The 72,089-nt window shown below is 46.1% G+C and overlaps 1 protein-coding gene across 1 annotated transcript; it reads right to left on the bottom strand.

Annotated features, from left to right (window-relative positions):
• Positions 1-25,066: 25,066 nt before the first annotated feature.
• Positions 25,067-54,671, bottom strand: LOC125531046 (uncharacterized). The gene is made up of 5 exons (XM_087533587.1): positions 54,504-54,671; positions 26,078-26,374; positions 25,972-26,030; positions 25,608-25,777; positions 25,067-25,533 (listed from the first exon to the last, which is right to left on the bottom strand). The coding sequence occupies exons 1-5, from the start codon at positions 54,669-54,671 to the stop codon at positions 25,067-25,069; spliced, it is 1,161 nt and encodes a 386-aa protein (XP_087389713.1).
• Between the last annotated feature and the right edge of the window lie 17,418 nt (positions 54,672-72,089).

Raw genomic sequence — 72,089 nt, 5'->3', positions numbered from 1 at the left:
TAGTCCCAAAAATAATATAAAAGTGTTTAATAAAGCCCATAAACATCCAAAACAGATAATATAATAGCATGGAACAATCAAAAATTATAGATACGTTGGAGACGTATCAGCATCCCCAAGCTTAATTCCTGCTCGTCCTCGAGTAGGTAAATGATAAAAACAGAATTTTTGATGTGGAATGCTACCTAACACATTTATCAATGATATCTTCTTTATTGTGGCAAGAATATTCAGATGCATAAGATTCAAAACAAAAGTTTAATATTGACATGAGAACAATAATACTTCAAGCATACTAACAAAGTAATCATGTCTTCTCAAAATAACATGGCCAAAGAAAGCTATCCCTACAAAATCATATAGTCTGGCTATGCTCCATCTTCACCACACAAAGTATTTAAATCATGCACAACCCCGATGACAAGCCAAGCAATTGTTTCATACTTTTGATGTTCTCAAACTTTTTCAGTCTTCACGCAATATATGAGCGTGAGCCATGGACATAGCACTATAGGTGGAATAGAATGGTGGTTGTGGAGAAGACAAAAAGGAGAAGATAGTGTCACATCAACTAGGCGTATCAACGGGTTATGGAGATGCCCATCAATAGATATCAATGTGAGTGAGTAGGGATTGCCATGCAACGAATGCACTAGAGCTATAAGTGTATGAAAGCTCAACAAAAGAAACTAAGTGGGTGTGCATCCAACTCGCTTGCTCACGAAGACCTAGCGCATTTTGAGGAAGCCCATCATTGGAATATACAAGCGAAGTTCTATAATGTAAAATTCCCACTAGTATATGAAAGTGACAACATAGGAGACTCTCTATCATGAAGATCATGGTGCTACTTTGAAGCACAAGTGTGGTAAAAGGATAGTAGCATTGTCCTTTCTCTCTTTTTCTCTCATTTTTTTATTTTTTTTATTTGGGCCTTTCTCTTTTTTATGGCCTCTTTTTTTTTCTTTTTTTTTCTTTTTCGTCCGGAGTCTCATCCCGACTTGTGGGGGAATCGTAGTCTCCATCATCCTTTCCTCACTGGGACAATGCTCTAATAATGATGATCATCACACTTTTATTTACTTACAACTCAATACTTAGAACAAGATATGACTCTATATGAATGCCTCCAGAGGTGTACCGGGATGTGCAATGACTCATGAGTGACATGCATGAAAGAATTATGAACGGTGGCTTTGCCGCAAATACGTTGTCAACTACATGATCATGCAAAGCAATATGACAATGTGGAGCATGTCATAATAAACGGAACGGTGGAAAGTTGCATAGCAATATATCTCGGAATGGCTATGGAAATGCCATGATAGGTAGGTATGGTGGCTGTTTTGAGGAAGGTATATGGTGGGTGTATGATACCGGTGAAAGGTGTGCGGTATTAGAGAGGCTAGCAATGGTGGAAGGGTGAGAGTGCATATCATCCATGGACTCAACATTAGTCATAAGAACTCACATACTTATTTCAAAAATCTTTTAGTTATCGAAATGAAGTACTACGCGCATGCTCCTAGGGGGATAGATTGGTAGGAAAAGACCATCACTTGTCCCCGACCGCCACTCATAAGGAAGACAATAAATAAATAAATCATGCTCCGACTTCATCACATAACGGTTCACCATACGTGCATGCTACGGGAATCACAAACTTTAACACAAGTATCTCTCAAATTCACAACTACTCACTAGCATGACTCTAATATCACCATCTTCATATCTCAAAACAATCATAAGGAATCAAACTTCTCATAGTATTCAATGCACTTTATATGAAAGTTTTTATTATATCCCTCTTGGATGCCCATCATATTAGGACTAAATTCATAACCAAAGTAAATTACCATGCTGTTCTAAAGACTCTCAAAATAATATAAGTGAAACATGAGAGTTCATATATTTCTTCAAAATAAAGCCACCGCCGTGCTCTAAAAAGATATAAGTGAAGCACTAGAGCAAATGACAAACTACTCCGAAAGATATAAGTGAAGATCAATGAGTAGTTGAATAATTATTTAGATATGTGAAAAATCTCCCATTTAATAATTTCAGATTTTGGTACTTTATTAAAACAGCAAGCAAAACTAAAGAAAATAAAATGACGCTCCAAGCAAAACACATATCATGTGGTGAATAAAAATATAGCTCCAAGTAAAGTTACCGATGAACGAAGACGAAAGAGGGGATGCCATCTGGAGCATCCCCAAGCTTAGGCTTTTGGTTGTCCTTGAATATTACCTTGGGGTGCCTTGGGCATCCCCAAGATTAGGCTCTTGCCACTCCTTATTCCATAGTCCATCCAATCTTTACCCAAAACTTGAAAACTTCACAACACAAAACTTAACAGAAAATCTCGTGATCTCCGTTAGCGAAAGAAAACAAAACACCCCTTCAAGGTACTGTATTGAACTCATTCTTTATTTATATTGGTGTAAAACCTACTGTATTACAACTTCTCTATGGTTTATAAACTATTTACTAGCCATAGAGTCATCAAAATAAGCAAACAACACACGAAAAACAGAATCTGTCAAAAACAGAACAGTCTGTAGTAATCTGTAACTAACGCAAACTTCTGGAACTCAGAAAAGTCTACCAAAATAGGAAGCCCTAGATAATTTGATTATTTATCTGCTTCAATTGGAATCAGTATTTGATCATGTTCTGGCGATTTTAAACAATTGTTTTCGTGAACAGAAAGTTTCTGGAATTTTCAGCAAGATCGAATAATTATCATCCAAGAAGATCCTATAGGTCTTTCTTGGCACAAACACTAATTAAAACATAAAACACATCTAAACAGAAGCTAGATGGATTATTTATTCCTAAATAGAACCAAAAAGCAAGAAACTAAAATAAAATTGGGTTGCCTCCCAACAAGCGCTATTGTTTAACGCCCCTACCTAGGCATGATGATTTCAATGATGCTCACCTAAAAGATAAGAATTGAAACATAAAGAGAGCATCATGAAGAATATGACTAGCACATTTAAATCTAACCCACTTCCTATGCATAGGGATTTTGTGAGCAAATAACTTATGGGAACAAAAATCAACTAGCATAGGAAGGCAAAACAAGCATAACTTCGAAACTTTAAGCACATAGAGAGGAAACTTGATATTATTGCAATTCCTACAAGCGTATATTCCCCCCTCATAATAATTTTCAGTAGCATCATGAATGAATTCAACAATATAACCAGCACCTAAAGCATTATTTTCATGATCTACAAGCATAGAAAATTTACTACTCTCCACACAAGCAAAATTCTTCTCATTCGGAATAGTGAGAGTATCATAAGAAACTCAAATACTATAAATTGTTTCCACATTAAAGAATAATGTTCAGAAAAGGGGTAATCATAATCATGATAAGTTTTATAAATATGATCATCACTACTCCTTATAGCATAAGTGTCATCATAATAATCATCATAAATAGGAGGCATGCTATCATCATAATAAATTTGCTCATCAAAACTTGGGAGGCTAAAAATATCATCTTCATTAAACATAGCATCCCCAAGCTTGGGACAAACATTAATTGCAGAAAATATATTCTCAAAAACATCATCTTCTTCAAGCATAGCATTCCCAAGCTTGGGCCTTTTCATATCATAAGCATAATCACTCTCATCATTAATAGTATGGATAGCACGAATAGTGTAGCAATTATCATCATCACAATGAGTAATAGGAGCAACATCATTTGGGAGAGTTACCTATCTACCTTTGCTTCTTCGTCTTTTCTTTTTCTTCTTCACATCATGAGTGGGTTCAATCCTCTTTTTGGAGCTCCTTGTTAATGAGATTGGTTGAATAGAAGGCTCCTCCTCGTTACCTTATTCATCATAAGAAATAATAGGAGAATATTTGGAAGTCTCTTCCCTTTTGTTAGCATTCTCTTCATCTTCTATTTGTTTTCTTTTCTTTATGTAATTGGCAATATAAGGATTTTCAATGCAATTCACCGCACAATACATATAAATTTCTTCTAGATCAATATCGAGGAATTTCTCAAGGTTATATTCTCGATAAACTTAGTTTGACGTTTCAATTCTTCATAACCCAAAAGCAGACTAAGTTCATTATGATGTGCAAGGGAAATCAAGTCATCACAATTTTTGGACACGATTCGATCATGAAACAATTTGCATTTGATATTTAAATGACCATGTTCATTGCAAAGTTCACAAGTATGGCTAAGATATTTTAAATTTTCAGCACTAACATTTAGCCTCTCTTGCAACCATTTAGTTTCTAAGTACTTGTGCCTCTTACAAAATCTATCTTCCCTTTTTGGTATGTATTTGCAAACTCTATGCACTCCACAAAAATCGACATGCTTATAAGAGATATTTTTATCATGACTAGTGCAATCATCATTAGTACCGTGGATATTCAAGGAGTTCATACTAACATCATTGCAATCATGCTCATCATTCAAAGATTTAGTGCCAAACTTTTTAATGCATTCTTCTTCTAACACTTTGGCACAATTTTCCTTTCCATCATACTCACGAAAGATATTAAAAAGATGAAGCGTATGAGACAAACTCAATTCCATTTTTTTGTACTTCTCTTTTATAAACTAAACTAGTGATAAAACAAGAAACAAAAAGATTCGATTGCAAGATCTAAAGATATACCTTCAAGCACTAACCTCCCCGGCAACGGCGCCAGAAAAGAGCTTGATGTCTACTACGCAACCTTCTTCTTGTAGACGTCGTTGGGCCTCCAAGTGCAGAGGTTTGTAGGACAGTAGCAAATTTCCCTCAAATGGATGACCTAAGGTTTATCAATCCGTGGGAGGTGTAGGATGAAGATGGTCTCTCTCAACCAACCCTGCAACCAAATAACAAAGAGTCTCTTGTGTCCCTAACACACCCAATACAATGGTTAATTGTATAGGTGCACTAGTTCGGCGAAGAGATAGTGATACAAGTGCAATATGGATGGTAGATATAGGTTTTTGTAATCTGAAATTATACAAAGAGCAAGGTAACTAATGATAAAAGTGAGCACAAACGGTATTGCAATGCTAGGAAACAAGGCCTAGGGTTCATACTTTCACTAGTGCAAGTTCTCTCAACAATAATAACATAATTGGATCATATAAATATCCCTCAACATGCAACAAAGAGTCACTCCAAAGTCACTAATAGCGGAGAACAAACGAAGAGATTATGGTAGGGTATGAAACCACCTCAAAGTTATTCTTTCTGATCGATCTATTCAAGAGTCCATAGTAAAATAACACGTAGCTATTCTTTCCGTTCGATCTATGATAGAGTTCGTACTAGAATAACACCTTAAGACACAAATCAACCAAAACCCTAATGTCACCTAGATACTCCAATGTCACCTCAAGTATCCACGGGTATGATTATACGATATGCATCACACAACCTCAGATTTATCTATTCAACCAACACAAAGAACTTCAAAGAGTGCCCCAGAGTTTCTACCCGAGAGTCAAGACGAAAACGTGTGCCAACCCCTATGCATAGGTTCATGGGCGGAACCCGCAAGTTGATCACCAAAACATACATCAAGTGGATCACGTGATATCCCATTGTCACCACAGATAAGCACGGCAAGACATACATCAAGTGTTCTCAAATCCTTAAAGACTCAATCCGATAAGATAACTTCAAAGGGAAAACTCAATCCATTACAAGAGAGTAGAGGGGGAGAAACATCATAAGATCCAACTATAATAGCAAAGCTCGTGATACATCATAAGATCCACCGGTGAGGGATCCCCCCTCCAGCAGGGTGCCGAAACAGGGTCCCAATTGGTTTTTCGTGGCTACAAAGGCTTGCGGCGGCAGAACTCCCGATCTATTCTGCTCCCCGGTGGTTTTAGGGTATATTGATATATATATATATATATATATATATATATAGGCGAAAGAAGTCGGTAAGGGGAGCCGCAAGGGGCCCACGAGGGTGGAGGGCGCGCCTAGGGGGTGGGCGTGCCCCCCTGCCTCGTGCCTTCCTTGTTGCTTCCCTTACATATACTTCAAGTCTTCTGGATTGCTTCCGTTCCAAAAATAACTTTCCCGCAGGTTTCATTCCGTTTGGACTCCGTTTGATATTCCTTTTCTGTGAAACACTGAAACAAGGAAAAAAGGAACTGGCACTTGGCTCTGGGTTAATAAGTTAGTCCCAAAAAAAATATAGAAGTGTTTAATAAAGCCCATAAACATCCAAAACAGATAATATAATAGCATGGAACAATCAAAAATTATAGATACGTTGGAGACGTATCAAGCTATCATGTGAGATGGGCACCTTACGAAGGCCAACCACCTTACCCTTTGAGTTATCACCAAAAGTGACATACTTTCAAGGGTCGTCGTTTTCAGCAAGCTCACGAAACATATCCTTATCTCCGATCATATGATCGATACATCCACTATCAAGGACCCATTCCTTTCCTCCATCCATGTAGCTGCGAAGATTAGCCATAAGACCAAAGTGTCTCATAGACTCATCGAGATCGAAGTCACTATCATCATCCTCTTCATAGTATCCATGTTCAACATCGTCTTGTGATGGATCAATTCCTAGAGAGGGTGATTCATTAGATTTATGACCATAACAATGTGCATCTTTATGGATTCTAATGACTTCGGAAATGATATTGCTAATGATTCCAATATCTCCTTTGGCACGCATAAGATCACGAAGCTCAAACAAACAATCACCATACTTAGGATCATTAGGGCTCATCTTGGTCAAAGCAATAGACTTATGAAGAATTTCATCTAAGTTTTTCAAGGAATAGTTTGGGAATCGTTCCTCAAGGAATCTCCATATACTGTAGGCACAATCAAGAGTAGGCAAGCAACCAATCAAGTTTCTAGGCAAACCTCTAGTGATAAGATTAACAGTTCTAAGATTGTGAATCATGTCAATAGATTCATCAAGGGTAGGATGCAAAGGATCAACATGAGGTGCACAAGGGCTAGTAATATACTTGCTCAAATGATATTCATTAAAGATCACAAGCATCTCATTTTTGCGCTCATGAAAGTACTCTCCATCAAGTATAGGCACTCTACGTCTAAGACTCCCCAACGTAGACTCATCTATCTTCCTCCAAAGGTGTTTAAACCAAAGCAATGGAGACCAAAACTCTGATACCAATTGAAAGGATCGAGAAGAGGTGTCTAGAGAGGGGGGTGAATAGACTCTTAGCAAAGAAAGGTGGTAGTTTTTGATTTCTTCAAGCTAAGGTGGAGTTTTAGCACATGTTTAAACATTCAAAATACATATCAAGTATGTATGACAAGAGTATATGAGCAGCGGAAAGTAAAGCATGCAATTTGTGAGAATGTAAATGGATGGGATTGGAGTGTGCAAACGCAATTGGAGACATGGATATTTTTGGCGTGGTTCCGATAGGTGGTGCTATCGTACATCCACGTTGATGGAGACTTCAACCCATGAAGGGTAACGGTTGGGCGAGTCCACGGATGGCTCCTCCCACAAAGGGTCCACGAAGAAGCAACCTTGTCTATCCCACCATGGCCATCGCCCACGAAGGACTTTCCTCACTAGGGTAGATCTTCACGAAGTAGGCGATCTCCTTGCCCGTACAAACTCCTTGGTTCAACTCCACAATCTTGACAGAGGTTCCCAAGTGACACCTAACCAATCTAGGAGACACCACTCTCCAAAAGGTAATAGATGGTGTGTTGATGATGAACTCCTTGCTCTTGTGATTCAAATGATAGTCTCCCCAACAGTCAACTCTCTCTCAGATTTGGATTTGGTGGAAAGATGATTTGAGTGGAAAGCAAGTTGGAGAAGGCTAGAGATCAAGATTTATGTGGTTGGAATGGAATATATTGACCTCAACACATGAGTAGATGGTTCTCTCTCAGAAAATGTATGCTGGAAGTGTAGGCATGTTCTGATGGCTCTCCTCACGAATGAAGAGTGGGTGGAGGGGTATATATAGCCTCCACACAAAATCTAACCGTTACACACAATTTACCAAACTCGGTGGGACCGAATCAGAAAACTCGGTCAGATCGATTTAGTTCATAATGTGACCGTTAGGCATTTCGGTGGGACTGATATGATCAACTCGGTGGGACCGATTTGCTAGGGTTAGGGTAAAACATCATCTCGGTTTTGACCGATTACACAAACTCGGTGGGACCGATTTTGGTAAAGAGCTAACCAGAGAGTTGGTCAAGAAAACTCGGTGAGACCCATTACAAAACTAGGTAAGACCAAATTGATTGCAATAGGAACCAAAGAGTTTGCAAGCCCATCTCGGTAAGACCGGGATCCCATCGGTGAGACCGAATTGACTAGGGTTTCTGGCGGTGGCTATATCAAGTGAACTCGGTGGCACCAGATAGATCAAATCGGTGGGGCCGAGTTTGACTTTTGGCTTGGGACATATGTGGATATGAAAAAGTGGTTGATGGCTTTGGAGCATATCACTAAGCACTTTGAGCAAGCAAGCCAGTAAGCAACACCTCATCCCCATTTAATAGTATTGGCTTTTCCTATGGACTCAATGTGATCTTGGATCACTAAAAGTAAAATGTAGATTCTTGAGATTTTGAGCTTGAGCCAATCCTGAGTCCTTATCATCTTGAAGGGGTTCCACATCCTCTTGTCCACGCTACTCCATCTATTGAACTTGTCTGAAATATTCTAGATGAAAACATTAGTCCAACAACAGACATGTTGACATTAATTACCAAAACCACCCAGGGAGCACTTGTGCTTTCAGGCCCGCTGCGTCGAGGAGCCGGCGATGGCTCGCGAGACGAGCTGGCGTCGGGGTAGAACATCCCCGTACCCTTGCCGTAGAACCCCTTGGCGAGCTAGGGTTTAGTTGTTGTCGGCGAGGGGGCAAGATTGGATACATGTAGACGGGGGATGGAAGTGGATGAGTCCCCCCCATCCGCATGCTTGCATTAAAAAAGACGGCAACACGCAGTTTCCACCCACTGCCAAGCAGGCCCGAGGTAGGTGACCGGGTTTAATACGACCACGGGCGGTGGTTGGACGGCCGACAGGTGGGTCCGTGGCGGACACCGAGCGGACACGCAACGCGTCCGTTTCATTTGCGTATGGACGCGAACCGGGTGCAAATTTGGGCCTGAAATGCGTCCTCGTGTTGGGGGCTGGCCCTTTGGTCCGTTTTGATCCAAATGGACACGCGCGGACAGTTTGGGTCACCCGATTGGAATTGCTCTAATAGTTTCTATACACCAGGTGTGTGCAAATGACAACTCCGAACGTTTTCTATGATAAGTTTAGCCACATGAGGATAATTTTAGTTGACAAGCATAATAACTTCATGTTTTAGTATATCTTTGATAGAAATTTAACGTGTATCACTGAAATTTGTCGTCCTTGCATGACTAAAATTGCCATCGAAAAATCATAGTAGAGTCCCACACACGTGATATATGACATTTATGATTTAAAAAGCAGAAGAAAAAGAAGAAGACAACTACCACATGTGTACAGAGCTGGACACTTGCGTATGACCAGGGCCGGAGCACCAAAGACAAAAAAGAAGGATAGCGCTTGCGGAGAAGTAGACTTTTCTTTTGCAAGAAAATATTCAATTTATTCATCCTCAATCATGGTAGTACAACGAACATCAGAAATAATAAAAATTACATCCAGATTCATAGACCACCTAGCAACGACTATAAGGACTGAAGCGAGCCGAAGGCGCACTTCCGTCATCGCCCCTCCATCACCGGAGTCGGGCAGAACTTGTTGTAGTAGACAGTCGGGAAGTCGTCATGCTAAGGCCCCATAGGACCAGCGCACCAGAACAGCAACCGCCGCCGATGAAGAATAACGTAGATCGAAAGGATCCAATCCAAAGACACATGAACATAGAAGAACAACGATGAGATCCGAGCAAATCCACCAAAGGTACATCCGTCGAAGACAGACGTCCACATGCCCACCAACAATGCTAAACGCACCGCCGTAATGGAGGCTTGGCGGGGAGACCTTTATTCTATCTTCAGGGAGCCGACGCTGTCTCGTCTTCCTGGGTAGGACACAAACCCTAACAAAACGAAAAAAGACAAAAATCGGAACACTCCCGCTGGCCCTTGCTAGGATCCACCGCGCCCCCGTGGCCCTAGGGCCACCGGAGACGAGGCGGACCTGCGGCAGTGCCGGCGAGAGGCAGGAACCCTAGCTTATTCTGAGGAGGTGGCTGTGGCTCATGGCTCCTAAATCACGTATCCGCCTAGGCAGCGGAGAAGTAGACTTGACTAAGGCCAACTCCAGCGCACGACCCAAACAGACATCGGTCGGCCCGGATTCTGTCCGTTTGGGGCGAGCAATCCGTCGTGTCCGGGCCATTTCTGGGATGCAGTGGCTGTGCGCCCAACGCGGGGACGCATCCTTTGGCCGAATCCTGTCCGCCTCCTTTTTCAAACACAAATTTTTGAATAAACCACGCCCGTAGTTCATGCCAACGGCCCTAGTTGACACCTACGACACAGCCCGCCTACATGTCCTCGCCGGCAACACAGCCAGCGGCCGGCAACACAGCCAGCTTACAAAATGAATAGTTTTGTTGCTGGCAACACAGCCAGCCTCGAAAATGAATAGGTTTCTCGTGGGCACACAACCAACGGCCGGCACCCATGCCAGCCTCTATAAAGAAGGGCCACGGCCAAACAGACCACCTAGTTCAGGCGGTCGGCGTCGAACATCTCCTTCTGCCTGGCCTCGAACCATCTCCTCGTCTTCTCGCTCATCTTAGTCAAGTCCACGCTCATGATCGCTAGGGCCACCTCCTTTGCTTTGGTTGCGGCATTGGTGGCCTCAATGTCGAGCTGCCTCTGCCTGGCCGTGACATTGGCGGCCTCAATGTCGAGCTGCCTTTGCTGGGACGCCTCCTCCATGTCGATCTTCCTCTTCTTGGCCGCCTCCTCCATCTCAAGCTTCTTCGTTTGAAGCTCTAGGTATTGCTTCATTTGCTCGTCCTTGCTTTGTTGCTTTTTCTCGTCCCTCACATTCTTTTGAGACATCATGTCGTGCAAAGTCTCATGCAAGGCCATGGATGACGCATAACGTATGTCGTCCATCTTGGAGTTGATCATGCCCCTCGGCCTCGTCAACGCCTCAGCATCTCCACCTCCGGCCAACGCGGACATCTTCTTGCCACTCTTCCTTTGAAGTTCACGGTATTGATCTTTGAACTTAGGGCAATTGTTGATGAGCGTCCAACAATGTGTAAGAGTGAATGGCTTGTCATTGTGATGGGCCTTGAATGCTTCCAAAGATTGAAATACCTACACGATCAACAACAATTGAACATGCAAACTTATAGAAGGCCGAAGTCTCATGGCCGTAGCAACGAAGATAAGAGAGCATACCATGTCCCCAATGACGAGACCACTCATGGGACGTGCTTCAACGCTCCCAAGTGCGGCACAATAATTGTTGCATTCTTGTTGGATGAACAACCACCTCTTTTGAATCAAGGTGATGCCACGGTCGCTCGTAAATTGGTAGGGCGCAAACAACACTTTCTTTCATGGAATGTTTTGTGAACTCTTGTCCAAAAAACAAGTCCCTTTTGTTGCGCACCGGTCCTCGGATCTTGGCCAAACTCCATCCAACTTTGGCAAATCAACTTGTCCTCCTCTTGTGAGTATGATCCCGTACGAGTGCTCTTCTTCCTCTTTTGTGCTTCCGCTCTTTGGGTGAGCTCGCCCCCAATATCAATGCCTTCCTCTTCTTCATCACCATCACCTTCGTAATAGATGTCATCATCTTCATGCCACGAGTCACCATGGTCATAGCCAGCATGATCGTGGGCCTCAATGTCTTCATCAGCAACGTACTGGTCGTAGCCATCCTGACTTTGGGTCTCCTCGGGATCGTAGGTACCGCCTTGCCCACCCTCGTAGATGACATTCTCCGTGAACTGGTTGTAGAAGGGGTCGTCGACCGTTGGCGTTGGTGTTGGCATTTCGTTGAACAGGACGCGGGGCGACGGCATGGTGCCCGTAGACGGCGGTCGTGCTTGATTTCTTTGCATCTCGACGGACGACCGACCACCGCTGCTGGACCCCCGCGTGACGTTGAGGTCGATGACGGCCAGGGGCGCGTGGTGGACGGCGCGATCGTGCCAACGTCTGGCGACCTCGAGAAACGGGTCTGGACTTCGTACCTTGGCGGAGGAAAACCGGGCGACAAAGGCGTGGTCCGCGACGTCGGCGAGGGGCAGTGCGGACGCCTAGCGCCCGACGAGCCTGTGCTCCTCGGGTCGACGGGTGCTGCTGAGAAACCCGCCGGACGGCAAATCCCAAGCAAGAGGAGGGTGTGTGCTTTGTTGACGATGTCCTCCTTCTCGTCGACGTCGGCCTTGCGCCACGCGGCCTCTAACGGAGCGTGCTCGGCGACAAACTTGGTCGCGCGGCCTCTAACGCAGCGCGCTATGCGACAAACTTGGTCGCGGCATTCTTGCCCTTGGCGGCCGCCCTACGGTTCCTCCTCTTGGCCGATTCCGTGTCCAGCGTTGCGATCTCCACCGGCGTGAGTTCCGACCGCGGCTTCTTCGGACCCTTGGCCACCTTCTTCTTCACCTTTCCGGGTGGGACGACGGCCTCGCCGCCAGAATTCGACGGGGCATCAGCCATAGACGCGAGGGTTGTGGGTGGGACGTGGGGAGGGTTTGGAGGAAATGGCGCGAAATGGGGCACCGAGGTGGTGCTTTGTGCCACCGACGGGCGGGCCAGAGGAGGACAAGCGCGCGCGTCCCGCCCGTCCACGCGCTGTCCATTTCACCTCAAAAATGGCTAAACTTGGGTCAGAGATGGGTCGAAAGCGAACATAAAACGAACAAAAATTTTTTTGCGCCCGCGCATTGGGCCGCCTGGTTTGTCCAATTTTTTTTTCAAACGGGAAGCACCCACACAGGACGGGGACTAACAGAAGACCAGTAGTACTTCATTTCCCCTTTGGATGTCCTACTAGTCCACGTCAAGCCATCGGGTCTCCTACAATTATTAAGTATCAACGACTTGACCAAGAGAAGACCAGCGCTAGTGGTAGTACTAGTTCGTTTCCCACAATTATTATGTAGTATCGACGACTTGACTAGTATAACAGACGACCAGTGCTAGTGGTAGTACTAGTTCATTTTCCCTTTGGATGTCCTACTAGTCCGCGTCAAGCCATCGGGTCTCCCGCAATTATTAAGTATCGACCACTTGACTAACAGAAGACCAGCGCTAGTGGTAAGTATAGTTCATTTTCCCTTTGGATGTCCTACTAGTCCACGTCAAGTCATTGGGCCTCCCGCAATTATTAAGGCGTGTTTGTTTTCAGGAATTTTTTTGTGTAGGAACTAAAAAAGGTCTCTTTTAGAGACTTTTTTTACTAAACGCGAGAGACTTTTTAGGGATTACATTAGGCATTTGAGATTAAATGAAAAAGACTCTTAAGGAGAGTCTTTTTGGGACTTTTTGGGACTTTTTCAACAATGCCCCTCCATGCACCTATTGACCCGCCACCCCATGGTGTTATTTAATTGTTATTTTTCTATATATTAGGGGCAACATGGTCATTTAATAACCTCTAGTAAAAGACTAGGGACTTTTTAGTCTCTTGAAACAAACAGGGACGGACTTTTTAGGGATTAGGGACTTTTTAGTTGGGACTAGAAAAAGTTCTATGACTAGAGAACCAAACACCACCTAACAGAAGACCAACGCTAGCGGTAAGTATAGTTCATTTCCCCTTTGGATGTCCTAGTCCACGTCAAGTCATCGGGCCTCCCGCAATTATGAAGTATCAACTGCGGTTTTTGATGATATTTATCATCATACTTATGAATTCCCGTATATTATTTTTGAACATACTTCAAAAGAAATTAATAGTGTTGCTTATGATTTAGCCAAACAAACTAGAAGTAAGGTTAGTGCGGGGTGGAACGAAATACAAATTCAGTGGTATAAACATGACCGCACTACATTCTGGAATTGAGGGTGTACTATTAGCACCTTTTCAATTAGACTAATCCACGAATAAGAACATAGAAGCGAACCATCGAGAAGGGTCGCACACCCACGAACGGAGTCGACGAATCCCAGGAACGCGCGCGCGAGGGCGGCGGAGGAGCGCGCGTGTACCACTCCTCTTTCCAAGATTCCAATGGGAAATGGTAGAGCCGCCCTTATAAAAGGGTCTCAACTCTCCTCAACTAACAAGGTCGGATTAAACTTCCTACCACCTGCCATCTCATACATAGACCTCAAGATTAACCAGGGATTAGTGTCTTATATGGGCCTTTTTAATGTTAAAAAATTGCTGACCTTTATTGGAATCTTTAGCTGCTACGTCCGATTGCTGCCAAAAATTATCACATCTACCACAACACGTGAGAGACCGCGCATTAACCGTTCGCGCCAAGCTACTCAGTGGATATGCGTACAACCCATCGTCTTTGTCCAGTATACATCAGCATACCAGAGCCGCGTCAGCGTCTGACCACGTCGAGCGCCAGCGTCAGCCGTGCAACGCTGCATGGTAAATGCGCGCGAGCATTGCTACACGGACTATGCTTGTCCAGCCGAAACTTGCACAACATGCTCATCGCACCATCCATGGGCGAATCTAGACAGCAGCACGCGGTGGGATTAGCTCTACCGTGCATGCGTCGTTCAGGAAAAGTCGTCCGTGAAGTACTTTCGAATACACGCAGCCCGCCATTTCTCTGGTCCGGTCTACTTCAACACGCCGGAGGCCTCCTGAGGGCATGTACAATGAGTAGCCTTACGGAGATGCGTCGCATACCATATAGGATCGGATATGACGTAAAGTAGGTTCGAATAGGAAAGCAGGATCCTTTTTAGGAGGCGGGTGCTTGAAAAAAATCCGGTGACAAAAATTAAAAAGGTTGGAGTGAAAAGGAAAGATGTATGTGTGGTAAGTCTTTATTTTTTATTTCTTAATTAGGCCCACTAGTTATAGCTTGTATTGGGGAGAAAAAAATAAATATAGATGCTTCAAATTAATTTTTATTATGGGACATATGTATCCATATGTCACCATTGTACATGCCCTGAGTCGGCTGGTCCGGGGCGTCGATCCTGTCGACTCGAAGCCAGGTGACCTCACAATATTATGGAAGCACGCCAATGAAATCATTACTGTTAATATGCATGACATTCGACGTTGGACCGCAACACAAACACTAGGCACCGTGCCAGTGAAAGGAGCTCCCGCCAGCATCCGCTTGCGCCGCGCCAAGCTACCCAGGTGCGCAGATCATCCTATATGGTCTGGTCTACGTTGGCACGCCAGGTGCCACGCTGTCGCGAGAGCTCACACTAGCATTCCAAAGAATAAAAGGAAAAAAAAACTTTCCACTTTTGCAAACTAAGGACGGGAAATAATAAGGCCTGAAATCTTGGTACCCAAAAGAAAGGTCTGCGTCAGACAACCCGATGGACACACGAGCGTTTCGTCGCCCTGCGATCCTATCTACATGAACACGCTTCAACGCGTCGGGTCACGCCACCCTGACCTCCTCAATCTACAAACCTCGCCGTAACTGGCTCCAGGATCCTACCTCATCGTTTACAATCAGGTGTTATCTAACTATTCGACCATACATATTACTTTGAGAAAAAAATGTTCACGTCTGCCATTACTATCTTATGAACATATAAATAAACAGTGTCCCTGTCACATCGTTGGTTCGCCGGTCCGGCCTTATCACGCGACCTCAACGTGCAGGCCTCGCCGCTTCGACTTGATCACCTAGCGAACTCGGCAACACCGCACGCGCTTCAACGCATGAACCTTAACTAGAAGCATACGCGCACTTTGCTGCGCCATTCTTTTCTAACAGTTCTTGCAGCACTTTTGTTTCTAACATATGAAGGTTGAATATATTTTGTTTTGGGGCCACACACTATGCTTGTATTATTTTGTATAGCAAAGAAAAAATCCAACGACTGTAGACAACATCTAAAGTATATCAATTACATAATTTTATAATGCCAGTATACTATTGAGTAATGTAGTATAACTCCTCACACAAAAAAGAGGGTTTCTTTCTCATATCTACAAAATTTCTCATTACTCTTGCTACAGCGAGATAATACGCCATGCCGTGGGAACCAACTTCTAAACTTACAAAAGTTCCAATACCATTTCAAGCTTCCCCACTTAAAAGTTCTTTTCCACGACAACAAATTTGATACATGTATGACATCATATTACAATTTATTTACTTTATAACCCTCCACTACTTGAGTGGCCAAGAGATGGCAAAGACCAAACATCTCCTCATCCATTACCATCAAATTGGCATGCAATGCAAATTAAAATCATATCCCCGGTTGATGTCGTAAACTCCAAAACTCAATTGCTAGCTTGTGGGTCTACTTGCAGCAAATAGTTTTGAGCTCTTTGTCAGAAAACATTGTGTGAATGCCATATGTATATATATATATATATATTCTTAAAAAGGGAATCTAGTTGAAACCATATTCAACAATATGAAACACAGAATGCGTAGTTATCAGTGTGTATGTAACTGGATAGCAGATTTCTCATCAGGCCATATGACCTTGGTATAAGTCCATCAGATCTTTGCTAATTTCTAAGTTCATTCGCAGACTAACAAAATAGGATGATATGTAATTACTTTATTTTACATCTATAAAAGATACAAGCTGCAGCAAATCATGCAACATTTTTATTATGACTTGGACATGCTACGGTTTAGGACTATCAAATTGATAAAACATTTTCAGTTTTATATGCAGATACAGATTAACAAAGATATGTCTAACAAAGAAACTATACAGAACTGATCATTCTGTTGAAAATCGCTAAAAAAGACTTAACGGCAAGAAACTTCTAAAATATACATGCATCTTTGAACTTCAAAATTAGAGGGGGTAACAGGGAACCACAATGGAATATAATGTCATGTGTAAAACAAAAGAAAATGTTCTCACTACATTTGTGCTCTGATGTACCGTGAATATGATAGTGTGACCTGGAAAGCATATCCAAGGCCATGTCATTTCTTTATAGTACATGGTTTGATAAAATAGACAAATAAATGTGCTAGTCTGGTTGTCCTCCCTCTGTCAAACAAATGTACGAAGTGCAAAAGGCAGAGCAAAGGTAAAAATGTATGTACTATAGTTAATGTCAAATCGAGGCCACAACCACCTATCCGAATGAAGAAATGTAGCTCTGCATAAACATGGATAATGTATTTGGATTACACTTATTCATAAGATCAGATAATCTAGGTGCAATAGAATAGGGAAAGCCAACGTGAGCATGACTGCATGAAGCAAACAAAACAGATCCTAAATTGATGTCATATGCGCTTGTCCAAGTGATATGCATGTGCAATGGTACTAATTCGGTCACATTCTAATAACTGAGAAGACATTATCTGACATGAGCACAACCCGTTTTGCTTTTAGCACTGTAGATTCTTATCAAAAAGATGTTCCACATTTTAGTTTGAGAAATGGCAAATGCTAATTCTGTCTCAACTACAGATTGGTAGTCAAGCCTACTTCGTTCATAGACTCCACTTGCGCCAGACGTGGGTAGACTGTAGCCTTTGAATCACGAATGTCGCCTTGTTGGGGAGAGCAACAAGCTTTGGTTGTGACCTAATATGTAAAAATGATTCAGATTTGAGTAACATCAAGAATGTTCATTCAGAATAACATTGGTGGTGTTATTCATAGAAGTTCAGAAACTACAGTAACTTTTTACCTTCAAGAGAACCTCAGAAAAAGAGAAAATGACTAATCTTCTCTCTGGCTGACCGGTTGAAGCTTCGAACTGGAATTGCCATATCCATCATTCTTGAATTTTACTGATTAAAAGGGCATGCAAAAAAATCAAGGTCCAGAGCTCATGTCTTAACAAACTATAAATCCTGGCATGTAGTTACCAGTTACCACTTACCAATATCTGAATCTAAATTGCACGAAACAAGAACAGAATCTGCCAACCATGATAGGAGTTGAGCACAACACTGGAAGATTGGCTCACAATCCACAACACTGAAAATTTTCAAACAAAAAATACCACGCACGAGTCTCATTTTTATTTTTATTCTGAGGAAAAAGAACACAAAATCCTCACTGGAGGAGTTAACCAGTGAACTGAAAATGTTTGTATTAATTGGATCATGCGACAGTAGCTACGTGTAAATATGGATAATAAATACCACGATACCAAAATTGCCAATATCCTTGTGCTATAACCTGAAATTGACAGGAGACACGACTCCATTCCAGTCATCACAGGACATGGAAAAAAAGGCGTTTATTCTTGTGAAGGATCCAAAAATTTCTTTGTCAGGCAAAAATATCACAAAATCTACCCAACTACAAAATCTAAACATGACATGGAAAAATGAGTAAAGTATACTGCAATATGAGAGCATCTCTAGCCGTTGGCCCCCCAGGGGGCACCTAAAACCGCCGCCTGGGGGTGAGCCGGCGCAAAAATTGGGCCTGGGGCGAGTTGGTCCCCAGCCGCCGGCCCCAGGGCCGCCCCCAGGCGTGTTTAAAAATAAAAGATGTATAGCAAATTTCGGCACAGTTCGGCGAATTTCGGCTAAACACGGTAAATTTCGGCCAACTTGGGCATATATTTCGACAAAGTTCGTGGATTTTCATTACATAGCACATATATAAACAAAACTGGCTGAAGTCGCCGCCGTCGCCGCCATCCTCACCGCCGTCGTCGTCGGCGGCCTTCTCCTTCTTGACGCGGGCGCCCCTGCTGGACCCCTCCCCGGCGTCGCCATGGCGGACTGGTGGCGGCGCGTCGTCGTCGTCGCTGTCGTAGATGACGACGACTCCGCCTTCGTCGCGGCCGCGTCGGCGCTCCGCGAAGCGGCGCAGGGCGGCGCACTGGCGCTCCTTCGCCTTATCCAGGCGCTCCTTCTCCATCGCTATGGAGTCCCTGCGCACCCATTCCAGGGCCGCGTCGTCGTCGTCGAGCTCCGTCTTCACCGGCGCGGCCGGCTCCTTCTTCACCGGCGCGACCCCCGGCTCCGTCTTCACCGGCGCGAGCCCTGGCTCCGTCTTTGGCTTGACGGAGCGCGGAGGAGGAGCCGACGAGGAGGCGCGCCGGCCGCCCTCGTAAATGTCGATGCCGGCGCTGCGAGTGCGCCGGTCGAGCGGCGTCTCCGCCGCGGGCTCGGCCTTGACACCGAGCAGGGCCGGAGTACCGGAGGAGTGCGAGGAAGATCGCGAGAAGGAAGAAGAAGAGGAGGACCCGAACCTCCTTGGCGCCCATGGCCCGGCGCGTCGGTGGTGCGCCGGGGTGGCCACCCTCGCCGGGGGGTACGCCAACGGCGGGTCGTTGCCGCCCTCGAGGTACGTCAGCACGCCCTCGAGTGTGCGGCCGGGGACGCCCACCACAGATGGCGCCCCACGCTGTTCTTCAGCCCGCCGACCACCGGCGCACCGTTGGTGGACGCCAACCGCTGCTGCTGGCGGCGCTCGAAGTACGCCGCCCAAGCCGCGTGGTTGTCGGTGGCGTACTGGGGGAGGGAGAGCTGGGCGTCGGTGAGGGAGGCGCGCACGACCTCAACCTCCTCGGCGAAGTATTTGGGCTTGGCCACGGCATCGGGCAGCGGGGGAATGGGCACCCCCCCATTGCTGAGCTTCCAGCCCGTCGGCCCGACGCGCATGTCCGGCGGCGCCAGGATGTTCGCCTGGAACAGGAGCCAGGACTCCTGTTCACGGAGCAAACGGCGGCCGAAGCCATTGGCCGCCGCCTCGTCTCTGGGGAAACGCTCTGCCTTGGCGACGGGCTCGGCAGAGGTAGAGGGAGAGGGAGAGGGAGGGGCTGGGCGGCGGCGCTCGGGAGAGGTAGAGGGAGAGGGAGGGGCTGGGCAGCGGCTAGGGGCGGGGCTGGTGTGGGCACAGGCGAGTGAGGCCACCGGCTATATAGCCGCGCCGTGCCCGTGTGTACGCGTGCGAGGGAGGGGAGGCATCGACGCGCCGTCCCGTGACGCGCCGCCCGTGAGGAATCAATGGCAAGGCTGACCGGCGGCAGCCTTGCCATTTATTCCCCGCGGGAACCGAGGCCGTTGGGGGAAGACGAGGCGCCGTGTCGCTGACGCGGCTGTCCCGCGGCTTTTTCGCGCCAAAACAGCTCGCCCCAGCGCCCCCGGGTGCCCCCCAGCGCGCCGGGTTCGGCTTGGGTCCGCCGGCGCTGTTTTCGGCCCAGGCCGGCGAAAATCGGGCTCCTAGGAGCGCGACTGGGTCGTTTTTTTGACGCCGGCGCGAAAAAATCACCTAGGGAGGCCTTTCTGGGGCGCCGCTGAAGATGCTCTTAGTAGCTACCTCACAGAAATTCATAAGCATGGACAATCAAAATTTTATCCAATAAACACCTATACGTGAGAGAAGGAGAAACAAATGGGGAAATAGAAAACAAAGGTCTATAGAAAATTCACCTCTCTCCTCTCTTCCTTTCCCCGCTCCCAGGAACGCATGTCCCTGTGTCCAAACACCCAAGAGCTCCCTGCCGCCCAAATTCTCCACATCTGGCTACTCTCCCCCGGCTCCACCGCCAACTCCCAACCACCGTTGCTCCTTGCGCATTCCTCTCTCCTGCACTTGTGCACTCCCTGCCGCAACTCCTCCTGACCTCCACCCCACAACCGCCTCCTCCAGTGACCAACACCGGCCTCCTACGTGCCTGCCCTAGTGAGCTCGCCCGCCACCACCGCTGGCCTCCCTCGTGCTTCACTAGGCAGCCTCGCCCACGAAAGCTGTACCTCCTCAACTGGCATGGCACAGTGGACGAGTGGCAACAAGGGGAGGCGAGGGCGACGACGGTTACCGAGTCGATGAGAGGGGCCGAGGGGAAGCTGTAAAAGACGGCATCCAACGGTAGGGGGAGCCGACGACGGAAGGTGGCCGACGGTGAGGGACTACGCGTCCGAGGGGGGAGGGCGGCGGCGAAGACAGAACCCTAGCCTATCACGCTCGGGACCGGCACAACGCGAGGGGAAAGGAAGAACGGGCCCGACCTGGAAGCTTCAAGGTAAAGGACACGCGGATGTAAGCCTATGCAAGTAGAAACAACGTTGACCCAACACACAACCGTGGAAAACAGCGTCGTTTACACCTCAAATCGCTTAGAGCGCAGTATTTCCTGGGAGCTTAGGGCATCTCCAGCCGTTGGCCCCCCCATGACGCATAAAAATCACCCCTGGGGGCGAGCCAGCGATACAATCGGCGCTGGGGGCGGTTTTGCGCCCAGTCGTTGCCCCCAGGCGCCGAAATTGGCCCACTTTGCAGCCCAATTTCGGCGAATAAAGGGCCCATATGGGCGAGAATAGGCCCATATTCGGCGTGGTTTCGCCGTGTCTCGGCGTTCAATTATCAACACAATTATTTCTTATCACATATTTCATCACAGAAAAATCAAATACTTCAACAAAATAGTACAACAACAAATAGTTCAATACAAATTATATAGTTCAAGAAATAAAAACTCATATTTCATCACACGGCGTCCCCCTTGAGCCTCCATAGGTGCTCAATCAGATCTTTCTGCAGTTGATGATGCACCTGTGGGTCTCGGATCTCTTGACGCATAGTGAGATAGGCAGTCCAAGTTACCGGTAGATGGTGATCAACTTCGGCTAGAGGACCCTGCCTGTAGTATGGTTCAGTGTCAAACACTGGGTCTTCTTGCTCGCTCTCGATGATCATGTTGTGCAAGATGACACAGCAAGTCATAATCTCCCACATTTGATCTTTGGACCAAGTCTGAGCAGGGTACCGAACAACAGCGAATCGAGATTGGAGCACACCAAATGCCCGCTGGACATCCTTCCTGCAAGCCTCCTGAATTTTCGCAAACCAGGCGTTCTTGCCTCCTGCCGCAGGGTTTGAGATCGTCTTCACAAATGTCGACCATCTTGGATAGATGCCATCTGCTAGGTAGTACCCCTTATTGTATTGGTGCCCATTGATCTCGAAGTTCACCGGAGGAGAATGGCCCTCAACGAGCTTGGAAAAAATAGGAGAGCACTGCAGCACGTTGATGTCATTGTGAGTTCCTGGCATACCAAAGAAGGAGTGCCAAATCCAGAGGTCCTGTGTGGCTACCGCCTCAAGCACCACACTGCAACCGCCTTTGGCGCCTTTGTACATCCCCTGCCAACCAAATGGGCAATTCTTCCATTTCCAATGCATGCAGTCGATGCTTCCAAGCATCCCAGGAAATCCTCTTGCTGCATTCTGGGCTAGGATCCGAGTAGTGTCTTCCCCATTGGGTGTTCTCAAGTATTGTGGCCCAAACACTGCCACCACTGCCCGACAGAACTTGTAGAAACACTCTATGCTGGTGGACTCGGCCATGCGCCCATAGTCATCGAGTGAATCACTGGGAGCTCCATATGCAAGCATCCTCATCGCTGTCGTGCACTTCTGGATGGAGGTGAATCCAAGAGCGCCAGTGCAATCCATCTTGCACTTGAAGTAGTTGTCGAACTCCCGGATGGAATTCACAATCCTGAGGAAGAGCTTTCGGCTCATCCGATAACGGCGCTGAAATGTTTTCTCGCCGTGAAGTGGACCATCGGCGAAGTAGTCGGAGTAGAGCATGCAGTAGCCTTCAAGACGAAGCCGGTTCTTTGCTTTCAACCGCCCCGGCGCCGAGCCACCTCGCCACGGCTTTTCATGGCTCGCCAGCAGCTGGGTGAGGGCGGTGAGCACCATGAGATGCTCTTCTTCTTGGACGTCAGCCGCGGCTTAGTCCTCCAGCAGCGCGGCGAGCTCTTCCTCGTCATCCAAGTCCATCGTCGAGACAGGCAAAACGCCGAACACCTTACACTCGGTGGGCGTGTACCTGCCGCTAAACCGCGCCTTCGCGGCCGGAAACGGCGGCCGGAAACGCCCAGCTGCTGTGGGAGGGGCTGCCGCGGCGAAGCGCTGCTATTTTCCGACGGGGAATGGCTGTCTAGCGGAGTAGGGCGGCGGCCGTCGCCGGGATATAGCTAGTGGTGGCCGAGGGCGCGGGGGATGCGAGGCGAGTCAGGGGAAGAAAACCTTGACTTTTCCCCTGTCGGTGTGGGCCAGGCGTGCTTTTCCCTAGCGCCGGAGCCTCCAACTGCTCCCCAGCGCGTCGGGTTCGGCCTGTAACCGTCGGGCGAAAAAAAGGTTCAAACCGTCGATTTTCGACGTCCTGGGGGCGTGACTGGGCCATTTTTTCGGCAACGGCGCCGAAAAAGTGGCCTGGGGGACCTGTTGGGGGCGCGGCTGGAGATGCTCTTAGTAACTTTAGGGATGCGTAAACCTCGCCACAACTAGCTCGAGGGCTTCGCCTCACCTCTTACGGACACTGGCCTCATTTATTTTTTCATTTATTTTCTCATCCATGTCAATTTTGTGAGAAAATTTTCTGCCAGTATAATCTACGTATTTATGTAGCTTACAATCAGGACGTACGTCACGTCACTGAGCTGGCTTTATCGCTCCACGGCACAGAGCTCGCCACCCTCATGCCAGCTCCACACGTCCAAACCACCCCTCGAGGACTCCGACACGCCACCTACAGCTCGGAATGCACTATATATAATTATTTTGCTCGCGTATGTTAATTCCTACTTCCTCCGTTTCGAATTACTTGTCGCAGGTATGGATGTATCTAGATGTATTTTAGTTCTAGATACATCCATTTCAGCGACGAATAATTTGAAACAGAGAAAGTATAAGAATTCTTTCTTCTGCTCGTACTACTTCATGTATGCAGATAAATCGGTGACCGCTCCATGCTGTCACCTCGACGAGATGGCCTCGCCACTACGCCAAATACGGACGTCGTCATGCTGTCTACACCGACTCGAACGGCCGCCACCGCCTCGCCGCGTCTAGTTCGAGGGCTTCACATAACCGTGGCTGGCTTGCACGCTCATACTTCAGGACGTGGATCCTTTGATTTTACAATCCCTGTCATACCTTGTCTTTGAGTCACTGACAGATGGGCCCCATGCTTTGTGGGACCCATGTGTCAGTGACTCAAAGGCAGGCTAGGCCATGCCAGGGGATCCTCATCCCATACTTCATCGCCTCAATGGCTCAAACAATGTAAAGAGAATGACAAGATCATATAAAGGTAAGTCATCTCCATACTTAAGCTCCATATTTTACTCTTTAATGAGTTTATTATTTTCTAAGTCGTCTGAGCACCGCTCAATTTCTACTCACACCCACACACACCGGGTGAGCTGCACCTCCGCGCTTTATAAAACAAAAATAAAAATAACCTTTGTCACACGGCATAACAAAGCGGGAATCCGGAGACCGAATAACTTTTGGTAGCATCGTGTCCCGTCAAAAGTACTTATCTCCATGGGGATCATCCTAGAGATGATATCGCATGATGGCCCAAGAGACACTAGAGGCTGTATCGCACCATGATCTATTTGTGGTATGTGGGATGCTAAATCTATGCATCGAAAATGACCTCTCTGGCAGGCTGATCCGAAGTGGACCTCCCTGAAGTGGGCTCGGAGGCTGCATCAAAGAGATCTCTTTGAGGCCGGACCCATGGGGCGGTGATGGAACACTAGATACCGGGTATCTGCAATATTTAGGCTGTGTATGATTGAGCTGCAGATTCTGAAAAAGTTGCTGTGGAAAAGCTGCTGTGAAGAAACTGCTGTGAAAATGCTGCTGTAGAAAAGCTGGAGGCTGTTGGGTTAAAACGACTGTGAAATTGTAGATGTGGCTGTGAATTGTCTGTAATGCCCCTGAGACCTGAGTGAGTTTGTTTATATGCTGATTGACTGTAAAGCAGTGATATATATACATTTGTAGGTAATTGAACTATCATTTTTCAAAGGAGAAAAATTACAATTCAGGCCATTCATTGCTAACATATACGCAAACGACTATACTTTGATGTTGCATAAAATAGATAGTGATCCCATAATATTATTACAAAACACATGCACCATACAAAATACATATGGTTCACATGATGATGACCTCTGTCAACATAGCTAAACTTATGTTGCCATCGCTAGACAAGCATCGGCTATCCTACTACGAATATTGTTCATGCTATCTTCGTTCTCCTCCTCTTCAACCGGATCGGCTTGTGTTGGTGCCACCTCTCGCCGTAGCACTGGAGGTACATACTCATCATCGGCATCGCATTTATTAAAAATTTTGTCACGCAACTTGCTATCACGAATGAAAATATGCAATGCCATGCAAGCAATGATGATATGCTTCTGTGTACGAGGTGAGAAACTTGAGACTCCTTTCAATATGCGCCACTTCTGCTTGAGCACCCCAAAAGTGCGTTCAACAACATTTTGAAGGGATGAATGTAGAAAGTTGAACACCTCATACTTCCCTTGAGGTGGACGATCACGACGAAGATGGAATTCCGGTAGATGGTATGTACTCCCCTTAAAAGGAGCAAGGTATCCAGTTCGATTTGGATATCCAGCCACAAGATAATATTTCCCTGAAAATGTACAACAAATTAGCGTCGCACATAAGAATAGAATTACCGATGGGATTTTTTGTTAGAAATTTTACCTTTGGGAGGTACAGGAAATGAAGATAAATGTGATAATGCATGATTCAGGATCCTTGCGTCATGTGCACAACCCGGCCAACCCGCAACCACAAAGGTAAACCTCATGTCAAAGTCACATATTGCAAGCACATTCTGAGGGTTGCTTGCGCTTCTTGCTTGCACTTGGTTTCTTCAAAGAGGACAATTTTATTTCAGCATTATCTTCTGATTTCTCCAAAAGAACTGCATTGTCATCACTTCATTCATCGGAGGAAATATCTCCAGCACAAGAAGCACTAGCCCCAGTGACATGTACATTCTGAAATATGACATGTAAATCTTCAAGGTGCTTTGGTACGTGCTTTTTGAACTTCAAATGGTTGCATTTCTTTTTTGTCCTCTCCTGGCATCTCTGAAATAATAATAAGAGTGCAGGTTAGGTACTGCAATCATATAAAGCATGTCAATTAAAAATAATGCAAACTCTTACCACAAGATGTTTGACCCACCATTCTTTTGAGCAATCAACGGTCCCCTTTGCATCATTCCATCCAAGTCCAGTAGCTTCATTTTTCAGCTCCATGAACCAAACATACTCATTTTTTATTGCATCCCATTTGTTCTTGAATTTATCCTTGGGATACTTCATTCCCGTTCTTGCTTCCCATTTCTCCAAAACATTTTTCCAGCCATTCTTGCTTAGATGACCTAATGGTCTATTTCCATTTGAAACCTCTTCTCTCAATATATCAATGAGTTTCTTCAAATGGGCATCATCCCACACAGCCTTTTCAGTCATACTTCAGTCAAGAAAAAAAATGACATAGCACGAAATCAATATATATATGGTCCAGCAAGCAATTGCATAGCAATCTGCAGCAAGCAATTGCATAGCAATCTGCAGCAAGCAATCATGCAATGTAGAGCAAAATGCAGCAGGTATTCATCACTGTACAGGAACACACTGAAGGAAATATGCCCTAGAGGCAATAATAATGTTATTATTTTATTTCCTTATATCATGATAAATGTTTATTATTCATGCTAGAATTGTATTATCCGGAAACATAATACTTGTGTGAATACATAGACAAACTAAACGTCACTAGTATGCCTCTACTTGACTAGCTCGTTAATCAAAGATGGTTATGTTTCCTAACCATAGACATGTGTTGTTATTTGATTAACGGGATCACATTATTAGGAGAATGATGTGATTGACATGACCCATTCCATTAGCTTAGCACCCGATCGTTTAGTATGTTGCTATTGCTTTCTTCATGACTTATACATGTTCCTATGACTATGAGATTATGCAACTCCCGTTTGCCAGAGGAACACTTTATGTGCTACCAAACGTCACAACGTAACTGGGTAATTATAAAGGATCTCTACAGGTGTCTCCAAAGGTAAATGTTGGGTTGGCGTATTTCGAGATTAGGATTTGTCACTCCGATTGTCGGCGAGGTATCTCTGGGCCCTCTCGGTAATGCACATCACATAAGCCTTGCAAGCATTGCAACTAATGAGTTAGTTGCGAGATGATGTAATACGAAACGAGTAAAGAGACTTTCCGGTAACGAGATTGAACTAGGTATTGAGATACCGACGATCAAATCTCGGGCAAGTAACATACCGATGACAAAGGGAACACCGTATGTTGTTATGCGGTCTGACCGATAAAGATCTTCGTAGTGGGAGCCAATATGAGCATCCAGGTTCCGCTATTGGTTATTGACCGGAGACATGTCTCGGTCATGTCTACATTGTTCTCAAACCCGTAGGGTCCGCACGCTTAAGGTTTCGATGACAGTTATATTATGAGTTTATGAGTTTTGATGTACCGAAGTTAGTTCGGAGTCCCGGATGTGATCACGGACATAACGAGGAGTCTCGAAATGGTCGAGACATAAAGATTGATATATTGGACGACTATATTCGGACACCGGAAGTGTTCCGGGTGATTTCGGAGAAAACCGGAGTACCGGAGGGTTACCGGTGTTGGGGAACGTAGTAATTTCAAAAAATTTCCTACGCACACGCAAGATCATGGTGATGCATAGCAACGAGAGGGGAGAGTGTGATCTACGTACCCTTGTAGATCGACAGCGGAAGCGTTAGCACAACGCGGTTGATGTAGTCGTACGTCTTCACGGCCCGACCGATCAAGCACCAAAACTACGGCAACTCCGAGTTCTAGCACACGTTCAGCTCGATGACGATCCCCGGACTCCGATCCAGCAAAGTGTCGGGGAAGAGTTTCGTCAGCACGACGGCGTGGTGACGATCTTGATGTTCTACCGTCGCAGGGCTTCGCCTAAGCACCGCTACAATATTATCGAGGATTATGGTGGAAGGGGGCACCGCACACGGCTAAGAATATGATCACGTGGATCAACTTGTGTGTCTAGGGGTGCCCCTGCCTCCGTATATAAAGGAACAAGGGGGAGGTGCGGCCGGCCAGGAGGAGGGCGCGCCAGGAGGAGTCCTACTCCCACCGGGAGTAGGATTCCCCCCCTTTTCCTAGTTGGAATAGGATTCGGGAAGGGGGGAAAGAGGAGAGAGAGAAGGAAGGGGGGGCGCCGCCCCCCTCTCCTTGTCCTATTCGGACTAGGGGGGAGGGGCGCGCGGCCCAGCCCTGGCCACCTCTCCTCTCTTCCTCTAAAGCCCACTAAGGCCCATATACCTCCCGAGGGGTTCCGGTAACCTCCCAGTACTCCGGTAAAATCCCAATTTCACCCGGAACACTTCCGATATCCAAATATAGGCTTCCAATATATCAATCTTTATGTATCGACCATTTCGAGATTCCTCGTCATGTCCGTGATCACATCCGGGACTCCGAACAAACTTCGATACATCAAAATGCATAAACTCATAATATAACTGTCATCGAAACCTTAAGCGTGCGAACCCAACGGGTTCGAGAACAATGTAGACATGACCGAGACACATCTCCGGTCAATAACCAATAGCAGAACCTGGATGCTCATATTGGCTCCTACATATTCTACGAAGATCTTTATCGGTCAGACCGCATAACAACATACGTTGTTCCCTTTGTCATCGGTATGTTACTTGCCCGAGATTCGATCGTCGGTATCTCAATACCTAGTTCAATATCGTTACCGGCAAGTCTCTTTACTCGTTTCGTAATACATCATCTCGCAACTAACTCATTAGTTGTAATGCTTGCAAGGCTTATGTGATGTGCATTACCGGGAGGGCCCAGAGATACCTCTCCGACAATCGGAGTAACAAATCCTAATCTCGAAATACACCAACCCAACATTTACCTTTGGAGACACCTGTAGAGCTCCTTTATAATCACCCAGTTACGTTGTGACGTTTGGTAGCACACAAAGTGTTCCTCCAGTAAACGGGAGTTGCATAATCTCATAGTCATAGGAACATGTATAAGTCATGAAGAAAGCAATAGCAACATACTAAACGATCGGGTGCTAAGCTAATGGAATGGGTCATGTCAATCACATCATTCTCTTAATGATGTGATCCCATTAATCAAATGACAAAACATGTCTATGGTTAGGAAACATAACCATCTTCGATTAACGAGCTAGTCAAGTAGAGGCATACTAGTGACGTTTGGTTTGTCTATGTATTCACACAAGTATTATGTTTCCGGATAATACAATTCTAGCATGAATAATAAACATTTATCATGATATAAGGAAATAAAGTAATAACATTATTATTGTCTCTAGGGCATATTTCCTTCAGTCTCCCACTTGCACTAGAGTCAATAATCTAGATTACACAGTAATGACTCTAACACCCATGGAGCTTTGGTGCTGATCATGTTTTGCCCGTGGAAGAGGCTTAGTCAACGGGTCTGCTATATTTAGATCCGTATGTATCTTGCAAATCTCTATGTCTCCCAGCTGGACTAGATCCCGGATGGAATTGAAGCGTCTCTTGATGTGTTTGGTTCTCTTGTGAAATCTGGATTCCTTTGACAAGGCAATTGCACCAATATTGTCACAAAAGATTTTCATTGGACCCGATGCACTAGGTATGACACCTAGATCGGATATGAACTCCTTCATCCAGGCTCCTTCGTTTGCTGCTTCCGAAGCAACTATGTACTCCGCTTCACATGTAGATCCTGCCACAACACTTTGTTTAGAACTGCACCAACTGACAGCTCCACCATTTAATGTAAACACGTATCCGGTTTGCGATTTAGAATCGTCCGGATCAGTGTCAAAGCTTGCATCAACGTAACCATTTACGATGAGCTCTTTGTCACCTCCATATATGAGAAACACATCCTTAGTCCTTTTCAGGTATTTCAGGATGTTCTTGACCGCTGTCCAGTGATCCACTCCTGGATTACTTTGGTACCTCCCTGCCAGACTTATAGCAAGACACACATCAGGTCTGGTACACAGCATTGCATACATGATAGAGCCTATGGCTGAAGCATAGGGAACATCTTTCATTTTCTCTCTATCTTCTGCATTGGTCGGGGATTGAGTCTTACTCAATTTCACACCTTGTAACAAAGGCAAGAATCCTTTCTTTGCTTGATCCATTTTGAACTTCTTCAAAACTTTGTCAAGGTATGTGCTTTGTGAAAGTCCAATTAAGCGTCTTGATCTATCTCTATAGATCTTAATGCCCAATATGTAAGCAGCTTCACCGAGGTCTTTCATTTAAAAACTCTTATTCAAGTATCCTTTTATGCTATCAAGAAATTCTATATCATTTCCGATTAGCAATATGTCATCTACATATAATATCAGAAATGCTATAGAGCTCCCACTCACTTTCTTGTAAATACAGGCTTCTCCAAAAGTCTGTACAAAACCAAATGCTTTGATCACACTATCAAAGCATTTATTCCAACTCCGAGAGGCTTGCACCAGTCCATAAATGGATCGCTGGAGCTTGCACACTTTGTTAGCTCCCTTTGGATCGACAAAAACCTTCCGGCTGCATCATATACAACTCCTTCTCCAGAAAGTTTCCGAATTTAGCAACAAAAGTCTTGCCTTCGGATCTGTGATAGGTGTATCCAATAGTTTCCTTTGGATATCCTATGAAGACACATTTCTCCGATTTGGGTTCGAGCTTATCAGGTTGAAGCTTTTTCACATAAGCATCGCAACCCCAAACTTTCAGAAACGACAACTTTGGTTTCTTGCCAAACCACAGTTCATAAGGCGTCGTCTCAACGGATTTTGATGGTGCCCTATTTAACGTGAATGCGGCCGTCTCTAGAGCATATCCCCAAAACGATAGCGGTAAATCAGTAAGAGACATCATAGATCGCACCATATCTAGTAAAGTACGATTACGATGTCCGTGTTGGGGAACGTAGTAATTTCAAAAAAATTCCTACGCACACGCAAGATCATGGTGATGCATAGCAACGAGAGGGGAGAGTATGATCTACGTACCCTTGTAGATCGCAACGGAAGCGTTGACACAACATAGAGGAAGTAGTCGCACGTCTTCCCGATCCGACCGATCCAAGCACCGTTACTCCGGCACCTCCGAGTTCTTAGCACACGTACAGCTCGATGACGCTCCCCGGGCTCCGATCCAGCAAAGCATCGGGGATGAGTTCCGTCAGCACGACGGCGCGGTGACGATGATGATGTTCTACCGACGCAGGGCTTCGCCTAAACACTACAACGATATGACCGAGGTGGAATATGGTGGCAGGGGGCACCGCACACGGCTAAGGAACGATCACGAGGATCAACTTGTGTGTCCTAGGGTGCCCCCTTGCCCCCGTATATAAAGGAGCAAGGGGGAGGCCGGCCGGCCCGATGGGGCGCGCCAAGGGGAGGGGGAGTCCCCCTCCTAGTGGGAGTAGGACTCCCCTTTCCTAATCCAATTAGGAAACTTAAGGGGGAAGGAAAGAGAGGGAGAGGGAGAGGGAAAGAGGGGCCACGCCCCCGCTCCCTAGTCCAATTTGGACTCCCCATGGGGGGGGCGCCACCTCCTGGGCTGCTGCCCTCTCTCTCCCCTCAGGCCCAATAAGGCCCATTACTTCCCCGGGGGGTTCCGGTAACCCCTCCGGCACTCCGGTTTTCTCCGAAATCACCCGGAACACTTCTGGTGTATGAATATAGCCGTCCAATATATCAATCTTTATGTCTCGACCATTTCGAGACTTCTCGTCATGTCCATGATCACATCCGGGACTCTACACTAACTTCGGTACATCAAAATGCATAAACTCATAATAACTGTCATCGTAACGTTAAGCGTGCGGACCCTACGGTTCGAGAACAATGTAGACATGACCGAGACACGTCTCCGATCAATAACCAATAGCGGGACCTGGATGCCCATATTGGCTCCTACATATTCTATGAAGATCTTTACCGGTCAGACCGCATAAAAACACACGTTGTTCCCTTTGTCATCAGTATGTTACTTGCCCGAGATTTGATCGTCGGTATCCAATACCTAGTTCAATCTCGTTACCGGCAAGTCTCTTTACTCTTTCCGTAATACATCATCTCACAACTAACATATTAGTTGTAATGCTTGCAAGGCTTATGTGATGTGCATTACCGAGAGGGCCCAGAGATACCTCTCCGACAATCGGAGTGACAAATCCTAATCTCGAAATATGCCAACCCAACATCTACCTTTGGAGACACCTGTAATGCTCCTTTGTAATCACCCAGTTACGTTGTGACGTTTGGAGCACCCAAAGTGTTCCTCTGGCAAACGGGAGTTGCATAATCATATAGTCATAGGAACATGTATAAGTCATGAAGAAAAGCAATAGCAACATACTAAATGATCGGGTGCTAAGCTAATGGAATGGGTCATGTCAATCAGATCATTCAACTAATGATGTGATCCCGTTAATCAAATAACAACTCCTTTGTCTATGGTTAGGAAACATAACCATCTTTGATTAACGAGGTAGTCAAGTAGAGTCATACTAGTGACGCTCTGTTTGTCTATGTATTCACACATGTATTATGTTTCCGGTTAATACAATTCTAGCATGAATAATAAACATTTATCATGATATAAGGAAATAAATAATAACTTTATTATTGCCTCTAGGGCATATTTCCTTCAGTCTCCCACTTGCACTAGAGTCAATAATCTAGATTACATAGTAATGATTCTAACACCCATGGAGTCTTGGTGCTGATCATGTTTTGCTCGTGGAAGAGGCTTAGTCAACGGGTCTGCAACATTCAGATCTGTATGTATCTTGCAAATCTCTATGTCTCCCACCTGGACTAGATCCCGGATGGAATTGAAGCGTCTCTTGATGTGCTTGGTTCTCTTGTGAAATCTGGATTCCTTTGCCAAGGCAATTGCACCAGTGTTGTCACAAAAGATTTTCATTGGACCCGATGTACTAGGTATGACACCTAGATCGGATATGAACTCCTTCATCCAGACTTCTTCATTTGCTGCTTCCGAAGCAGCTATGTACTCCGCTTCACATGTAGATCCCGCTACGGCGCTTTATTTCGAACTGCACCAACTGACAGCTCCACCGTTTAATGTAAACACGTATCCGGTTTGCGATTTAGAATCGTCCGGATCAGTGTCAAAGCTTGCATCAACGTAACCTTTTACAATGAGCTCTTTGTCACCTCCATATATGAGAAAACATATCCTTAGTCCTTTTCAGGTATTTCAGGATGTTCTTGACCGCTGTCCAGTGATCCACTCCTGGATTACTTTGGTACCTCCCTGCTAGACTTATAGCAAGGAACACATCAGGTCTGGTACATAGCATTGCATACATGATAGAGCCTATGGATGAAGCATAGGGAACATCTTTCATTTTCTCTCTATCTTCTGCAGTGGTCGGGCTTTGAGTCCTACTCAATTTCACACCTTGTAACAAAGGCAAGAACCCTTTCTTTGCTTGATCCATTTTGAACCTTTTCTAAATTTTGTCAATGTATGTGCTTTGTGAAAGTCCAATTAAGCGTCTTGATCTATCTCTATAGATCTTAATGCCTAATATGTAAGCAGCTTCACCAAGGTCTTTCATTGAAAAACTCTTAGTCAAGTATCCCTTTATGCTATCCAGAAATTATATATCATTTCCAATCAGTAATATGTCATCCACATATAATATCAGAAATGCTACAGAGCTCCCACTCACTTTCTTGTAAATACAGGCTTCTCCAAAAGTCTGTATAAAACCAAATGCTTTGATCACACTATCAAAGCGTTTATTCCAACTCCGAGAGGCTTGCACCAGTCCATAAATAGATCGCTGGAGCTTGCACACTTTGTTAGCTCCCTTTGGATCGACAAAACCTTCTGGTTGCATCATATACAACTCTTCTTCCAGAAATCCATTCAGGAATGCAGTTTTGACATCCATCTGCCAAATTTCATAATCATAAAATGCGGCAATTGCTAACATGATTCGGACAGACTTAAGCATCGCTACGGGTGAGAAGGTCTCATCGTAGTCAATCCCTTGAACTTGCCGAAAACCTTTTGCGACAAGTCGAGCTTTGTAGACAGTAATATTACCGTCAGCATCGGTCTTCTTCTTGAAGATCCATTTATTCTCAATTGCTTGCCGATCAGCGGGCAAGTCAACCAAAGTCCATACTTTGTTCTCATACATGGATCCCATCTCAGATTTCATGGCTTCAAGCCATTTTGCGGAATTTGGGCTCACCATTGCTTCTTCATAGTTCGTAGGTTCATCATGATCTAGTAGCATGACTTCCAGAACAGGATTACCGTACCACTCTGATGCGGATCTCACTCTGGTTGATCTACGAGGTTCAGTAGTATCTTGATCTAAAGTTTCATGATCATCATCATTAGCTTCCTCACTAATTGGTGTAGGTGTCACTGAAACAGTTTTCTGTGATGTACTACTTTCCAATAAGGGAGCAGGTACATTTACCTCGTCAAGTTCTACTTTTCTCCCACTCACTTCTTTTGAGAGAAACTCCTTCTCCAGAATGTTTCCAAATTTAGTAACAAAAGTCTTGCCTTCGGATCTGTGATAGAAGGTGTATCCAATAGTTTCCTTTGGATATCCTATGAAGACACATTTCTCCGATTTGGGTTCGAGCTTATCAGGTTGAAGTGTTTTCACATAAGCATCGCAGCCCCAAACTTTCAGAAACGACAACTTTGGTTTCTTGCCAAACCACAGTTCATAAGGCGTCGTCTCAACGGATTTTGATGGTGCCCTATTTAATGTGAATGCGGCCGTCTCTAGAGCGTATCCCCAAAACGATAGCGGTAAATCAGTAAGAGACATCATAGATCGCACCATATCTAGTAAAGTACGATTACGACGTTCGGACACACCATTACGCTGTGGTGTTCCGGGTGGCGTGATTTGCGAAACTATTCCACAATTTTTCAAATGTACACCAAACTCGTAACTCAAATATTCTCCTCCACGATCAGATTGTAGAAACTTTATTTTCTTGTTACGATGATTTTCCACTTCACTCAGAAATTCTTTGAACTTTTCAAATGTTTCAGACTTATGTTTCATTAAGTAGATATACCCGTATCTTCTTAAATCATCTATGAAGGTGAGAAAATAACGATATCTGCCACGAGCCTCAATATTCATCGGACCACATACATCTGTATGTATGATTTCCAACAAATCTGTTGCTCTCTCCATAGTACCGGAGAACGGTGTTTTAGTCATCTTGCCCATGAGGCACGGTTCACAAGTACCAAGTGATTCATAATCAAGTGGTTCCAATAGCCCATCAGTATGGAGTTTCTTCATGCACTTTACACCGATATGACCTAAACGGCAGTGCCACAAATAAGTTGCACTATCATTATCAACTCTGCATCTTTTGGCTTCAACACTATGAATATGTGTATTACTACTATCGAGATTCAATAAGAATAGACCACTCTGCAAGGGTGCATGACCATAAAAGATATTACTCATATAAATAGAACAACCATTATTCTCTGATTTAAATGAATAACCGTCTCGCATTAAACAAGATCCAGATATAATGTTCATGCTCAACGCTGGCACCAAATAACAATTAATTAGGTCTAATACTAATCCCGAAGGTAGATGTAGAGGTAGCGTGTCGATCGTGATCACAGACTTTGGAACCGTTTCCCACGTGCATCGTCACCTCGTCCTTAGCCATTCTTCGCTTAATCCGTAGTCCCTGTTTCGAGTTGCAAATATTAGCAACAGAACCAGTATCAAATACCCAGGTGCTACTGCGAGCATTAGTAAGGTACACATCAATAACATGTATATCGCATATACCTTCGTTCACCTTGCCATCCTTCTTATCCGCCAAATACTTGGGGCAGTTCCGCTTCCAGTGACCAGTCTGCTTGCAGCAGAAGCACTCAGTTTCAGGCTTAGGTCCAGACTTGGGTTTCTTCTCTTGAGCAGCAACTTGCTTGCCGTTCTTCTTGAAGTTCCCCTTCTTCTTCCCTTTGCCCTTTTTCTTGAAACTAGTGGTCTTTTTGACCATCAACACTTGATGCTCCTTTTTGATTTCTGCCTCCGCAGCTTTCAGCATCGCGAAGAGCTCGGGAATAGTCTTATTCATCCCTTGCATATTATAGTTCATCACGAAGCTCTTGTAGCTTGGTGGCAGTGATTGGAGAATTCTGTCAATGACGCAATCATCTGGAGGATTAACTCCCAATTGAATCAAGTGATTATCATACCTAGACATTTTGAGTATATGCTCACTGACAGAACTGTTCTCCTCCATGTTGCAGCTATAGAACTTATTGGAGACTTCATATCTCTCAATCCGGGCATTTGCTTGAAATATTAACTTCAACTGCTGAAACATCTCATATGCTCCATGACGTTCAAAACGTCGTTGAAGTCCCGATTCTAAGCCGTAAAGCATGGCACACTGAAGTATCGAGTAGTCATCAGCTTTGCTCTGCCAGACGTTCATAACATCCGATGTTGCTCCAGCAGCAGGCCTGGCACCCAGCGGTGCTTCCAGGACGTAATTCTTCTGTGCAGCAATGAGGATAATCCTCAAGTTACGGACCCAGTCCGTGTAATTGCTACCATCATCTTTCAACTTTGCTTTCTCAAGGAACGCATTAAAATTCAACGGAACAACAGCATGAGCCATCTATCTACAATCAACATAAGCAAGCAAGATACTATCAGGGACTAAGTTCATGATAAATTTAAGTTCAATTAATCATATTACTTAAGAACTCCCACTTAGATAGACATCCCTCTAATCTTCTAAGTGATCACGTGATCCAAATCAACTAAACCATGTCCGATCATCACGTGGGATGGAGTAGTTTCATCGGTGAACATTACTATGTTGATCATATCTACTATATGATTCACGCTCGACCTTTCGGTCTCCGTGTTCCGAGGCCATATCTGTATATGCTTGCCTCGTCAAGTATAACCTGAGTATTCCGCGTGTGCAACTGTTTTGCACCCGTTGTATTTGAACGTAGAGCCTATCACACCCGATCATCATGTGGTGTCTCAGCACGAAGAACTTTCGCAATGGTGCATACTCAGGGAGAACACTTCTTGATAATTAGTGAGAGATCATCTTATAATGCTACCATCAATCAAAGCAAGATAAGATGCATAAAAGATAAACATCACATGCAATCAATATAAGTGATATGATATGGCCATCATCATCTTGTGCTTGTGATCTCCATCTTCGAAGCACCGTCGTGATCACCATCGTCACCGGCGCGACACCTTGATCTCCATCGTAGCATCGTTGTCGTCTCGCCAATCTTATGCTTCTACGACTATCGCTACCGCTTAGTGATAAAGTAAAGCATTACATCGCGATTGCATTGCATACAATAAAGCGACAACCATATGGCTCCTGCCAGTTGCCGATAACTCGGTTACAAAACATGATCATCTCATACAATAAAATTTAGCATCATGTCTTGACCATATCACATCACAACATGCCCTGCAAAAACAAGTTAGACATCCTCTACTTTGTTGTTGCAAGTTTTACGTGGCTGCTACGGGCTTAAGCAAGAACCAATCTTACCTACGCATCAAAACCACAACGATAGTTTGTCAAGTTGGTGCTGTTTTAACCTTCGCAAGGACCGGGCGTAGCCACACTCGGTTCAACTAAAGTTGGAGAGACTGTCGCCCGCAAGCCACCTATGTGCAAAGCACGTCGGGAGAACTGGTCTCGCATAAGCGTACGCGTAATGTCGGTCCGGGTCGTCTCGTCCAACAATACTGCCGAACCAAAGTATGACATGCTGGTAAGCAGTATGACTTATATCGCCCACAACTCACTTGTGTTCTACTCGTGCATATAACATCAACATATAAAACCTAGGCTCGGATACCACTGTTGGGAAACGTAGTAATTTCAAAAAAAATTCCTACGCACACGCAAGATCATGGTGATGCATAGCAACGAGAGGGGAGAGTATGATCTACGTACCCTTGTAGATCGCAATGGAAGCGTTGACACAACGTATAGGAAGTAGTCGTACGTCTTCCCGATCCGACCGATCCAAGCACCGTTACTCCGGCACCTCCGAGTTCTTAGCACACGTACAGCTCGATGACACTCCCCGGGCTCCGATCCAGCAAAGCTTCGGGGATGAGTTCCATCAGCACGACGGCGTGGTGACGATGATGATGTTCTACCGACGCAGGGCTTCGCCTAAGCACTACAACGATATGACCGAGGTGGAATATGGTGGCAGGGGGCACCGCACACGGCTAAGGAACGATCACGAGGATCAACTTGTGTGTCCTAGGGTGCCCCCTTGCCCCCGTATATAAAGGAGCAAGGGGGAGGCCGGCCGGCCCTATGGGGCGCGCCAAGGGGAGGGGGAGTCCTCCTCCTAGTGGGAGTAGGACTCCCCTTTCCAAATCCAATTAGGAAACTTAAGGGGGAAGGAAAGAGAGGGAGAGGGAGAGGGAAAGAGGGCCCCCCCCTCCCTAGTCCAATTCGGACTCCCCATGGGGGGGGGCGCCACCTCCTGGGCTGCTTCCCTCTCTCTCCCCTCAGGCCCAATAAGGCCCATTACTTCCCCGGGGGGTTCCGGTAACCCCTCCGGCACTCCGGTTTTCTCCGGAATCACCCGGAACACTTCCGGTGTGTCCGAATATAGCCGTCCAATATATCAATCTTTATGTCTCGACCATTTCGAGACTCCTCGTGATGTCCATGATCACATCCGGGACTCAGAACTGACTTCGGTACATCAAAATGCATAAACTCATAATAACTGTCATCGTAACGTTAAGCGTGCGGACCCTACGGTACGAGAACAATGTAGACATGACCGAGACACGTCTCCGGTCAATAACCAATAGAGGGACCTGGATGCCCATATTGGCTCCTACATATTCTACGAAGATCTTTATCAGTCAGACCGCATAACAACATACGTTGTTCCCTTTGTCATCGGTATGTTACTTGCCCGAGATTCGATCGTCGGTATCCAATACCTAGTTCAATCTCGTTACCGGCAAGTCTCTTTACTCGTTCCGTAATACATCATCTCACAACTAACATATTAGTTGTAATGCTTGCAAGGCTTATGTGATGTGCATTACCGAGCGGGCCCAGAGATACCTCTCCGACAATCGGAGTGACAAATCCTAATCTCGAAATACGCCAACCCAACATCTACCTTTGGAGACACCTGTAATGCTCCTTTATAATCACCCAGTTACGTTGTGACGATTGGTAGCACCCAAAGTGTTCCTCCGGCAAACGGGAGTTGCATAATCTCATAGTCATAGGAACATGTATAAGTCATGAAGAAAAGCAATAGCAACATACTAAATGATCGGGTGCTAAGCTAATGGAATGGGTCATGTCAATCAGATCATTCAACTAATGATGTGATCCCGTTAATCAAATGACAACACATGTCTATGGTTAGGAAACATAACCATCTTTGATTAACGAGCTAGTCATTTAGAGGCATACTAGTGACGCTCTGTTTGTCTATGTATTCACACATGTATTATGTTTCCGGTTAATACAATTCTAGCATGAATAATAAACATTTATCATGATATAAGGAAATAAATAATAACTTTATTATTGCCTCTAGGGCATATTTCCTTCAGTTCGGACACACCATTATGCTGTGCTGTTCCGGGTGGCGTGAGTTGCGAAACTATTCCATATTGTTTCAAATGTACACAAAACTCGTAATTCAAATACTCTCCTCCACGATCAGATCATAGGAATTTTATTTTCTTGTTACGATGATTTTCAACTTCACTCTGAAATTCTTTGAACTTTTCAAACGTTTCAGACTTATGTTTCATTAAGTAGATATACCCATATCTGCTTAAGTCATCTGTGAAGGTGAGAAAATAATGATATCCGCCACGAGCCTCAACATTCATCGGACCACATACATCTGTATGTATGATTTCCAATAAATATGTTGCTCTCTCCATAGTACCGGAGAACGGTGTTTTTGTCATCTTACCCATAAGGCACGGTTCGCAAGTACCAAGTGATTCATAATCAAGTGGTTCCAAAAGCCCATCAGTATGGAGTTTCTTCATGCGCTTTATACCGATATGACCCAAACGGCAGTGCCACAAATAAGTTGCACTATCATTATCAACTCTGCATCTTTTGGCTTCAACACTATGAATATGTGTGTCACTACTATCGAGATTTAATAAGAATAGACCACTCTTTAAGGGTGCATGACCATAAAAGATATTACTCATGTAAATAGAACAACCATTATTCTCTGATTTGAATGAATAACCATCTCGCATCAAACAAGTTCCAGATATAATGTTCATGCTTAATGCTGGCACCAAATAACAATTATTTACGTCTAATACTAATCCCGAAGGTAGATGTAGAGGTAGCGTGCCGACTGCGATCCCATCGACTTTGGAACCATTTCCCACGCGCATCGTCACCTCGTCCTTAGCCAATCTTCGCTTAATCCGTAGTCCCTGTTTCGAGTTGCAAATATTAGCAACAGAACCAGTATCAAATACCCAGGTGCTACTGCGAGCATTAGTAAGGTACACATCAATAACATGTATATCACATATACCTTTGTTCACCTTGCCATCCTTCTTATCCGCCAAATACTTGGGGCAGTTCCGCTTCCAGTGACCAGTCTGCTTGCAGGAGAAGCACTAAGTTTCAGGCTTAGGTCCAGTTTGGGTTTCTTCTCTTGAGTAGCAACTTGCTTGCTGTTCTTTTTGAAGTTCCTCTTCTTCTTCCCTTTGCCCTTTTTCTTGAAACTAGTGGTCTTGTTGACCATCAACACTTGATGCTCCTTCTTGATTCCTACCTCCGCAGCTTTCAGCATTGCGAAGAGCTCGGGAATAGTCTTATTCATCCCTTGCATATTATAGTTCATCACCAAGCTCTTGTAGCTTGGTGGCAGTGATTGGAGAATTCTATCAATGACGCAATCATCTGGAAGATTAACTCCCAATTGAATCAAGTGATTATTATACCCAGACATTTTGAGTATATGCTCACTGACAGAACTTTTCGCCTCCATCTTGCAGCTATAGAACTTATTGGAGACTTCATATCTCTCAATCTGAGCATTTGCTTGAAATATTAACTTCAACTCTTCGAACATCTCATATGCTCCATGATGTTCAAAACGTCGTTGAAGTCCCGATTCTAAGCCGTAAAGCATGTAACACTGAACTATCGAGTAGTCATCAGCTTTGCTCTGCCAGACGTTCATAACATCTGGTGTTGCTCCAGCAGCAGGCCTGGCACCCAGCGGTGCTTCCAGGACGTAATTCTTCTGTGCAGCAAGGAGGATAATCCTCAAGTTACGGACCCAGTCCGTGTAATTGCTACCATCATCTTTCAACTTTGCTTTCTCAAGGAACGCATTAAAATTCAACGGAACAACAACACGGTCCATCTATCTACAATCAAACATAAACAAGCAAGATACTATCAGGTACTAAGTTCATGATAAATTTAGGTTCAATTAATCATATTACTTAAGAACTCCCACTTAGATAGACATCCCTCTAATCTTCTAAGTGATTACGTGATCCAAATCAACTAAACCATGTCCGATCATCACGTGAGATGGAGTAGTTTCATTGGTGAACATCGCTATGTTGATCATATCTACTATATGATTCACGCTCGACCTTTCGGTCTCTGTGTTCCGAGGCCATATCTGTATATGCTTGGCTAGTCAAGTATAACCTGAGTATTCCGTGTGTGCAACTGTTTTGCACCCGTTGTATTTGAACGTAGAGCCTATCACACCCAATCATCACGTGGTGTCTCAGCACGAAGAACTTTCGCAATGGTGCATACTCAGGGAGAACACTTCTTGATAATTAGTGAGAGATCATCTTATAATGCTACCGTCAATCAAAGCAAGATAAGATGCATAAAAGATAAACATCACATGCAATCAATATAAGTGATATGATATGGCCATCATCATCTTGTGCTTGTGATCTCCATCTTTGAAGCACCGTCGTGATCACCATCGTCACCGTCGCGACACCTTGATCTCCATCGCAGCATCGTTATCGTCTCGCCAATCTTATGCTTCCAGGACTATCGCTACCGCTTAGTGATAAAGTAAAGCATTACAGCACGATTGCATTGCATACAATAAAGTGACAACCATATGGCTCCTGCCAGTTGCCTATAACTCAGTTACAAAACATGATCATCTCATACAATAAAATTTAGCATCATGTCTTGACCATATCACATCACAACATGCCCTGCAAAAACAAGTTAGACGTCCTCTACTTTGTTGTTGCAAGTTTTACGTGGCTGCTACGGGCTTAAGCAAGAACCAATCTTACCTATGCATCGAAACCACAACGATAGTTTGTCAAGTTGGTGCTGTTTTAGCCTTCGCAAGGACTGGGCGTAGCCACACTCGGTTCAACTAAAGTTGGAGAAACTGTCACCCGCTAGCCACCTTTGTGCAAAGCACGTCGGGAGAACCGGTCTCGCGTAAGCGTACGCGTAATGTCGGTCCGGGCCGCTTCGTCCAACAACACCGCCGAACCAAAATATGACATACTGGTAAGCAGTATGACTTATATCGCCCACAACTCACTTGTGTTCTACTCGTGCGTATAACATCAACACATAAAACCTAGGCTCTGATACCACTGTTGGGGAACGTAGTAATTTCAAAAAAATTCCTACGCACACGCAAGATCATGGTGATGCATAGCAACGAGAGGGGAGAGTGTGATCTACGTACCCTTGTAGATCGACAGCGGAAGCGTTAGCACAATGCGGTTGATGTAGTCGTACGTCTTCACGGCCCGACCGATCAAGCACCGAAACTACGGCACCTCCAAGTTCTAGCACACGTTCAGCTCGATGACGATCCCCGGACTCCAATCCAGCAAAGTGTCGGGGAGGAGTTCCGTCAGCACGACGGCGTGGTGACGATCTTGATGTTCTACCATCGCAGGGCTTCGCCTAAGCACCGCTACAATATTATCTAGGATTATGGTGGAAGGGGGCACCGCACACGGCTAAGAATATGATCACGTGGATCAACTTGTGTGTCTAGGGGTGCCCCTGCCTCCGTCCCCTCTCCTTGTCCTATTCGGACTAGGGGGGAGGGGCGCGCGGCCCAGCCCTGGCCACCTCTCCTCTCTTCCTCTAAAGCACACTAAGGCCCATATACCTCCCGGGGGGTTCCGGTAACCTCCCGGTACTCCGGTAAAATCCCGATTTCACCCGGAACACTTCCGATATCCAAATATAGGCTTCCAATATATCAATCTTTATGTCTCGACCATTTCAAGATTCCTCGTCATGTCCGTGATCACATCCGGGACTCCGAACAAACTTCGGTACATCAAAATGCATAAACTCATAATATAACTGTCATCGAAACCTTAACCGTGCAGACCCTACGGGTTCGAGAACAATGTAGACATGACCGAGACACGTCTCCGGTCAATAACCAATAGCGGAACCTGGATGCTCAAATTGGCTCCTACATATTCTATGAAGATCTTTATCGGTCAGACCGCATAACAACATACGTTGTTCCCTTTGTCATCGGTATTTTACTTGCCCGAGATTCGATCGTCGGTATCTCAATACCTAGTTCAATCTCGTTACCGGCAAGTCTCTTTACTTGTTTCGTAATACATCATCTCGCAACTAACTCATTAGTTGTAATGTTGGCAAGGCTTATGTGATGTGCATTACCGAGAGGGCCCAGAGATACCTCTTCGACAATCGGAGTAACAAATCCTAATCTCGAAATACGCCAACCCAACATTTACCTTTGGAGACACCTATAGAGCTCCTTTATAATCACCCAGTTACGTTGTGACGTCTGGTAGCACACAAAGTGTTCCTCCGATAAACGGGAGTTGCATAATCTCATAGTCATAGGAACATGTATAAGTCATGAAGAAAGCAATAGCAACATACTAAACGATCGGTTGCTAAGCTAATGGAATGGGTCATGTCAATCACATCATTCTCTTAATGATGTGATCCCATTAATCAAATGACAACACATGTCTATGGTTAGGAAACATAACCATCTTCGATTAACGAGCTAGTCAAGTAGAGGCATATTAGTGACGTTTGGTTTGTCTATGTATTCACACAAGTATTATGTTTCCGGATAATACAATTCTAGCATGAATAATAAACATTTTTCATGATATAAGGAAATAAAATAATAACATTATTATTGCCTCTAGGGCATATTTCCTTCAACCGGAACCCCCCCGGAGAAGTAATGGGCCTTATGGGCCTTAGTGGAGAGAGAGAAGGGCAGCCAGGGTGGGCCGCGCGCCTCCTCCCCCTGGTCCGAATTGGACTAGGAGAGGGGGGCGGCGCCCCCTCTTTCCTTCTCCCTCCCTACTTCCTTCCCCCTCCTAGTAGGTGTCCTACTCCTACTAGGAGGAGGACTCCTCCTTGGCGCGCCTATAGGGCCGACCGGCCTCCTCCCCTTGCTCCTTTATATATGGGGACAGGAGGCACCCCTAGACACACAAGTTGATCCACGTGATCGTTTTCTTAGCCGTGTGCGGTGCTCCCTTCCACCATAATCCTCGATAATATTGTAGCGGTGCTTAGACGAAGCCCTGCGACGGTAAAACATCAAGATCGTCACCACGCCGTCGTGCTGACGGAACTCTTCCCCGACACTTTGCTGGATCGGAGTCCGGGGATCGTCATTGAGCTGAACGTGTGCTGAAACTCGGAGGTGCCATAGTTTCGGTGCTTATCGGTCGGGCCGTGAAGACGTACGACTACATCAACCGCGCAACGCTTCCGCTGTCGGTCTACAAGGGTACGTAGATCACACTCTCCCCTCTCGTTGCTATGCATCACCATGATCTTGCGTGTGCATAGGAATTTTTTTGAAATTACTACGTTCTCCAACAGTGGTTTCAGAGCCTAGGTTTTATGTCTTGATGTTATATGCACGAGTAGAACACAAGTGAGTTGTGGGCGATATAAGTCATACTGCTTACCAACATGTCATACTTTGGTTCGGCGGTATTGTTGGACGAAGCGGCCCGGACCGACATTACGCGTACGCTTACGCGAGACCGATCTCCCGACGTGCTTTGCATAAAGGTGGCTAGCGGGTGTCAGTTTCTCCAACTTTAGTTGAACCGAGTGTGGCTACGCCCGGTCCTTGCGAAGGTTAAAACAGCACCAACTTGACAAACTATCGTTGTAGTTTTGATGCGTAGGTAAGATTGGTTCTTTCTTAAGCCTGTAGCAGCCACATAAAACTTGCAACAACAAAGTAGAGGACGTCTAACTTGTTTTTGCAGGGCATGTTGTGATGTGATATGGTCAAGACATGATGCTAAATTTTATTGTATGAGATGATCATGTTTTGTAACCAAGTTATCGGCAACTGGCAGGAGCCATATGGTTGTCGCTTTATTGTATGCAATGCAATTGCGCTGTAATGCTTTACTTTATCACTAAGAGGTAGCGATAGTCCTGGAAGCATAAGATTGGCGAGACGACAACGATGCTACGATGGTGATCAAGGTGTCGCGCCGGTGACGATGGTGATCACGACGGTGCTTCGAAGATGGAGATCACAAGCACAAGATGATGATGGCCATATCATATCACTTATATTGATTGCATGTGATGTTTATCTTTTATGCATCTTATCTTGGTTTGATTGGCGGTACCATTTTAAGATGATCTCTCACTAATTATCAAGAAGTGTTCTCCCTGAGTATGCACCGTTGTGAAAGTTCTTCGTGCTGAGACACCACGTGAGGATCGGGTGTGATAGGCTCTACATTCAAATACAACGGGTGCAAAACAGTTGCACACGCGGAATACTCAGGTTATACTTGACGAGCCAAGCATATACAGATATGGCCTCGGAACACGGAGACCGAAAGGTCGAGCGTGAATCATATAGTAGATATGATCAACATAGTGATGTTCACCAATGAAACTACTCCATCTCACGTGATGATCGGACATGGTTTAGTTGATTTGGATCACGTAATCACTTAGAGGATTAGAGGGATGTCTATCTAAGTGGGAGTTCTTTAGTAATATGATTAATTGAACCTAAATTTATCTTGAACTTAGTACCTAATAGTATCTTGCTTGTTTATGTTTGATTGTAGATAGATGGCCCATGCTGTTGTTCCGTTGAATTTTAATGCGTTCCTTGAGAAAGCAAAGTTGAAAGATGTTGGTAGCAATTACACGGACTGGGTCCATAACTTGAGGATTATCCTCATTGCTGCACAGAAGAATTACGTCCTGGAAGCACCGCTGGGTGCCAGGCCTGCTGCTGGAGCAACACCAGATGGTATGAACGTCTGGCAGAGCAAAGCTGATGACTACTCGATAGTTCAGTGTGCCATGCTTTACGGATTAGAATCGGGACTTCAACGACGTTTTGAACGTCATGGAGCATATGAGATGTTCCAGTAGTTGAAGTTAATATTTCAAGCAAATGCCCGGATTGAGAGATATGAAGTCTCCAATAAGTTCTATAGCTGCAAGATGGAGGAGAACTGTTCTGTCAGTGAGCATATACTCAAAATGTCTGGGTATAATAATCACTTGATTCAATTGGGAGTTAATCTTCCAAATGATTGCGTCATTGACAGAATTCTCCAATCACTACCACCAAGCTACAAGAGCTTCGTGATGAACTATAATATGCAAGGGATGAATAAGACTATTCCCGAGCTCTTCGCAATGCTGAAAGCTGCGGAGGTAGAAATCAAGAAGGAGCATCAAGTGTTGATGGTCAACAAGACCACTAGTTTCAAGAAAAAGGGCAAAGGAAAGAAGAAGGGGAACTTCAGAAAGAACAGCAAGCAAGTTGCTACTCAAGAGAAGAAACCCAAACCTGGACCTAAGCCTGAAACTGAGTGTTTCTACTGCAAGCAGACTGGTCACTGGAAGCGGAACTGCCCCAAGTATTTGGCGGATAAGAAGGATGGCAAGGTGAACAAAGGTATATGTGATATACATGTTATTGATGTGTACCTTACTAATGCTCGCAGTAGCACCTGGGTATTTGATACTAGTTCTTTTGCTAACATTTGCAACTTGAAACAGGGACTACAGATTAAGCGAAGATTGGCTAAGGACGAGGTGACGATGCGCGTGGGAAATGGTTCCAAAGTCGATGTGATCGCAGTCGGCACGCTACCTCTACATCTACCTTCGGGATTAGTATTAGACCTAAATAATTGTTATTTGGTGCCAGCGTTAAGCATGAACATTATATCTGGATCTTGTTTGATGTGAGACGTTTATTCATTTAAATCAGAGAATAATGGTTGTTCTATTTATATGAGTAATATCTTTTATGGTCATGCACCCTTAAAGAGTGGTCTATTCTTATTAAATCTCGATAGTAGTGACACACATATTCATAATGTTGAAGCCAAAAGATGCAGAGTTGATAATGATAGTGCAACTTATTTGTGGCACTGCCGTTTGGGTCATATCGGTGTAAAGCGCATGAAGAAACTCCATACTGATGGACTTTTGGAACCACTTGATTATGAATCATTTGGTACTTGTGAACCGTGCCTTATGGGTAAGATGACAAAAACACCGTTCTCCGGTACTATGGAGAGAGCAACAGATTTGTTGGAAATCATACATACAGATGTATGTGGTCCGATGAATGTTGAGGCTCGTGGCGGATATCATTATTTTCTCACCTTCACAGATGGCTTAAGCAGATATGGGTATATCTACTTAATGAAACATAAGTCTGAAACATTTGAAAAGTTCAAAGAATTTCAGAGTGAAGTTGAAAATCATCGTAACAAGAAAATAAAATTCCTACGATCTAATCGTGGAGGAGAATATTTGAGTTATGAGTTTGGTGTACATTTGAAACAATGCGGAATAGTTTCGCAACTCACGCCACCCGGAACACCACAGTGTAATGGTGTGTCCGAACGTCGTAATCGTACTTTACTAGATATGGTGCGATCTATGATGTCTCTTACTGATTTACCGCTATCGTTTTGGTGATATGCTCTAGAGACGGCCGCATTCACGTTAAATAGGGCACCATCAAAATCGGTTGAGACGACGCCTTATGAAGTGTGGTTTGGCAAGAAACCAAAGTTGTCGTTTCTGAAAGTTTGGGGCTGCGATGCTTATGTGAAAAAGCTTCAACCTGATAAGCTCGAACCCAAATCGGAGAAATGTGTCTTCATAGGATATCCAAAGGAAACTATTGGATACACCTTCTATCACAGATCCGAAGGCAAGACTTTTGTTGCTAAATTTAGAAACTTTCTAGAGAAGGAGTTTCTCTCGAAAGAAGTGAGTGGGACGAAAGTAGAACTTGACGAGGTAACTGTACCTGCTCCCTTATTGGAAAGTAGTACATCACAGAAACCAGTTCCTGTGACACCTACACCAATTAGTGAGGAAGCTAATGATGATGATCATGAAACTTCAGAACAAGATACTATTGAACCTCGTAGATCAACCAGAGTAAGATCCGCACCAGAGTGGTACAGTAATCCTATTCTCGAAGTCATGCTACTAGATCATGATGAACCTACGAACTATGAAGAAGCGATGGTGAGCCCAGATTCCGCAAAATGGCTTGAAGCCATGAAATCTGAGATGGGATACACGTATGAGAACAAAGTATGGACTTTGGTTGACTTGCCCAATGATCGGCAAGCAATTGAGAATAAATGGATCTTCAAGAAGAAGACTGACGCTGACGGTAATATTACTGTCTACAAAGCTCGACTTGTCGCAAAAGGTTTTCGACAAGTTCAAGGGATTGACTACGATGAGACCTTCTCACCCGTAGCGATGCTTAAGTCTGTCTGAATCATTTTAGCAATTACCGCATTTTATAATTATGAAATTTGGCAGATGGATGTCAAAACTGCATTCCTGAATGGATTTATGGAAGAAGAGTTATATATGATGCAACCGGAAGGTTTTGTTGATCCAAAGGGAGCTAACAAAGTATGCAAGCTCCAGCGATCCATTTATGGACTGGTGCAAGCTTCTCGGAGTTGGAATAAACGCTTTGATAGTGTGATCAAAGCATTTGGTTTTGTACAGACTTTTGGAGAAGCCTGTATTTACAAGAAAGTGAGTGGGAGCTCTGTAGCATTTCTGATATTATATGTAGATGACATATTACTAATCGGAAATGATATAAAATTTCTGAATAGCATAAAGGGATACTTGAATAAGAGTTTTTCAATGAAAGACCTCGGTGAAGCTGCTTACATATTGGGCATTAAGATCTATAGAGATAGATCAAGACGCTTAATTGGACTTTCACAAAGCACATACCTTGACAAAATTTTGAAGAAGTTCAAAATGGATCAAGCAAAGAAAGGATTCTTGCCTGTGTTACAAGGTGTGAAATTGAGTAAGACTCAATGCCCGACCAATGCAGAAGATAGAGAGAAAATGAAAGATGTTCCCTATGCTTCAGCCATAGGCTCTATCATGTATGCAATGTTGTATACCAGACCTGATGTGTGTCTTGCTATAAGTCTAGCAGGGAGGTACCAAAGTAATCCAGGAGTGGATCACTTGACAGCGGTCAAGAACATCCTGAAATACCTGAAAAGGACTAAGGATATGTTTCTCATATATGGAGGTGACAAAGAGCTCATTGTAAATGGTTACATTGATGCAAGCTTTGACACTGATCCGGACGATTCTAAATCGCAAACCGGATACGTGTTTACATTAAATGGTGGAGCTGTCAGTTGGTGCAGTTCTAAACAAAGCGTTGTGGCGGGATCTACATGTGAAGCGGAGTACATAGCTGCTTCGGAAGCAGCAAATGAAGGAGTCTGGATGAAGGAGTTCATATCCGATCTAGGTGTCATACCTAGTGCATCGGGTCCAATGAAAATCTTTTGTGACAATACTGGTGCAATTGCCTTGGCAAAGGAATCCGGATTTCACAAGAGAACCAAGCACATCAAGAGACGCTTTAATTCCATCCGGGATCTAGTCCAGGTGGGAGACATAGAGATTTGCAAGATACATACGGATCTGAATGTTACAGACCCGTTGACTAAGCCTCTTCCACGAGCAAAACATGATCAGCACCAAAGCTCAATGGGTGTAAGAATCATTACTGTGTAATCTAGATTATTGACTCAAGTGCAAGTGGGAGACTGAAGGAAATATGCCCTAGACGCAATAATAATGTTATTATTTTATTTCCTTATATCGTGATAAATGTTTATTATTCATGCTAGAATTGTATTATCCGGAAACATAATACTTGTGTGAATACATAGACAAACTAAACGTCACTAGTATGCCTCTACTTGACTAGCTCGTTAATCAAAGATGGTTATGTTTCCTAACCATAGACATGTGTTGTTATTTGATTAACGGGATCACATTATTAGGAGAATGATGTGATTGACATGACCCATTCCATTAGCTTAGCACCCGATCGTTTAGTATGTTGCTATTGCTTTTTTCATGACTTATACATGTTCCTATGACTATGAGATTATGCAACTCCCGTTTGCCGGAGGAACACTTTGTGTGCTACCAAACGTCACAACGTAACTGGGTGATTATAAAGGAGCTCTACAGGTGTCTCCAAAGGTAAATGTTGGGTTGGCGTATTTCGAGATTAGGATTTGTCACTCCGATTGTCGGAGAGGTATCTCTGGGCCCTCTCCGTACTGCACATCACATAAGCCTTGCAAGCATTGCAACTAATGAGTTAGTTGCGAGATGATGTATTACGAAACGAGTAAAGAGACTTGCCAGTAACGAGATTGAACTAGGTATTGAGATACCGACGATCGAATCTCGGGCAAGTAACATACCGATGACAAAGGGAACAACGTATGTTGTTATGCGGTCTGACCGATAAAGATCTTCGTAGAATATGTGGGAGCCAATATGAGCATCCAGGTTCCGCTATTGATTATTGACCGGAGACATGTCTCAGTCATGTCTACATTGTTCTCGAACCCGTAGGGTCCGCACGCTTAAGGTTTCGATGATAGTTATATTATGAGTTTATGAGTTTTGATGTACCGAAGTTAGTTCAGAGTCCCGGATGTGATCACGGACATAAGGAGGAGTCTCGAAATGGTCGAGACATAAAGATTGATATATTGGACGACTATATTCGGACACCGGAAGTGTTCCGGGTGATTTCGAAGAAAACCGGAGTACCAGAGGGTTACCGGAACCCCCGGGAGAAGTAATGGGCCTTATGGGCCTTAGTGGAGAGAGAGAAGGGCAGCCAGGGTGGGCCGCGCGCCTCCTCCCCCTGGTCCGAATTGGACTAGGAGAGGGGGGGGCGCCCCCTCTTTCCTTCTCCCTCCCCACTAGGACTCCTACTAGGAGGAGGACTCCTCCTTGGTGCGCCTATAGGGCCGGCCAGCCTCCTCCCCTTGCTCCTTTATATACAGGGACAGGGGGCACCCCTAGACATACAAGTTGATCCACGTGATCGTTTTCTTAGCCGTGTGCGGTGCCCCCTTCCACCATAATCCTTGATAATATTGTAGCGGTGCTTAGGCGAAGCCCTGCGATGGTAGAACATCAAGATCGTCACCATGCCGTCGTGCTGACGGAACTCTTCCCCGACACTTTGTTGGATCGGAGTCTAGGGATCGTCATCGAGCTGAACGTGTGCTAAAACTCGAAGGTGCCGTAGTTTCGGTGCTTGATCGGTCGGGCCGTGAAGACGTACGACTACATCAACCGCGTTCCCCAACACAAACGACAATGTGCAACGATACTATCAAAATTTCATCGATTGCACATCAATATACAACAATATGACATACAATATGCATCATCCCATCAAAATTTCATCCACTTTACATCATAAATACACAACAATATGAACGAGCAAAAAAATCATCCTCTTTCTACTTGTACAGGAGGTGGGAGGGGGTTGGGGAGTGGAAGGAAAGGGGTGCAGTACCTTGCAGAATGGAGGGAGTAGGTCGCGCTGGAGTTGCAGGAGGCGTCGCCGGTGGCTGGGCGCGCGGCGGTGGAGGGGCGGCGGTGGAGGAGGGATGAGGTCGCGGCGGGGAGGGGCCGCGGGGAGGCGAAGGGAAGAGGTCCGGCGGGAAGTGGACGAGGGAGGAGGTCGCAGCGGGGAGGCGGCGCCGGCGGCTGGGCGCGCGGCGGTGGAGGGCCGGCGGCGGTGCTAGCGGCGGCTAGGAACCCTAGCTACCGCTTGGGTGGATGGGGAGAACGAGGGGTGGTGTGTGCTGCTGGATGTCTCGCTCGGGAGGAATAGGCCCAATCGTTTTTCATTTGCGAGTGGCAGACGTGGGTAAATACTACTAAACTTCCAGGGGACAGCTAAAAGTGCACGACTAAAGTTGGGGGTTTCGCTGCTGCGAAAATACACTACGAGGAAGCACTAGCTTTTGCAATTTCTGCTTCTCTTTTCTGCCCCTTTGGTTAGCTAGCTTATAGCTTCAAAAAGCCAGAAGTTGGCTGCAAAAACTCAACCAAACACAACCTTAATAAATGAGTCTGCTCAAAAAATATCAGAGGTAGATAGAAAATGTTATAGAAATGATTTACCCCCATATTATGCTCTAATCTATCAAGAAAACACGGGAGTTCTCACTACCACCACCGTTTCACCACACAAGATCACCGAAGGGGTTGATGATGCCAACAGTGACGAACTCACAGGCTGAGGCCCTGAGCATATAAGGAAATATACAATGATGTCATATGGATACATATGTCTCATGACAAAAAATAGATTAAGGCATTTATATTGATTTTTTTTCCAATGCAAGCTACTACTAGTGGATCTCATCAAAAATATATAAAGTAGACTCTCACTATACATCCATTCCTAATTTTTACTTCAACTTTTCCAACTTTATACACCGAACCACACCTTTTCTCTGCAAGCACCCGTCTCCGGCAAAGGATTTCATTTTTCTATCCGACCTATTTTTTCTGATATCCGATCCTACATGACATGCGGGGCATCAGCTTGGAACTATGCATTGGCCATGCCGTATGACATGCGACTCCGATGTAAGTTACCCTTGCGCGAACTACACAAACTGAGCATTTAATGCCCATCCTACCCCGCATAGCCCGGTGTAGGTCTACAGGGTCGTACATCATCACGACGACCAGCGGGACGAGCGACACGACCAGAAGATGGCACGTTTTAAGACCGGAGATGGACGATGTGGCGCGTCACATCAAGCAGGGGTAATCAAGCACCCGACACCATGTAGTGTCAGCTCATCTAGTGAGCATGTAATAATCAAGTAGTACGTCCCACTTACCATTTTACGTATATGTTCACACGTACTTAGAAGACCAAATGTGGTACCCCAGGCTTACATAAAAGGAGGACTAAGGGCATCTCCAGCCGTTGGCCCTCTAGAAGGGGCAAAAAATCGTCCCCTAAGGCGCACCGGCGCTAAATCGTGCACTGAAGGCGTGATGCCCCCAGTCGCGGTCTCCCACGGATTTTTAAAATGTTTAAATTCGACGTAAACACATCGCAAACATGTTTGAGTTCGTTCAAATTTAAACATATTTTACAAAAAAAGGAAAAACTACCGCGGGCTACCCACGCCGTCTCCCTCGCCGCCCGCCTCACCGCCCGCCCACGCGGTTCTACATGTCGAGGAGGCTGTAGAACCGCGTGTAGTCACCGCCATCGTTGTCGTCGTCGCCCCCGCCGACGCCCCCGCCGTCCCTGCTGCATCCCTCCCTCGGTTGGCGCGGCGGGTTGGACGGTCTGGGGGCGTCGTCGTCGTCGTCGTTGTCGAGGACCACGACGCCGTGCTCGTCCTCGCGCCCACGCTTGCGAGCGGCGATCTCCTCCAAGGCCCGGCGCTGCCGGACCATCTCGTCGCGGAGGTAGTCGTCCCGCGCCCACCGCAGGGCGTTCTCGTCGGAGAAGCCACGCCGGGCTATCTCCTCGTACTCCGCGGGGAGGCCGGGCTCCGGCTTGGGCTCGACGAGGACGAAGCGGCTGGTGGGGGAGGCGTTGTCGCCGATGCGGACGCCGGAGCTGCGGGTGCGCGCGCTGACAGGCGTGCCCTGGGGCTCCGGCTTGACGGGGCGGAGGTGGAGGTAGGGGGAGCCGTCGGACGAGGAGGAGGACCCCCCGGTCTCCATGCGCCTCGGGGTCCAGGAGCTTCCCCGGCGGCGTGAGAATGACGGGGGAGCGGGGTACTCGAGGCGCGGCGTGTTGCCGCCCTCGATGTACTCGAGGACGGCCTCCAACGTGCGCCCGGGCACGCCCCACCACCGTCGCCGGCCGGCGGCGTTGAGCCTGCCGGAGGGCACGACGCCGTTGGTGGCCTCGAGCTGCTCGGCGTGACGGCGGCGGAAATAAGGCTCCCAGAGCGTGCTGTCGGGGACGTACCGTGGCCCCTCCCTCGCCGCACGCGGCAGGGACGAGTGAATGCGTGCGATCTCCGCACGCCGCGCCGCGCCGGTGGGTACCGGGGGCACCGGCACGCCGCCGACGCTGATCCTCCTTGCCCTGGGCACCCGCATGTCCGGCGGGACCGGATACTCGGCCTTGAAAAGGAGGCGAGTCTCGTACTCGTGAAGATGGCGGCGACCGAAGCCGTTCGCCGCCGCGCCGTCGCCTGGGAAGCGCTCGGCCATGGGTGTGATAAACTGGAGACGGCGAGAGAGAGGAGAGGGAGGAACGACGACGGCGAGAGAGTGCGAGTCGCCGAGTGCGCTGGAGCGCGTCTTATATAGGCCGAGGCGCCGCCCGTGCGCAAGCCGCCGTGTGTACGCGTGGCGGGCGAGGGAGGGCGAGGGACGCGCGTCATCCGGTCTTCACTGCGCCGCCCGTGAGGCATCAATGGCGCAGGCTGACCGGCGCGGCAGCTTTGGCATTGATTCGCCGCGGAAAACGAGGCGATGAGGACGACGAAGGGGCAAGAAGAGAGCCGTGTCCCTGACGCGGCGGGCCCGCGGCTGTTTCGCGCCAAAACAGTTCGCCCCGGCGCCCCCGAGCGCCCCAAGCGCGCCGGGTTCAGCCTGGGTCCGCCGGCGCTGTTTTCGGTCCAGACCGGTAAAAATCGGGCTCCTGAGAACAACTGGACCGATTTTTTGACGCCGGCGCAAAAAAAAACATCTGGAAAGGCCTTCCTAGGAGGCGGCTGGAGATGCCGTAAAGAGAGTGGCGATGTAGTCGACAAGCTCGCCTGCTCCCGCTGCATGTGCCAATCGAACAAGGACGAGTGGAGCCATGCATTGAATGCGATTCTAGAGGGAGGAGGATGGTACGTAGCGTGGAACAGTAGTCCAGTGAACCCGCCGTTTGATATGACGATCCATCACGGCAGCAGTTAACATGATCCGACGTTGCATGACGGAACCGTTTCTACAGAGAGGATCCACGGAAAAAGAGGATCTGTTTCTACAAAGCAAACATCCCTCAGATACCAATACAAAATCACTGGGAAAATACAGACCTACATATTAAGAAAACCGGTATAGATTCAAGGTGGTACTATTTTAATGGTCCGTCCTAAAAATTATACCAAAAACGTTTAGGAAAAACGAATGGACCACGTTCGCAGCGCGCACTTAAGCCTGCTCCCGCCCTTGGGCCTCAACCTGCTCTCTGCGACCCGTCTAGGTCCCGGATAGACACCCCACAAATGTGTTAAAAAATAAGGACTAGGCAGGGATTCGAACAGAAGACCTCTTACTTCATATCATAGGTGATTCAATGCAACAATCAACTTAGACAACCAATTGTTGTGGCTAAAACTAGGTTGTATTATATTTCTATATGATTTCAAACGGGATTGGTCCTCGGGCTGCTGGGTGAGTTCCACCAGCGTACGTATATAAAGCATCATTGTACAAAAAAAAAATGTACCACTAAAAAAGTATGCCGTGATAAAAAAATATGTATTGATGCAGTTGTTGCACCGCTGGGCCTACTCAGCACAAAATCGCTGCAAAAAATGCATTAAAGGAATGATGAATAGAGGATTGTGCAATCATATTTCATGTTGAATTGTCTCACCTGGCTTCTTTTATGCGTAGCGAGCCCCACAACCATATTTCATGTTAAATTGTCCCACCTCGCTTCTTTAGACCGACTTTTTCCAGTTTATATACGTTTGCAGTTGAGTTTGAATATCAGCAAGATCGCTAAAATAGGCAATCAGGACCCTTGATTAAAGGAATCATGGGCTGTCTTGGAATGATGAATAGAGGATTGTGCAATGGAAAGATATTCAAGTACATGCAAGAATAGATCATGGACGTGCACCCTGCATGGGCAGGATTTGTGGGCTGATGTGACGGTGTATTAAAGGAAGGATAGATTGAAGGATTGTGGAATGGAAGGATATTAACATACATGCAAAGCATGGATAAGCATGGATCGTGGATGTTGATGCAAGGCCCATATGGGAAAGAATCGACTATGGAATTAATGGGATTGAGAAATCTATATATCTACCGCTATCTTGAAATTCAAGAAAATCCCCCAATTTCAAAAAAATGTTCGTCTATTCTAGAATTGTTCGCCCATTCAAAAGAAAATGCTTTAAAACCGTTCACAATATAAAAAAATGTTCATATTTTTTAAAATGTTTCTAAATAGTGAAAAATGTTTTCAAATTTGTAAAAATGTTCACAAATGACCGAAGCTATGTAGTTAAACAGTAATGCTTCTGAGTCTTTGTGACTATATACCCGCGTGGATTTTGAAGAATTAACTGCCGGGGTGGATCGGAATATTATAGTATGTTTTTTTAAAATGTTTCTTGAAATTCAAAATAATTCTTCGAATTACAAGGTTTTTTGACAACCACGATATCTTTTAAAATATGTGAACATTGCTTCAATTTGTGAATAATTTTTTTTAAAAGAAACATTTTCTTGCATTTGTGAACAAATTTTCAAAATCATGCGATGAGATATGAACAGATGTGGTCATCGCCAGTGAAGATTATGAAATTCAAGAAAATCCCCCAATTTCAAAAAAATGTTCGTCTATTCTAGAATTGTTCGCCCATTCAAAAGAAAATGCTTTAAAACCGTTCACAATATAAAAAAATGTTCATATTTTTTAAAATGTTTCTAAATAGTGAAAAATGTTTTCAAATTTGTAAAAATGTTCACAAATGACCGAAGCTATGTAGTTAAACAGTAATGCTTCTGAGTCTTTGTAACTATATACCCGCGTGGATTTTGAAGAATTAACTGCCGGGGTGGATCGGAATATTATAGTATGTTTTTTAAAATGTTTCTTGAAATTCAAAATAATTCTTCGAATTACAAGGTTTTTTGACAACCACGATATCTTTTAAAATATGTGAACATTGCTTCAATTTGTGAATAATTTTTTTTAAAAGAAACATTTTCTTGCATTTGTGAACAAATTTTCAAAATCATGCGATGAGATATGAACAAATGTGGTCATCGCCAGTGAAGATTATGAAAAAAAATCCTCCCGTTACAACGCACGGGCACTTTTGCTAGTGTACATAAACTGCGAAAGTACAATACACTTGTGTCATACGTTGCCATGAATTGGCATCTAAAAAACATTCTAGTTATCTCATCCAAAGCCAAATCTATGTGATTTTCCCCCATGGCCACAATTAGGATACATATTACCCTCAGGGCATCACTAGCTGATCCCGTATATGTTAATGGAGTAAAACTCTTAGTGAAGATTATACACTCCACTATTTTTTTGTCGTTTCTAGTTGACCCCTAAACTTAACGGAGTAAACTTCAATTTGATCAAATTCAAAGCAATTTGAACCGAAAGTAGCATCCATTCAAATGTAAACATAGGTAGTTTTGCACAACCGAACATAAAACACAAATTTAAACTAAATTAAGCTTAACTAAACTACTTTCGGACGAATGTGAGGTCGAGTCAATCCTACCTCGTCGGGTACGGTATGCCGCGATTTGGGTCCGGGCCGGTGCCGTCGTCTTCGTCATTGGGGAAGACACTCGTCCACTCGTCGATGTCGATGTCCTCGTCCTCACCGCCCACCTCGACATCCTCTGCGCCGCCATCCTCGCCGCCTTCGACCTCGTCGGAGGAGGAGATAACGATAACCTCGCCGCCGGCGTCGGCAAAGATCACCCGCTCCGCCTCCACGAGCTCCGGGTAATGCCGACAGAGCTCTTGCATGTAGGCCTCGTCGGCGGCCTCAGCCTCGAGGCTCTCCCTCGCCTCGCGGTCCTCCCGAGCCATAGCCGAGCTCACCACCCCCAGCTCCGGCGGGACGAGGTGGACTGGAGCAGTGCCGAGGGGGAGTTGAGCCGGGCCGCCGCGCCGTGGTAGGGACCTGCTAGCGATCATACTCCATGGCCACGAGCTTAGTCGTATGGAAGCTCCCGAGCCACCGCCAGGTGTGGGTCTCCCGATCCGTGATTTCGGCCACCCACGTCCCCCACCGCCGCTGCCGGACCCAGAGGTTGGTCCTCGTCGGCGGCCATGGTGGAGGGAGGACGGGGAAGTCCTCGAACCGGAGTAGGGGCATGGTGGCGGGTGGATCAAGCGGCGACGACGGCTCGATGAAGCGCCCGCGGAGGATGACCCGCACGCGTGGCGGCGCGGATCCGCGCTGTGGATCGACGGCCGGGACCGACGGCCACCAGTCCGGCGATCGGAGAGGTGGGGGGAGGGGGGCGACGGCGGTGCGAGAGGGGGGGGGGGGGAGAGGAGGCGGGGAGAAGAGAACCGGTTTTAATTGGCCGCAGAGAGAAGGAGTAAATATACTCCGGTGGATAGGGAAGGCGTAAAAATTATACTCCACTAAGCTGGTTTGGGGATCGATTAGGTCAAATTTAGTGGAGTAAAAAGCCAAATATACTACACTAAGTTGATATAGGGATTGGTTAGAAATGCCCTCAATGATCTAACCCCTAGGGGGGAAAAACTGACAAAACCCAACAATCTGTTTGTTCCGTCATGTTTTGCAAAAACATTACTACTAGTAGCTAAAAAAAGGCTGTACGGTACACTCATCAGGCATTTGTGAATGTCCCTGATAACACAAAACAAAGAAAAACTGATATTCTTCATATTTGATTAAAAGAAATCGCACCAGTCTACCATCCGAAAAATTAAAATGACCCATTCTAAGCTTGGATTCGTTGCTATACACCTCGGAAAGAATAAAGATCTCTGACAAAACCCAGAAAATTGTTTTTCTCATTTCTATTTTGGAAAACGATAATGGCTAAAAATACATTTACGCTAGGTTTGTCAGACGTACATATATCAATCCCTGAAAACACAAAATCACAGGGAAAATCAACATTCTTCATGGGAGATTTGACAAAAATTATGTCACCGGTCTGCTATCCAAAAATTCAAAAGGCCTACTGTAAAAAACATGCCCCCTGTTCACTCCGCCTAGAACCACATCGCAGAAACAACTCTGATTCGCGTGTGGCCACACATATACGGGATTGGCTTGTAAGTATCAAAAACGGGTTTCTCGTGGTAAAAAAGAAGTATATACTCCCTATGTAAATAAATATAAAAGCATTTAGATCACTAAATTAATGATCTAGACGCTCTTATATTTGGGATACAAAAGAAAGAAAAACAGGAGTCATCAAAGCAATCATTAGTTCTTCATACATGATATATCTCCAGTCTAGCAAGTCATTTAGAAAATCCACATACTACTCGGTACATTCTGCCATACTGATAAAAGATGCATGATTTTATTTTGCAGATCGCCCGCGAGTGCCGCAGGCGGAGTTAATGTAGTTGGCGGGCCGACCCCAGCCCGTCTTCGACCGTCTCACACGTTGGTACGTACAGTGCCTAATGCCATCACAAGGTCCTGGACGTCCGTCTACACACGTCGCCTCTCCCGTCCAACAGACACATTTAATAATTCGTGTACGCGCCGTGGTATACTGCGTCCATCTCATATCCCGGAACGAGTCGACGCCTGGTGATACCATGAGCAGCCGAGCTCGTCCACGCCAATAAGTTTTCGTCAGGACTAAGGTCTATAGAAGAGGGGCAAAAAACATAGCAACAAGACCGTAAAACCCATAAGCAACCCCAACACCGAAGAATAAAAAGCTTAGTATTAGGAGTGCTCGGGCACTCTAGCTAGGACCCCACCACAACGGGTCACACCCGACCACCTTAATTGTAACACAAAAGCACTTGGATCCCCCAGTTCATATCAATAACAACAGGAAGCAGGGTTTTACACTCAGATAGCGGCGTGAACCTATATAAAATTCCCTTGTGTTCTTGCATGATCTTGCTCGTGGATCGAAAAAGCATTTTAGGCCCTGGCCAAACTCAAAAATACAGGGTGTTCTTTATCCCTGGTGTCGGTGTCAAAACCAACAGACCTCCTGTAGGGGGGCCCGAGCTATTAGATCGGATCGATGGGTAACAAGAGAATGAACACACAATATTTACTCAGGTTCAGGCCCTCTCTATGAAGGTAAAAAACCCCATGTCCTGCTCTTGCTTAAATTGTGGATGTATCAAAGTATAGAGTTGAGCTATCTCGAGATCGTGAGTTGTGACCTAAACCGTAGGGGTATGATGATGATGAATGTATGAATGGGTCTCTAAGGACTAAACCCTCTGGTTTATATAGGCACCAAGGTTATCTAGGGTTACACATGGTCGGTTGCCATCTAGGGATACATGTTGAATCTAATATATCTTCTCGGTGTACACGCCAAGTCTTCGGTCGCCACACATTGAAGGCCTCTGCAGTCCTTCCTCATTAATTGGCTGGTGGTCCGGCCCATATATTAGTCCAGCCGGGCTAGGACTCCCTAGTGCAAGACACCATTAGTTGCCCCCGAACTTGTATTCTAAGCCGAGGTTGATAACCTTCATCGCATAATGCCTTCGGCTGGATGATCTTCGGTTTGGCAGGCAAGTTCCACGTCCTCGTTTAAGTACCACACAAAGCTCATGAGTCCCTTAACTGGTTGTTACGTACCTTTTGACAGAGGACCAAACCAATCCGACCATGTGTCACCCAAAACGTACTCTCACGCATACGAAGTGCAAGGCTTGCTTAGTCTCGAAGCTAGCAGTACAGGCCAGTTCGGCAGCCAATCACTGACAACCTTTAGCGAAGTGCACCATCCCTGACATTACGTACTTTAGTCACTACTTATTCAAATTACAGTTGATACGTCTCCAACGTATCTATAATTTTTGATTGTTTCATGCTGTTATATTATCAATTTTGAATGTTTTATAATCATTTTATAGTCATTTTATATTATTTTTTGGTACCAACCTATTGACATAGTGCCAAGTGCCAGTTGCTGTTTTCTACATGTTGTTTACATCGCAGGAAATCAATATCAGACGGAGTCCAAATGCAACGAAACTTTACAGCGATTTTTTTGGACCAGAAGGAACGTAATGGGCCCTGGCTGCGCCTGGAGGGTGTCCCGAGGAGGGCACAACCCACTAGGGATCTTGGAGATCCATATGATGTAACGCTTTCTGCCGTGTCTTTGTTGGGATCTGATGAACTTTGAGTTTATGATCAGTTATATCCATGAAAGTTATTTGAGTTTCTTTGATCTCTTATATGCATGACTACTTATAGCCTCGTATTTATTCTCTGATATTTGGGTTTTATTTGGCCAACTTGATCTATTTATCTTGCAATGGGAAGAGGTGCTTTGTAGTGGGTTCGATCTTACGGTGCTTGATCCCAGTGACAGAAGGGGAAACCACACGAATGTATCGTTGCTATTAAGGATAAAACAATGGGGTCTATCTCTACATAGGTAGATCTTGTCTACATCATGTCATCGTTCTTATTGCATTACTCCGTTTCTCCATGAACTTAATACACTAGATGCATGCTGGATAGCAGTCAATGTGTAGAGTAATAGTAGTAGATGCAGACAGGAGTCGGTCTACTAATCTTGGACAGGATGCCTATATAATGATCATTGCCTGGATATCTCATGATTATTCGAAGTTCTATCAATTGCCCAACAGTAATTTGTTTACCAAACGTTTGCTATTTTTCTTGAGAGAAGCCACTAGTGAAACCTATGGCCCCCGGGTCTTCTTTCTCATATATTTGCCTTTGTGATCTACTTTTCTATTGCATTTATTTTCAGATCTATTAAACCAAAAATATAAAAATACCTTGCTGCGTTTTATTTCTATTTATTTTATTTGGCGTTCGATCTATCACTCCAATACAATTTTATCTCACGTCCGTTTGCCTATCTTGAGGCGCCGTACCCTGAAAGGGATTGACAACCCCTTTAACACGCCGGGTTGCGAGGATTTTTGTTATCTGTGTGTAGGGGCTATTTACGTCGTGTTGATTGGTTCTCCTACTGGTTCGATAACCTTGGTTTCATATCTGAGGGAAATACCTACCGCCGATGTGCTGCGTCATCCCTTCCTCTTTGGGGAAAAACCGACGTAGCTTTAAGCGACACCAAAATGAATTTCTGGTGCCGTTGCCGGGGAGGATCTCCAACATATACCAGGTTCCTAATCACAAATCTCATCTCCTCACAATTTACATTATTTGCCATTTGCCTCTCGTTTTCCTCTCCCCCACTTCACAAAAATTTGCCGTTTTATTCGCCTCTCTTTTCCCGTTCGTCGTTTTCTTGCCGGATATGTTTTTGAGTGCAATCACTACAAAAAAAGACACATCCATGACATTTTGGGCTGAACGAAATTTTTCCTATCATACATATGACACTTCTATGACGATAATTGTGACAAACCCGGTATCATCATATATGTGGTGGGCTCCTACTTCTATGACAAAAAATCATGACAGAAAATGGGATTTTCGTCCTGGGCGGGCCGGAGACGCAGCTGCATGACATTCTTTGGGCCGTCCATGACGGAAAAAACCATGGTAGAAGCGAGGGGGAGGAAAATTTCGGGGAGTTCCCGGTTACGGTGGGAGGTCGGGGGCCGAGCGATGCGCGTTTCTCTCGTACACGTATGCGCGTATGTGCGAGGCGTTGGCTCTAACTGAACCCGAGCGAGGCGTTGGGCTCTAACTGAACTCGAGCTATTGCACTGCAGGCTACGCGTTACTGAACCCGAGCAATCGATCGATGACTGCTAACTGAACCCGATCGAGCGATTCCTTCGCTACTGCTGCTAACTGAAGCCGATCGATGGGATGAACAGTGAGCGTTGCGGGGGGGTTTTGATGAACAGTGAGCGGTGGCGTTGCCCCTGGATGAACATGACCCCGTGGTGTGGTGGAGGGCTGGATAAACAGTAGACGGTGGAGGGGTGCCCGTGGAGGGGTGGATGAACAAGACCCCGTGGTGTGAAGGGCAGGATGAACAGTAGACGGTGGAGGGGTGCCCGTGGAGGGGTGGTTGAACAGGACCCCGTGCTGTGGAGGGTTGGATGAACAGTAGACGGTGGAGGGGTGGTTGAACAGTAGCCGGTGGAGTAGCGCGCGGTGGAGGCTGGATGAACAGGAGCCCGTGGAGGCTGGAGGAGGTCGACGGTGGATGAACAGTAGCTCATGGAGGCTGGAGGGGGTCGACGGTGGAGATGAATAGTATCCCGTGGAGCCCCGTTTTGCGATACGCCACACCCCTCCCGATGAACAGGACCCCCATTTCGACCGTAGCGCTCCAACACAAGTCCGTTTCCTCCGTTTTGCGGTACGCCACACCCCTCCCGATCAACAGAACCCCCGTTTTGACCGTAGGAGGTCCGTTTCCTCCGTTTTGCGGTACGCCACACCCCTCCCGATCAACAGGACCCCCGTTTCGACCGTAGGAGGTCCGTTTCCTCCGTTGTTTGGTACGCCAGGCCTCGTTTCCATCGCCTCTTCCGTCCAAGCCCTCTCGATGAACACGACCACGCATTCCGTTCCGACCCAGCAGCGTTGCCTCCCGATGAACATGACACATTCCGTTGCCTCCCCATGAACACGACGACGACGCTGTTTCTCTGTTCCGACCCAGCCATGTACACGAGCCCTCGCCGTACGTATGCGCGAGTAGGCATTCGAGACCCCGCCCGTATGCACACATGCGTGGCCGTATTTTCTTTCTTGCACCCTGACCGCTGTACGTACGTGTACATGCTACGTGCGCGCCTCTACTACGACATGTGCGCGCCTCTACTACGACACGTGCGCGCCTCTACATCGACCAGTATGTACGTACACGTTCGCGGCCAGAATGACAACGCTACGTACGCTTCGACCAGGTGGGTCCCGACTGTCAGGCACTTCCTTGCCTGCGAAGATGTAGCTGGTGGGTCCCAACAGTCAGGGGGGCGAAATACGGTGGCCCGTCCGGTGGGTCCTCGCTGTTAGGTGGAGGAATAATTATTTTACACGTAATAAGGAGACACTTCCTTGCTACGTCCATGGATCCAGCTGTCAGCCTCTCCACGTACAGTCCATGTCCAATGGAAGTCGTTTCTTGACCACGTTGACCACGCCGCGCCGAGCGCACCAGGGTGGTGGTCGACGACGAGGCCTAGGAAGGGGACGATGCGGAGCCGGGGAAGACGCGGCTGTGGATGCCCACGCGTAGAGGAGTACGAGGATTCACTGGTTCGCTGTGGTGTGAGGCTGCCGTCGCCGCAGAATAACAGGGGGTGTGGGTGAGTAGAGGGATGGCCTGGCCAGCGGTGGGAGTAGTAGGGGGCGGTGAGGCCTCCGCCGCATCGCAGCCGACCACGGGAGGCAGGAGCACGAGGCACGACCGGCGCTAGTTTGGGCGGCTGGAGCAAGAAGACTAGAGGTTGAAAAAGCACTACGGCCGTTGGATGGACATCGTACGGTCACTGGAGCTAGAATCGTGCATATTGACTAAGTTGACAAAGCCCTCTGTCCCCGTCAACCTAGTAGGCCCACAAGTCAGCCTCCCACGAAGGTGGGTCCCAGCTAGCAGGGGATATTCATTTTTTTGTGCATAATAAGGAGGAACTTCCTTGCGTGCGAAGATATAGTTGGTGGGTCCGAGCTGTCAATGGCGGTAACATTTTTTTTCGTGAAATACAGAAGCCCTTTCGGTGGGTCCCTGATGTCAGGTGGAGGAATCATTATTTTGCACGTAATAAGGAGGCATTTCCTTGCGTGCGGCCGTGGACCCAGTTGTCGGCCTCTCCACGTAAAGTCCACTTCAGATGCATGTCGGTCGTTGACCACGTTGACCAGGCCACGTCGAGAGCACTAGGGCGGTGGACGACGGCGAGGCCTAGGAAGGGAACGACACGGAGGCAGGGAAGACTCGGCAGTTGTTTCCCACACGGAGGGGAGTACGACTGTACGAGGCCTCGCCGTCGCTGGAGAATAATAGCAGGTGTGGGTGAGTAGAGGGATGGCTAGGCCAGCGATGGGATACAGTGGGGCGGTGAGGCCTGCGCGGCAGCAGAGCCGGCCGCATTGAGGAGGGAACAGGCAGTCCCGCCGGCACCTGTTTGAGCGGCTGGAGCAGGAAGAGCAGAGATTGAAGAAGCACGACGGCCGTTGGATGGCCATCCAACAATCACTGCTTCTGCGTCAACCTTTTTTTAAGGAAAGCCTCAAATCTATGGGAAACAGGATACAACCCATCTGCCATTATTTCTAATAATTTACAGCCCATTTGCTAATTATTAAAGTTTTTTTGGAGCCCATATTCTTTTTGTTAGCATTACAGCCCATATTGTGGCCATGGTTAAAAAATTATACGAAATTTTGCATATTTCGGTGCGGTCCAAACTGTTTTTAATCCCGAAATTTCAACTCACATTCAAACTGATTTTAAAAATAAATGTATATCAATATAAAATCCAACAAATTCTCCACGCATAAAAATTAATGTAATTTCAAATCTCGAAATAAAAAAAGATATTTGAAACTAATTGCCGGTTTGATGTGTTTTAAAAATGTACATCCCATTTTTCATTACTGATGGGCCATTTTCTCAGCCAGCCGAATGAAAGCTCTCCTCCTCGTCTTGAAAGATTTGCAGCCCAACAGGCCTGACAAAGCGACTTACTTGGCAAATCACAAAAAACTGGGCTGTGGTCGTGGACCCAGCTGTCAGCCTCTCCACGTACAGTACTCTTCCGATGGAATGTCATTGACCACGTTGACCACGCCGCGCCGAGAGCACCAAGGCGGTGGACGACGGCGAGGCCTAGGAAGGGGACGACGCGGAGCCGGGGAAGACGCGGCAGTGGATGCCCACGCGGACAGGAGTACGAGGGTTCACTGGTTCGGCTGCGGTGTGAGGCTACCGTCGCCGCAGGGCCTGGCTAGCGGTGGGAGTAGTAGGGGGCGATGAGGCCTCATCGGCAGCATAGCCGGCCACTGGAGGCAGGAGTAGGCGGTCTCCCCGGCGCTGGTTTGGGCGGCTGGTGCAAGAAGAGCAGCGATTGAAGAAGCAGCAGGACCGTTCGATTCAAATCCAACGGTTACTGTTGCTAGAATCGTTTGTTGACTAAGTTGACCCACAGGTCAGCCTCCCAACCGGTGCGCCCCAGTTGTCAGTGGGAGGAATCATTTTTTTCGCGTAATAAGGAGGCAGTTGATTGTGTGCGGCCAAGCCAGCGGAGGGAGTAGGGTGGGCCGGGGAAGGCTGCGCGGCATCACAGCGGGCCACAAAAGGAGGGAGCAGGCAGTCCCACCGGCGCTAGTTTAGGCGGTTGGAGCAGGAAGATCAGAGATTAAAGAAGCACGTCGGCCGTTGGATGGACATCCAACACTAACTGCTGCTAGAATCGTGTGTTCACTGACAAAGCCTTGCGTAAACAAGTCAGCCTCGAAATCCGTGGCGTGTACAGCCCATTTGCTATTATTTTTATATTTTTTACTCAATTTCTAATTCATATGGAATTTATTGCAGCCCGTTTTCCATTTTTAGAATTGCTGGCCATTTTCTGGTCAGTACCAGGGTCAAAAAATTTACTAAATATGTGAGAAAATTTAAAAATTCGTAAATTTTTGCTGGGGAACGGAATATTCTTAATCCAAAAATTAATGGCCATAGTAAAACAAATTTAAAAATAAATTAGTACTATGTCATGTTAAATCCAATGAAATACGTATAAGATATCAGTGAAGAACAAAAACAAAAAAAAACTTATATCCCATTTGCTATAATTTTTTTTGGAATTTTCAACCCCTTTTGATATTACTTTTAACAGACATTGACCATACTCTTAAGCCAGGCCGGAATGCATCCCTCCTCGTTTTGAACGATTTGCAGCCCAGTAATTCAGAGAAAACAAGTAGGCCTAGCTTGGGTATTCTTCAAAAAGAAATACTAGGCTAGCTATTTTCCCAAAGAACTGGTGCATGAGCATTTAGCTTTATTTATTTACTTATTTATGTTTAGGGGACCATGAGCATGTACCTGGGCCGGATTCATGTGAGAGCCTCCATTCCAGTTAATTATGGGCTTCTCTATCGGGCCTTCATCATTGGGCTGCATGTTATCAACAAGTGGAAAATGTGTTCCGAGTTTAAAAAAAAATGTGCTCCGTACGATAAATAGTATGCGCTACGTGCGGTATGGGGCACTAAAGGATCGAAACGTGCAATGATTTCCAAAACATTGTGTTTGTCGTTCTAATAACACATTTATTCAACCAACAGATGAAATATACTCCTGATTGTACATTGAAAACAGCAGCAACAGCAACCAGGGCTGGGGGTGCAACAGAAGCAGTAAGCAGGCCAGAAGAGTGAAGACGCAACTCTCTCTTCCAAACCAAACATCAGCCATCATTACAAAAGGGCTACCAAAAAAGAACAAGTGTATGCATCAAACTAAATAAAGTTCCTACTACACCAAGTGTACGCATCTAACTAACTCAGTTTAACGTTACTATTTATTAAGCTGTGGGGATTGGCTGACGGCTTGAACCAGATGGGTGCCTGACGGGAGAAACTCCAGCCAGCAGGTCGAAGTCTGATACTTGCGACCCTCTCTCCTACTTTGGGCTGCAGAGCGTGGCGGCACATATCAGGGTATGGTGCATGCAGAGATGCATGGTGCGTTGTGTACACACAGTTTTGCCTGATGAACGAAACCGCGCTGCCATCATGATCCTTGCCGTCGGTTATCTCCTAGTTAACCAGATAATTCAGTCCGACAAACAGAGAGCGTGTACCAAGGCTACTTACCAGCCTCCAGTAAAAAATTACTGAAGGCCCAGAGAAGCTGGGATCCTTCTCAAAGACCTTGCAGTGACTATGATTGTATTCCGCGAAACAACACGTCTGGTACGTGCGAACGGTCATCAATCTTTCGCCGTCGTCTGATCGAGCCAGGAACCACCTGCAACTGCCATGCCGCTTTTCTTTGAAAGGTTCTGGGATTAGGAAGGGTAGGGACACCAGGCGGCCTACAACATCATATCAAGTTGGAGTCAAATAAAAAAGGGCTCTTGGTTTAGTTAATCTTAAGAACAACATGTTATGAGCATGAATATTTTTCAACAAATGTTGACAGTAATATAAGCAAGCCGTCATGATATCATAGGAAAGTAACATACTGCTGTAACAGCCGTTTGTAGCGATGACTGGAGTAGGCCAGAAATACGTCCAGCCATAGAAGGAGTCGACAGCGTAATGAAGCCCTTGTGTTCAATGGCATCAGAGAACTATGGAGGATGTATGATCCTGCGATGGACGTGCAGATTTATCCACTTACCGTAGTGACCTGTCAGATAGGCGAGACCACGGTTGAAGAACGCAATTAGCCCGAAGTCTTTATAATTCCCAGATCTGGTGGGCACTTGGCAGATTACAACCTTGAGCAAATCAAACTTGGTATCATGTTGGCTACTGTAAGATTCCGAGTATTCTGGGCCGCGGTGCCAAAGCAGTGCAGTGTTAATCGAAGGAAGGGGGATCAATCACCGGGTGTAGACCTCCACGAGCATCCAGCTGCCGCGACCGTCGACGAGCACCATCCAAGACGTGTTCATGCCGACCCAGTACATACCGTTAGTGTAGTTGAGGCTGACGGGGATCGGATCGCAGTCAAGGGGGTTGATGCTCGCCACCCTACGATCGTTATGCTACGTGACACGCCGTTTCTGAAGATCAGGCGGCATCAGCAAGCAAGGAGCTGGCTTAAAAAGTTCCGGCCTGAGGGCTTTGAGTAAACGGTACAGCCCCGACGAGCACGTGGAGAGCGGCATGGTACTTAGATTGTCCACACGCGAAACAATGAGCTTGATTACCTCTGTGGGGAGCGAATTCCAGCCACTCTTTCGGCGGACGCTGCTCGGTTCTGCCATTGTTAGTGCTTGGGTTTCGGATGAGGGGGGAGGCGCCTTAGCGGGGATGGAAGATTGGACGAGATTATGTGCGGACAAAGATGGACAAGCGAATATGTGCTGCGGGAAGTGGACAGGTGATGATGACTACAACACGCCGCTTGACTTACGAGACACATACCAGCAGCGTAGGGTCATGTCGATGCCAGACAACTTGCTTGAGTGATCACAGTACTGGTACTCCCTACAGTGCTATGCCCTAACTTGCTTGAGTAGAGTAGTAGAGTAGGACTTTGCTCTACTACTAGCACTGGAGGAGTAGTATATTCTAATCTTAAATAGTTACAAACTTCAATGCCCGAGCGTGGAACGACTACGCCATGCTCAAAGACCGTGTCTACGTGGTGTTTGGACATGGGCGACAACATCAACGCCAACGGTGCTGCTCCCGTTGCACCGTATGTGTTTCTGTCCTTCCTGTTCGAAATCGTGGTAGAATTCATGTTTCTACTCTGTATCCTACTACTATGCTAGTCCACATTATTAGTTTTATCTCAGTTATAGCCGTCATGATTTATTTTGTGCTTATTCGGATTAAATCTCGTAGTAACTAGCTCATATATTCAACTGGCGCAACGTCCCCTATAGCCAATCATGTTTCATGGACGGCGCAATGGATGACACAGCACTATTCGATTTGACAACTACAACCAGTATATTATAAAAAACAAAGAAGAGTAGTAGAGATAGAGATAAGAATAGAGACTAGGGAGGAGCACCATCTACTGCTTCGTGGGCTACTCTTGCGCTCCATTCGGCGGCCACAACGTCCCCTACAGCCACTCCCTCCCGCGCTCCATTCGGCGGGCGCTGTTGAAATTTGGGGAGCGCACTCTCGCGACTGCTAGCAGTGACGACTTCACTGATGACGACTTCTTCCCCAACCTCGAAAACCTCTTCCTCAACGACATGGGCGACAACCACAATGCCAATGGTGCTGCTCCCGTTGCACCGTATGTGTTTCTATCCTTCCTGTTTGAAATCATGGTAGAATTCATGTTTCTAGTCTGTGTCCTAGATTCGATCTGTTCATTCACTATGCTAGTCCGCATGAATTAGTTTAATCTTTGTTATAGCCGTCATGATTTATTTTGTAGTAGATCTCGTAGTAACTTGCTCATATATTCAACTGGCAGAACATCCCCTACAGCCACTCCCGTTTCATGGACGGCCTGGTCGATGCCTCCAAGGAGCCCTTCGTCTACTGCTATGAGTGCCCGGTGCCGTTTTGTGGCTCGCCGGCGGACATGGTGCATCACCTCACGAATGCGCGCGGAAATCACCGCTGGCCCTTGGCGGAGAACATCAAGTACGATATGTGCTACCCGTTCACCGTGCCGGAGTCGCTGGAGGATCAGCGCCGCTTGCTAGTCTCGGAGGAGGACGGCACCATCTTCCTCTTGATCGTGGCCACCGGCGAGGCCCGCGCAGGCCGCCGCCACATCTCTGTAGTGTGTGTCAGGGGCGACACCGCTGATGCTGACGCTGACACGAGGCCGATGTACGGGTGCGTGCTCACTATTACTACCCCTCGGCATCGCGTGGGCGGCGACCCTGGCTACGCCGAGCATACTTGGACTCTGTGGAGCTGGGACTTTCCCGCCGATGTGGACATGGAAAGGGCACGGTGTTATTTGAACCCCAACGATGTGCACGGGGACTCCAAGGAGGTTCACCTGGACATCTGCATTTTCAAGGTAAATGTTGATCATTAGTCTTCGCTCAATGTAATCCGTTGTCTAAGCATGTGGAGACTTCCATGCATGATCTTGCTCTATTGGAGTATCGCGCATGAATAAAAGTGTATCCATTTATTGTTTAGTCTAGAATCTTCCATGTATGAATTTTTACTACAGTACTGGTGAAAGACTTATGATGAACCATTTCTTACATATCCTCTGCCCCCTCCCAAGTCATCCTGATTTAATCCCTCCGTCTAGGTGTATAAGGGCATGGTTAATACTTAAATAGTATAGCCAACTGTTGTCTACAAGAAAGTGCCATGTCATCCGTAGCCAACATGTATAACAATGGATACTCAAAAACTAATTCTTGAAGATCATTTCCTGCAAAGCACAATAAGAGTTATTTCTTCACAAGTTTTGGATGCAAGTTGAACAGTTGAACGCTTTTGTTTGCAAAAGATATTTTTTATCCATTTCACCCGGATTTTTGTGAGCTCTAGAGATGAAATAATATCCGAACAAACCTATCCAAATGAACTAACCGAGGCATCTCCATCTTAATTTTCTCTTGCAAGTCATGCGTGGTCCCTTCATCGTGAAAATGCTCTGGCTGTCGCATTGATTTGCATGCATGGTTAGCACCACCATATTTTCAAAGGAGGAGCGAGCTCTATATTTCAGCCAAGGCATGCATGATTTGAGGAATTATGGTTGGGCAAGCATGTAGAAAAGGGAGGAGAGTAATTTGCATGCGAGGGATTAAAGGAAGGGAGGCCAGCGGCTAGGCATTCAAAGGAGGCTGCATGCAAGATTACACGGGATCCATATACTAGTCCCAAAATCAGTTCCTCTTTTTGCGGACATGCCTTGGTACGAAAGATTGACAAGTTAGGCCCTGTAAAAATGGATGGAGGGAGTAGTAGTACGTGTAGAGGGCGGCGCTGCACGGGAGTCTCACCTCTCACCCCGCTCGTGGCGCGGCAGTAAAGCCGTCATATCACAAAACCCAACCACTCCCAGTAATAAGTGGCCTGGTAAAATAAACGGACAAGTAACCATCACATCCCTCCGTCTTTTTTGCATTTCATCTCT

Source organism: Triticum urartu, chromosome 7A, assembly GCF_056163025.1.
Source record: "Triticum urartu cultivar PI428250 chromosome 7A, HENAU_Tu73, whole genome shotgun sequence".
Classification (NCBI taxonomy): Eukaryota; Viridiplantae; Streptophyta; class Magnoliopsida; order Poales; family Poaceae; genus Triticum; species Triticum urartu.
This window is presented reverse-complemented; position numbering and strand designations above follow the sequence as displayed.

Excerpts from the sequence above, each read along its gene's own strand:
- LOC125531046 (XM_087533587.1), bottom strand. The coding sequence starts at position 54,671 with ATGGCCGAGCGCTTCCCAGGCGACGGCGCGGCGGCGAACGGCTTCGGT. Across the intron at positions 26,375-54,503 it reads GCGGCGTGCCGGTGCCCCCG|GCTGTGTGGGATGATGCCCA; the intron begins GTACCCACCGGC and ends ATGACTGAAAAG. Across the intron at positions 25,534-25,607 it reads ATTTCCTGTACCTCCCAAAG|GGAAATATTATCTTGTGGCT; the intron begins GTAAAATTTCTA and ends GTACATTTTCAG.